Here is a 72089-nt window from a genome sequence, read left to right as displayed (position 1 = left end):
CTAGATCACGCGTCATCTTTTCCATATCAAATCTCGCAAGTAGGGTTCTGCCGCAACAGAAACAATCAGTTCCACCATTTAGATCTATCAGATCCATCCAGATCTAGTAGTTTGGGCTTTGTAGCCATCGCAACAATTAGATCTGCCATTCAAATCTGACTAATTGTTTGGGCTCCTATACCTGGGTGTGATTTTCATAGGACTTTGGGCGGCATTGACTTTTCTAGGATTCGACTACTGCAATATTCCTAAGCAAGGAGTAAAACTCCATTCGGAGTAAAATAAATAAATAAAAAATAAAAGTCTGAGACCCCCCGAGACGCTTATTGGAGACTTATCCCATAAGCATCAGGTCGAAGAGCTGAGCAAGGTGGTACCATTCAATTGTTAGTGCCAAAAAATTTGGGTGGTCCCAAATTTCAAGTGCATCAAATCGGTGCATGGTACAAACTAGAGCTCAACCGATGGCCAATGAGAGGATCCACACCCTTGAATCAACATTTAACGAAGTACTATAGTCGCTAAAGAACTTAAATGAAACACTCTCAAAGGGAAAAAGGGAGGAACACGCAGAGGCATATATTGGTAATGAAAGCATTGAGGGCGAGTCCAGCCAGTCTCTTAGCTCAGTGTGGGTAGCATGTATTTGGACAATGAAATATGGCAATGGTGGCAGTGGCATCAACGTTGCTATGGAAGGCCCTTGACTTGGTAGACATTCAAAAAAGCTCTTACAGATCGCTTTGACCATGAATCTAACTTTTTGGGTCATATCACTAAGCTTCGACAGACAGGAATAGTGAGCGAATATATTACAGCCTTTGAAGCCTTAGCTTTCTGCACAGGAGGTCTACACGATGAGTTCTACTTGGAATGTTTTGTCAGTGGTCTCAAAGACTCCATACAAGCCCACGTCTGACTGCAACACCCTATGTCATGGCTGCATGCTTGCAGGATATCTCATGAAGTAGAACGTGCGTTAGCAACCCAGTCATATCGCCCAAATTTCATAGCCAAGGGTCACCCCACCCAGGCTCAAAGCACTACCCAAACACCCAAGGCTCAAAAGGTGTCACCAGCAGAAATGGCGGAAAGAAAAAAGCAAGGATTGTGTTACTACTGTTTGGTCAATTTAGTGTATTCTAAATTGCTAATTAAAATGCAATCCGGGATTCGTAAACTGACGAAGTGAAGTGTACTATATGTACAAGATAACCATTTTCTTAGTCTTTTGTCGTTTTTTAGTTTTTTTAGTTTGTTTTTGGATTTATCTTTTATGGATTCCCTAGTGTGTGATGGCGAAATTGAAAGTTAAGTATGGATGGTAATGGTGATTTCTACAATGATTTTCCAAACTTAAAAATGTTCAAAAAGAAAGCTCTAAACTAACTATAATGAATATCAATTCTCAAGAGGAAGTAAATGTATCAAACAGTGAACTAATGACAATGGCCCAGTATCCTTACCGCTGTATAAAAAAGAAAGTAAAAACTGAACTTAAAGCAACTCAAAAACTGAAAGCAAAGCAACTAAATCACACTACTTCAACCCCTGTTCTGATCCTTTACCCTTCAACTCAATCTGCCTTATGCGAAGCAATCATAAACAAGCTGAGTAATATGATATCTAAATTGCAGGAAATTAAATTGCATAAAAGGAAACTAATCACACTACTTCAACCCCTGTTCTGGTCCTTTACCCTTCAACTCAATCTGCCTTATGGGAAGCAATCATGAACAAGCTGAGCAATATGATATTTAAATTACAAGAAATCAAACTAAATCATACTACAATAAGTAATATTCTGATTCCTAACTAATAGAGTCACTTGACTATAGAAAGGAAATCATAAACAAATAAGTAATATGATGTCTAAGTAGCAGAAAAATAAATAAGCAAAACACAATTTGAAAAATGACAGTGCTGGAATTAAACTTCAGGAAATGAAAATCAGCAGGAAGGACAAGATGATCTCATGTCAGTAGTTATCAAAAAAAATATGTAAATCTGCCCGGGCTACCTACAACAAAACCTGTAAAAGAAGCATTGATCAGCTAACAGTTAGAAAAGAAACATAAAGGAAATATAGACAGCAAATGATCATCAGAACAGCACACTATATATACAAGCAATAATTAAAAAAACAGTAAATGAAAGCAAGTAAGAAACTATACAAAGCTCTGGTGTACAGGGGCCCTCTGCAACCTCGGCCAGTCAATCACTTAGTCACAAATCCGATTCAGAAAAACTGTCTTCTCATGTATTTAAAGCAAAGTGAAATGCAGTACAGTGGGTGACAACAGTCGAAATTACAATACAAAAGCTAATCCCTTCAGCGTATATCAACGCGTTATTTATAAGAAAAAGATGCTACAACTAATTCCTAGATTTATGCTGCTAAGAGACACGTAAATCTCCTTGAGCCGAGATCTAGCGTGATGGTCATGAATTCATGGAGTGGTGGCTGCTTGGTTCAGTTCACGGGCTGCTCTCCAGGTGTGCCAGTACCTCCAAAAACTAAGGATCGTGCCACGCAAACCTTCACGTGGGCAAAACAGAGCCGTGCCACCGCAAAATTCTTCATTTGGCCCTTCCTTTGACCATCGTTGACCGCGACTGTTTATGAGTGATTTGGTTGATCTGAGGGGACACACCCCATGTACACGTCACGTGCAGCTTACCCATGTGGCTGGTTTCTCCATTGGACACCTGTAGCATAGCCTTTAAAAAAATGGCTGCGGAAACTTGAGCTGGCTGCGGAAAGTGACAAGTTTACGCAGCTGCTTGAACAAAAATCTAAATCAAACAACAGTCATAAACATAGTTAGGAAACCATTTCATAAGCTCTTTCTAGACTATTATGCAACGATTTGACAGCTTGGTGGATGAAGTAAATGGAAAAAGAAGGCTGAAAGGGTATATAGGGAAGTGCAGGTTTGGGACTCAACATACCCCCACTGTGAAGGTGTTGCATGTCCTCATGCAACCAAAATTTAGTCACCCCTTTCTAATCCATATGTTCTGATGCTTCTGCTAGGACATCTATCCCTCTTTTCTTCTTCTTTTGCGCTACCACCATTCTTGGTTTCCTTATTAGACACCTGAACTTGAGATTAATCAATGCTCTGCTCAACTTTTTGCACTTTTTCTTCAGCTTCTTGTTTTTCTTTTGCCATAGTCCTAAATGGAGCATAGTGTTATCATGAATAATTTTATCTACCTTGCTCTGCTCTTTGAGTGCTTCATTTTCCTACTTGATATGCCTGTTTAGGACTTCTAATTCAAATACCTCCTGTTTTAAGGACTGAACTTGTGCATCTAGTGGCAGAGTGGTACTTGGACCTGCAGCTGATTTTTCTAATGATTCCAAGTAGTCATATACTTCCTGTTGATTGGCGTCTACTTCAGGTGTCTTTCTTGGACTGAGTTCAAAATCTGGTGGAGGAGGAGGACTGCTCTCCAACTCTGGCCAAGAAGGGCTTTCATCATGTGGAGGACTGATTTCAATGCTTGGTTGAGGATGAGGTGGACTATGGCCAGCTGGAGTTTTCTCAGGTGTCTCTCCACCCAAGTCAATGAAGTGGGACCATTTTATTTGCGTTTTACTCCCTTTCTCTTAACCTTGTGCTTCTCCTTAAGTATGGTGGACTAGTAGTTTTTTCTTGTATACTCTGTTTTCCTTTTGCCTTTTTCTTTACTATAGCAGCAGCCTGAAGATGTACTAATCTTTCTGACAGTGGTTGATAATCCTCCTCTATGGATTGCTCAGGGGATGGGTAGACTTCTTGGATGGTCCTTTTACCTTTTTATTTCTTTTATTTCTTGTCTTTAGCTCTATCTTCTTCTTCTTTTTGGCCTGTTTCTTGAGTTTCTATAGTAGGGGAGTCTTGGACTGTAGTGCTCTTTTCTCTCCTCCTACTTTTTCTTGGTGCCCTCGGTGTGCTACTTTCAGAGGCCTCAGATGGCTCTTGGAAGTAGTTTCTTATCAAGAATTGCTCCCATGTATCTTTGTTTTTCCTTAAGTGGTCTTCAATAAGAATTTTTATAAGTCCATGATGGTATAGATGAGGGTCTATATTGCCTATGTGTTTTTGGACTGTAATGCTCATCTTTTTCAAACTCAAGAGCAAGAAATAAGGCAAATTAAGAATCTGATTTTCTAAGAAATTCATCAACAGTCTAGCATGGTACATATACATCGAACCGAAGTGTCCTTCACAGGTGACAAATTTTTGGATAACTAATAGTAGGCTAGCCCATTCTTCCTTTAATGCATGAACAGGAATTCCTTTAGTAAACATGGTGGTGTCCATACCTGGGTTTCTTAGCATGATTCTCCATGCCTGTTCATCCACGCTTTTATTTTTGAACCATCTCTCACCCTCCTGAGGTAAGCCTGTAGCAGCTGCTACCGTTGTTTCGGTCACTGTGAGCTTCAAATCTCCAATCTCCACTTTCTGACCATCAAATGACCATGCAAAAGCCTTGGTTACTTCTTTGTTATAGCCTTTAAACCTTTGAATGAACTGTAACCATTTAGCTTTCTTCAGTAAATCCTTGGCTTGAGGGTAACCTTCTAGATATTTTGGTCCTTCTGGCTCTGCCCTAAGCAGTTTTCCCATTTCTTTCCATGTTTCAAATTTCAACTGAGGATACAATTGCGTATGAGGATTTTAGCAGAGGATAGTAGCTCGGTTGCAGGTTTTATGGTAAAAGGTAATGGCTGCAATCGATATCAGGTAACGGGAATGCTTCGGATTACAGGCGGAATAGAGGATAGACAGTAGTGAATGGGTTTACAAACTGAAGTGTGTGTATATGAAAGGAAGGTCTTAAATGAAATGGTAAGTGACCAGTAGTGGAGGCGAGATTTTTTTTTGAATTAACGGCTGCGTACGGGAGATCACACATTTTGATAGATAGCTGCGGAAAATACGGTGAAGAAGAGTCGTAAGGAGATTGGTCACATCTCATGAGCGCAGGTGGAAACTGAAAGTGCAATTAACTTGAGTTTAAACCCGAAAAACCCATCATGAGACCATTAAGAAATGAATGCTTGGTGTATGGAGTAATGTCGTGGGATAGGAGTGGGTAATGGAGCTATCATATCAAATCATTGCACATAGTAGAACTTTTCATGGTTTGATAACTATGCATAATCATGACTTTAATTGCTATTTGATAAATAAAATTGCTCATACCTTTGGAAGCTTTGTCATTTCTTGCCCATAGCTTTTAACCAACTGTTCTTTCTTGATGCCTTGGAGATGCTCCTTGTCTTCATGGTATTTTCTCACTTACACCTCCATTTTCATGATTTTTGTACTAACATTTTGACTGTGAATTTGAAAAACAAAGTGGTGGTGGCTGCGGAAATCGTTTCTGGCTGCGGAAACTGTTTCTAGCTGCGGAAACCGCTTCCAGCTGTGGAAACTGGGACAGCACCCACTTAGCTGAACAAATGTGGTTAGAAAAGAACTAACTGAGTGAAAATAGTTCTGAAAGGAACTTTTATTGACAAGATGAGAATGAAATGAGTGGAATGGAATGAAAATGAAGCGGAGTGAAGTGAAGAGAAAATGTGAATGAGATGGAGATGAAGTGGAATGGAAAATGAGGTGGAGTGAAGATGGAAAGAGAAGGAGAGGAGTTTTTTTTTTTGGAAAATATAGAGTGTCAAGTGTCCTTGATTTTCACTCCATATTTTCTGTATAAGACTGCCAATCTATGATTGGTTTTCAGGCTTATACAATTTTATTTTATTTTACTGAAAGAATCAAAGGCTAGGCTGGTGGGGAAGAAGGATTCTTCTCCACCAGCCTTATTGCAGAATTCTCTTGGAACATATTGACAAATTCTTCTTTTGAGAGTGGCTTATGATAAATTTTCAATCGGTGGCCATTCACAAGAAAAGAAATCTGAAATTCATCAATGGTCTTGACTCTTACTGCTCCATTATTAAAGACTTTGTCAATTTCGTATGGCCCAAGCCAATGGTTCTGAAATTTACCTTTAAAGTCTTTGAACTTGGAATCAAACAGTAATGCCCAATCTCCCTCTTGAAACTTTCTCTCTTTAATGTATCTGTCATGCCATTTAGCTCTTTGATGTTGAACTAGATCAGTCTTTAAAATTGATTCTTGTCTGATTTCATCTAGCTCATTCAGCTGCTCTATTCTATGCTTTTGGGCTTCTGATAGATTCATCCCCAACTAGACTGCCATCTTGAAAGTCTTGACTTGAAACTCAATGGGGAGCAGGACTTCTTTCCCATAAACAAGTTCATAGGGAGAATGTCCTGTTGTATTCCTCCATGTAGTTCTGTAGGCCCATAAGGCTTCAGGAAGCCTTTCTGCCCAATCTTTTCTGTGTAGATGAACAGTTTTGGTGATGATGCTCTCAAGAACTTTGTTTGTAGACTCCACCTGGCCATTTGCTTGTGGATGGTAAGGAGTAGATTTTCTGTGCTTGATTTTATACTCTTCCATCAGCTTCTCCATCAAGTTAGATGTAAATTGACTTCCCTGATCTGTCACAATTTCTCTTAGGACACCAAAACGAGTAAAAATATCCTCAAAACGAAATTGAACAACTGAATTTTCAGTGGCAAAAGGCAATGCTTTAGCTTCTACCCATTTAGTGACATAATCAGTGCATACCAATATATACTTTTTCTGTTTAGATGGTGGATTAATAGGTCCAATGAAATCTAAAGCCCATTTTTCAAAGGGTTTGATGAGTACCTGTGGTTGTAATGGCATTTCATTTGAAAGAGTCGGTCTCCCAACTCTTTGGCAGCTGTCACACCTTCTAACATATTGTTTTGCATCTTTGAAAAGGGAAGGCCAATAATATCCTAAAGAAAGGATTTTATAGGCCGTCCTTTTGTCAGCAAAGTGTCCACCGCATGGTTCATCATGACATGCCTTGAGGATGTCAGGCATTTCATCTTCCCGAACACATCTCCTGATCACACTATCTAGCCATGTTTTAAACAATTCATTAGAAATCCATGAATAACTTGAACTCTCCTGAATAATTTTTCTTTTTTCACCAGGAAATAGATGTGGAGGTAGCTTTCTTGTAGCCAAATAGTTAGCAATATCTGCATACCAAGGAGTTTTAGTAGTTATTGCAAATAAATACTCATCTGGAAACTTATCCTCTACAGGAGAATCTTCATTAGTATTTTGGATTCTAGACAAGAAATCAGCTACTGTATTTTGTTTCCCTGGTCTATCCAACACAGTAATATTGAATTCTTGTAAAAGTAAGAGCCATCTTTTAACTCTGCCATTAGTAACAGGTTTATTCATGAGATATCTAATTGCAGAATGATCAGTATGGACAAAAGTTTCATAGCCAGTTATATAGTGTCTAAACTTATTGATTGCATGAACAATAGCTAAGAACTCTTTCTCAGTCACAGTATAGTTTAACTCAGTGGGAGTCAAATTTTTACTGGTGTAGTAAATGGCATAAGGAACTAAATCCTTTTGTCCCAACACAGCTCCTAGAGCTGTATCTGAAGCATTTGTGGAAATATGGAAAGGAAGTTTCCAATTTGGCCCTCTCAAAATGGGTGCTTCAGATATTCTTGTTTTCAAAGTTTCAAATGCAAATTGACAATCAGGATCCCATTTGAATTCACAGTCTTTTGTAAGTAATTTGAAGAGTGGAGATGCTATTTTGGTGAAGTTTTCAATAAATCTTCTATAGTATCCAGTAAATCCAAGAAAACTTCTAACATCTTTTTGACAATTTGGAATAGGCAACTTGGAGATGACTTCAACTTTTGATCTATCAACTTTAATCCCATCCCCTGAAATATGATGTCCTAAAACAATCCCTTCAGTAAACATCATAAAGCATTTTTCATGACTTAATGATAGGTTTGTTTCTTTACATCTTATAAGGACTTTTTCCAAATTCTCTAATGCCTCTTCAAACGAATTACCATAAACTGTAAAGTCATCCATATAAACCTCTACACAATCATGGATTAGATCGGAAAAGATTCCTAGTACTGCCCTTTGAAATGTTGCGGGTGCATTACATAATCCAAAAGGAAGTACTCAGTAAGCAAAAGTTCCCCATGGACAAGTAAATGTGGTCTTGTCCTGATCTTCAGGTGCTACCTGAATCTGATTGTAGCCACTAAAACCATCCAAAAATGAAAAATATTTTTTGCCTACTAAAGTATCTAATACCTAATCGATAAATGGTAAAGGAAAGTGATCCTTCAAAGTTGTTTTGTTCAATTCTCTGTAATCAATGCATACCCTCCATTTACCATTCTTTTTAGGTACTATAACCAAAGGAGAAACCCATCGGCTATCTGAAATTGGATAAATGAAGTTTACATTAAGTAGTTTTTGGAGCTCTTCTTTCACTATCTCCCTAAGGTTTTGATTCATCCTTCTCTAAGGTTTTCTGATCGGTCTACTGTTTTCCTCAATGTAGATGTGATGAATGCAAGTCTTAGGGTCAATACCTTTCATATCAGTATATTCCCATGCAAATGCAGTAGAATGTTTTTGCAAGATTTTGGTTAGTTCTTCCTGTTGTGATCTTTCCAAATTTTTATTGATATTCAATGTTTTACCTGGAAAGATCTCAATGGCGGAACTACCAAACTCTTCCATAGAGAAAAGAGACATTTGTCTAGATGATAGATACTCAATGTCAGAATCTAACTGAAATTGTGTGTGGTCATATTCTGAAGATGTTTCAAAGTTTTCTAATGTGTTCAGAATTTGACTATCTTCACTAACTTTAGAAATGGTAAAGACAGGTTTTATAGCATCTTCATCATCAATCCACTCATTATCTCCTATTTTTGTAATTGCTTTTGTTGGAGGATACAGATTGAATTTCTTTGTCGAATTACCATCAAAAATATACATATCCCCAGACCTACAACTGATGAAAGCATCAGTTGTGGCTAGCCAAGGTCTTCCTAAGATGAGAGAGTGTCCTCCTAAATTACTCTTGGGGGTTAAAATCATGAAATCTACTGGATATTCCCAAGATTCTAAGGAGACTAAAATGTCTTCTAATACACCATCTGGTTTAATAATTGATCGATCTGCAAGTTGCAGTAAAGTAGGTGTAAAAAGAAGATTAGGAAGTTTCAGTTGTTCCATAGTCTGTCTACTCATAATGTTGATAGCAGCCCCTAAATCAATCAAAGTATTTGGAATTTCTACCCCATTGATGTGTGTTTTGACAATTGGACTACCGGGATTTACATACTTCTGCATAGTAATTTTTCCCATCATGATGTCTGCAATTTTCCCTACCAGGTGGATTCTTCTTGTATCTCTAGGTTTCCTTCCTGGTCTTTTAAGACTCAACTCCTTTATTGTTTTTGCTAGAATAGGAATCTCTCTAATGGCTTGTAAAAAGGGAATTTTGATACAGACATTCTTCAATTCATCTAGAAAATCATAGTCAGGAAACAAGATTTGTTTTTCCACCCCTTTGTCAATTTGTAATCTTTCAGGAAAAGGAGGTGTGGATGAAGATGCAGGTTGCTCAACTATAGGATTTGTGGGGGTTAGCTCTTTTTCATTTTCTTTCTGAGTGCTTGGGTTTTGAAGAGATGCTTCAGAACCCTTATTGGCTTCAAGAGAATCTTCCTCAAAAATGCTTTGATTTTGGGCATCTATAGAAGGTTTATCTAAAACTCTACCAGATCTGAGTTGTACATCATTGAGAGGAACAATCATATAGGTAGGAAATTGTTGACCTTCTACCATATAAGCATTTTGAGGGTTTTTATTATTGGGGTTTGGCAATGGCTGGGAAGGAAGTTGATTTGACTTCTGTTGGAATGGAAGCAAGAGTTGAGAATTTGGGTTCTATTGAGACGGTTGTTGTTGTTGAAATGGCAATGATAGTTGTGGATTTTGATTTGGAAGTTGTGGAGCTTGTTGGTTTTGAAAAGATGGAGAATATTGATAAAATTTAGCAAATCTCCCATAAGTATTTTGCATGCCTTGTACCCATGATTGAAAAGGATTTTGAGGTTGGGACCAAGGTTGTTGCCAAGGATTCCAATTTGGTGGGGTTTGAAATTTCATAGAGTTATTAAACCCTTGGTTTTGTTGCCCTTGCCAAGGTCTCCTTACAACAAAACAGAGAGACTCAATTGTATTTGGATATTCTTGGAAGACAGCTTTGAGCCCAGGAATTGAAGGACAATCCTTGGTCTCATGATTCTCTGAACAAATCGCACATGTTTCTACAGCTTTTGCATCCAAGGGACATTCCCTGAGAGCATGTTTTTTTCTACATTTTGGGCAAAATATGGCTAAAGCTTTAGCTTCTGCTTTCTGCTTATTATGGATCTTAAGAGTGTCTAGTTGCTCACTAAGACTCCCTAAGATATCAGTTTTGAATTCATCAATCATATTGCCAATCTCAGCCCTACTTACTGATCCAGTTGCAGATTTGTTTGCTCTGATGAGAGAAGGATCTCTAGGCCCTTTTCCAGTTTTAGATTTTCCTCTTGAGAGATGGACACACAGCTCTGCTATATCATGAAGTGGAAGTTGAGATATGTCTCCTTTTCCCATCATGTTCAAAATATCTATCCATTCATCTCTAATGGCTTTTAATAGAAGGGCTTTCAAGGTTTCCTCATCTAAGTTACTCCATTCATCTCTAATGGCTTTTAATAGAAGGGCTTTCAAGGTTTCCTCATCTAAGTTACTCATTTTTGCTCTTTTCAGATTGTATTGGAATCTTTCAAGTAAATCCTCCAAGTTTTCATCTTCTCTTTGTACCATTTTAAATACTTCATCCTTGTGGTTGGTAGGCATACAATAGTCCATGTATCTATCCAGAAATGTTTGTTTCATATCATTCCAAGTCCTAATGGATTGAGTGAGTAATCCCATGAACCATTTCAAAGCAGCTCCTTTCAATGTTGAAGGAAATAGTTTGAGTTTTTGAGAGTCTTCCAGATAATCATAGGTTCGACACACGACCTCAAACTCAAATAGAAATGTTTCAGGATCTTCATTTTTTAACCCATGAAAGTTTGGGAGGACAGATGATGAAATATTTTTCATTGTTGTTCAAGAATCCTCATCGACTATAGGAAATCCAAATGAGTTATCTCCATCCCTATTTCTCCCATTTTTACCTCTACCTCCTCCATTATTTCCTCCTCCCCCTCCTCTACCTCTACCTCTACCAAATCCGTTAACTCCCTCTTCTGTCATGGTAGTTTCCTCAGAGATTTCAGAGTCCTCTGGTTCCTCTACTAATGGTGAATGAGGAGGAATTTCTCCCTCTTCTTCCTCAGGTGATTCTACTTCTTAAATTACAATGTGTCTCCCTGTAGAAGGAAAGAAAGGATCTTTTCCTAATTCAGATTCGATGGATGGTGTGGAAGAGTCTCCTAACTCAACTACTGCCTCTTGAATTCTAGGAATCCTAGGGCTAGGAGTGTAGGTTGGAGATGATGCAGGTGTCTCTTGTCTATTCCTTGAAGTAGATGGAGTTGTGAAAATCGAACTCTTGGCTCTAGCTAAAAACCTTCCCCTAAAATCTCTTGCTCTATGCATATCATTTTTATTTTTCTTCAAGTCAGGCTAATAATTCTCTTTCTGATCTTCCAGGTCACTCTAGGTGCAAGAAGAGAGCATACTCAAGAAACTGTTAAACCAATAACTTTCTCTTTTCTGATCCTCCAGATCACACTAAGTGCAAGAGGAGAGCATACTTTGAGAGGTTATCAATTTTCCTTCCTTGAAAAAAAAAAATTTAAGAAATTGGCTACCTAGTTTCACTTCCCCGGCAACGGCGCCAAAATGTTTTGTCAATTTAGTGTGTTCTAAATTGCTAATTAAAATGTCAATCCGGGATTCGTAAACTGACAAAGTGAAGTGTACTATATGTACAAGATAACCATTTTCTTAGTCTTTTGTCGTTTTTGAGTTTTTTTAGTTTGTTTTTGGATTTATCTTTTATGGATTCCCTAGTGTGTGATGGCAAAATTGAAAGTTAAGTATGGATGGTAATGGTGATTTATACAGTGATTTTCCAAACTTAAAAATGTTCAAAAAGAAAGCTCTAAACTAACTGTAATGAATATCAATTCTCAAGAGGAAGTAAATGTATCAAACAGTGAACTAATGACAATGGCCCAGTATCCTTATTGTTGTATGAAAAAGAAAGTAAAAATTGAACTTAAAGCAACTCAAAAACTGAAAGCAAAGCAACTAAATCACACTACTTCAACCCCTATTCTAATCCTTTACCCTTCAACTCAATCTGCCTTATGGGAAGCAATCATAAACAAGCTGAGTAATATGATATCTAAATTGCAGGAAATTAAATTGCATAAAAGGAAACTAATCACACTACTTCAACCCCTGTTCTGGTCCTTTACCCTTCAACTCAATCTGCCTTATGGGAAGCAATCATGAACAAGCTGAGAAATATGATATTTAAATTGCAAGAAAGCAAACTAAATCATACTACAATAAGTAATATTCTGATTCCTTACTAATAGAGTCACTTGACTATAGAAAGGAAATCATAAACAAATACGTAATATGATGTCTAAGTAGCAGAAAAATAAATAAGCAAAACACAATTTGAAAAATGACAGTGTTGGAATTAAACTTCAGGAAATGAAATTCAGCAGGAAGGACAAGATGATCTCATGTCAGTAGTTATCAAAAAAAATATGTAAATCTGCCCGGGATACCTACAACAAAACCTATAAAAGAGGCACTGATCAGCTAACAGTTAGAAAAGAAACATAATGGAAATATAGACAACAAATGATCATCAGAACAGCACACTATATATACAAGCAATAATTAAAAAAACAGTAAATGAAAGCAAGTAAGAAACTATACAAAGCTCTGGTGTACATGGGCCCTCTGCAACCTCGGCCAGTCAATCACTTAGTCACAAATCCAATTCAGAAAAACTGTCTTCTCATGTATTTAAAGCAAAGTGAAATGCAGTACAGTGGGTGACAACAGTCGAAAATTACAATACAAAAGCTAATCCCTTCAACGTATATCAACGCGTTATTTATAGGAAAAAGATGCTGCAACTAATTCCTAGATTTATGCTGCTAAGAGACACGTAAATCTCCTTGAGCCGAGATCTAGCGTGATGGTCATGAATTCATGGAGTGGTGGATACTTTGTTCAGTTCACGGGCTACTCTCCAGGTGTGCCAGTACCTCCAAAAACTAAGGATCGTGCCACGCAAACCTTCACGTGGGCAAAACAGAGCCGTTCCACCGCAAAATTCTTCATTTGGCCCTTCCTTTGACCATCGTTGACCGCGACTATTTATGAGTGATTTGGCTGATCTGAGGGGACACACCCCATGTACACGTCACGTGTAGCTTACCCATGTGGTTGGTTTCTCCATTGGACACCTGTAGCATGGCCTTTAACAAAATGGTTGTGGAAACTTGGGCTGTCTGCGGAAAGTGACAAGTTTCCGCAGCTGCTTGAACAAAAATCTAAATCAAACAACAGTCATAAACATGGTTAGGAAACCATTCCATAAGCTCTTTTTAGACTATTATGCAACGATTTGACAGCTTGGTGGATGAAGTAAATGGAAAAAGAAGGCTGAAAGGATATATAGGGAAGTGCAGGTTTGGGTCTCAACAACTACTATGATGAGAAATATTCCCCCAGGCATAAATGTAAGGAGCCCAAATTATTTCAAATTGATGCTACTGATCACAGTTCATCAGAGGAAGCCCCACCACTTAAGGAACCAGAGGAGGAAGAAGAGGACACCCAGTAGGACAATGTACCTGAAGAACCAATTATCTCGTTGCATGCTTTGGCAAGGATTTCTTCTCCCCAAACTCTCAAAATCATAGGTTTTATTAAGCATCAACCCATAGTCATCTTGATTGATAGTAGCAGTACACATAACTTTATCCATCAAAGAGTCGCGGAAACAGTGCATTGTTTTGTGCGAGTAGTTTCGAACTTCCACGTCCAAATTGCTGATGGGGGGACAATGAAATGTGAAGGCCGCTGTGAAAATGTCAAACTGCAAATGGGGGATTATCAGTTAAAGACCCACATGTTTTTCATACACATGGGAGAGTGAAATATTGTCCTAGGTGTTGAATGGCTTCGCACACTCAGCCCAATCACAATGGATTTCCAAGAGTTATATATGAGCTTTAAGCAGAACAACCACACACATACCCTCCGCGGACTCCAAGCAGGATATCCCTCTATCATCAGCTCACATAGGATGGAAAAATTGTTAAAAAAGGCCCACCATAAAGTTATAGCCCAATTTAATGCCACCCAGGCCTTCAAACCGAATTCTCTTCATATTCATCCTAAGATGCAACAAATCTTAAACAACCATCTGCTAGTCTTTGACAAGCCTCATGAGCTTCCACCCTCGAGAGGGGAACATGATCATAGCATTACTTTGGTCCCAGGGGCCCAACCACCAAATGTGTGCCCATATAGATATCTGTTCACCCAAAAAAATGAAATTGAAAAATTCATCAAAGAACTCTTGGAAGCAGGCATCATTCGTCCCAGCATTAGTCCTTATTCATCGTCGGGTGCTCAAGAAAGATGGGGAATGGCGTATGTGTCCAGACTTTAGGGCCCTCAATAAGTTGATGGTCGAAGATAAACTTCCCATCCCGGTTGTCGACGATTTGTTGGATGAACTAAATGGGGCTTAATTCTTTACTAAGCTCGACCTTCGCTCGGGCTATCACCAAATTCACATGAAAGAAGTAGACATTCCAAAGACTTCTTTCTAAACTCATGAAGGCCATTATGAGTTCCTGGTCATGCCATTTGGTCTTTGTAATGCCCCATCCACTTTTCAGAGCCTTATGAACCACCTGCTCAAACCATATCTCAGAAAATTTGTCCTTGTTTTCTTTGATGATATCCTCATCTACAGTCGCACCTCATCTGCTCTTGCAACTGCTCCGCAAGCATACATTATTTGTCAAGATGTCCAAGTGCTATTTTGGCAGGGAAGAAGTTGAGTATTTGGGCCACATTGTGGGGCGTGAAGGTGTCAGGGTGGACCCCAAAAAGATCCAGGCAATGCAGGATTGACCTCAACCAAAGACCTTGAAGAGCTTGAGAGGATTTTTGGGTCTCACAGGCTACTATCACAAATTTGTCCACAATTATGGTAGCATTGCTAGGCCCCTCACTCAACTCCTCAACAAAAATTAATTCCTATGGAATGATGAAGCACAACAAGCCTTTATAGCTCTCAAACATGCCATGTGTTCCACTCCAGTATTAGCACTACCCGACTTCACCAAATCTTTTGTGATTGAATGTGATGCTTCTGGTAAGGGTATTGGGGCGGTCTTAATGCGGGAAGGTCAACACTTGGCCTTCACGAGCCAACATCTAAGTGGGAAGAATCTAGGACAATCTACCTATGAGAAGGAGATGATGGCCATCTTACATGCAGTAGATACCTGGCGACCATACTTATTGGGGCGACGTTTCCAAATCCACACAGACCATCAAAGCCTTAAATATTTTTTGGAGCAACACCAATCCTCGCCACAACAAAATAAATGGCTCGCCAAAATACTGGGATACGATTATGAGATAATTTACAAGAAAGGGCACAAAAATATTGTAGCAGATGCATTATCACGCCAATTTGAGGAGGAAAGTACCCTGCTCGCAATTTCCCTTCCCATTCTAGAATGGATTGAAGAGGCTCGCAAGGAATGGTTTTCACATCCCTGGCTCTCCCAACTCATTAATCAATTGCACGCAGATCCAAAGTCCATAGTGGGATACTCGTGGCAGGATGAGATTCTTTGCTACAAGGACAGAGTCGTAATATCACCAACATCCACCCTTAAAAGCCGCATTTTGGTAGAGTTGCACTCATCTCCCACTACAAGACATTCAGGCTTTCAGAAGACATATGCTCGCACTCGAAGATCATTTTTTTGGACAGGTATGAAAAAGGACATTCTTACTTTTGTAGCTGAATGTGACGTCTATTAGCACCACAAAGGAGAAACAGTCAAATCCCCAGGCACATTACAGTCACTGCCCATCCCGGCCTCAATCTGGAAGGAGGTTTCTATGGATTTCATTACGAGTCTTCCAAAGTCAGGAAACAAGTCAATCATCATGCTGGTTGTGGACAGACTTTCTAAGTATGCTCATTTTTGTGCGCTAACCCACCCTTTTACACTGACTTTGGTCGCTCAATCTTTCATGGATCAGATATTCAAATTGCATGGCATGCCCACTTCCATTGTGTCTGATCATGACCCAATCTTCACCAATAAATTTTGGCAGGAACTCTTCTGGCTACAAGGTACCCAACTACAACTCAGTACTTCCTATCATCCACAAATTGATGGTCAAACTGAAGCAATCAACAAATGTCTGGAGACCTACCTTAGGTGTTTCACTTCAGAAAAGCAACATCTCTGGGTACAGTGGTTACCACTAGCCAAATGGTTGTATAACACCAACTATCATGCCACCACAAAAATGACTCCATACGAAGTAGTTTATGGTCAACTCCATCCTTCCCCTACTTCTTATATCAAGGGATGCTCGAAGGTACAAGCAGTGGATCAACTCCTACAGAACCGCACAACCATGCTGGCCCACCTTAGAGAGAATCTTCATCAAGCCCAAAACCGCATGAAGTAACAGGCAGATCAACATCACTCAGAATGCCAATTTCAAGAAGGGGATCAGGTATTTTTGAGGCTGAAACCATATAAGCAAACATCACTCAAAGACAATGGTTGTCAGATATTATCTCCAAAATTCTACGGACCATATCAAGTACTTCAGCGCATTGGAGAAGTCTCCTACAAACTAGCTTTTCCACCCACTGCAAAAGTCCATCCAGTCTTCCATGTCTCCTGCCTCAAGAAAGTGATTGAGAACAATTGTTGAATTCAAACCAATCTACCTGAAGTGGATGAAGAAGGTTCAATCTAGATCCAACCTGAACAAGTTCTTGACACACGAGAACAGCACCTGCGAGGCTGCATGATCAAGGAAGTCCTCGTCAAGTGGAAAGACACCTCTCCGGAAGATGCGACCTGAGAACTAACCACTATCCTTTAGCAATTTCCACAACTTCAACCTTGAGGACAAGGCTATTCTTATGGGGGAGGGCATGTTAGGGTCCAACCCTAACCCCCTTATTTATGTAATAGGATCAAGTCATAGTTATAGTTAAGTAAAGAGTCAATAAAGCCCATATTAATAATTGTAAGTGGTTGACCCGCATTTAATGAAGGGACCATAGTTAGTTGCAAATGGGCCATGGTATTACATTGATGGTATTAATAAGAACAATGGTATTGCCCCATGGTATTGCATGTATGAATCATATATAAAGGATAGAGACTTCCCTCGAGGAGAATCGTGTCTTCTTTTGTAATTGAGCTCAGCTTTATTCGAGGTTGCCCCCTCGAAGAGGCAAGTGAACATTGCTTGCTGAATAATAAAATACTTCCTGTTATTTCTCATTGTTCTATGTTCAGGGTATATTTCTTCGCATATTTGGTATTATGGTATCGTCTTGCAAGTTAATAGCATAACACGACAGTTGGTAGATGTCTCCCCCAGCCAATAGATGGAGGGTGTCTAAGAGGTCCTCCTGAATTCCCCTGAGCAGGACCCGCTTCAGAGACTCAGGGTCAAGTGTACACCTGGCCCTTTTGTAACTGAGCTGGAACCTCTCTTCATAATCTTCAAGGATTCATCACTGCCCATGGTCATTCGGAAGATTTCTTCTTTGGTATCTTTTGACCTGCAGTAGTCTCTATACTTTTCATTAAAGGCATGTTGCATCTAAGCCCAAGTTTTGATGCTATTGCCAGGTAACCCCATGAACCAGTGCAATGCTACATCCTTGAGAGTAGAAAGGAACAGTTTCAACTTTTTCTCATCTTCTGCATAGTCATAGGTTCGACAGATAACAAACACCTCAAACAAAAAGGTGTCAAGATCTTTTGTAGTCAAACCATGGAAATAAGGTAGGACAGAAGGGCTTATATTCTTCATTTTGGTGTCCCCATTGGTCTCCAAAATGAGAAAGGTACCCTCTATTCTTTCTCAATTCCCCCTAACATTTCCGTGTTCAGCCATTGGTTCCAAAGGAATGTTTTCTTCTTCTTCTTCCCCTATAGGTTCTTCAAATATGTCAGGTTGTTCGCCTAATGGTTCTTCTTGATCACAGCCATCGAAGAAGAGAGAAGGTTGGTTGTGTGAAGCAGTGGGGGTGTTGGGAAAAAATTTTCCTGAATTATCTCTATTTCTACGAGGCATGAAAGGAAATATTTTTGGTCAGCTTTTGTTTCTTTTTTCCCACACTGATAGTACCTACAAAACTGAAATTGATTGAACAAAACAAATTGCAACTAACTAAAATGAACTTGCTGAAATGAAATTTGTAGAATTGAAAAGGAAAGCAAGGAAATGCATAACTGAAAGAAAGGAAGTGACCAATCTATTTTTGCTGAAATGGAAATTGCAGAATTGAAAAGGAAAGAAAAAGAAATGCAGAACTGAAAGAAAGGAAATGACTACTCTACTTTTGCTGAAATAAACTATTAACAGAATGTTGCAATAGAAAATAGAAGAAAGCAGTAATCACATAATACTTTGACGCTTCCCTGGCAACGGTGCCAAAAAGTGGTGAGCACTAGTATTGTAGCAATAATGCTGCAACTCCTAGGTTGCCTACTTTACTCTTATCAACCCGGTAGTTCGTAACAAACTTGGAAGTGACGATGTTGTATGCACAAGTACTAGTTCTTACTGCAGGTTGTCACTTGGTCAGCTGGTGCAAGATCACTAGGAGCTCAAGCCAACTTCTATGGATTCCAGAAGAAGCTCTATATGTGATGAAAGAAAAGATTACTCTACAGATGTTATTCTACTTGCAGAAAGGAAGACTGAAATGTGAAGCAAACCAAGGAAATCCTAGTTAACCAACTAATCCTACTTTTGCAGAAAGCACTATGAAAACCATGGAAAGAATGCCATCTATCTATTCAAAGAAGTAAAAAACATCTAACTAAGCCATTTCTGGAAGTAAATGAGAAAAAAACATATTTTGGGATTTTTATGTATTTTTATGTGAATGTGTCATGCATGTAATTTATTTGTTTGTGAATGTGGCAGCGAATAGGTGGCGATGGAGGGCGGTTTTGGGACTTGAGAGGATGTAGGATGGTGTGGATGGGTCCTAGGAGGTCTCAGGTGGCCTTCTGGAGGCTTTTCCCACACTCGGCCTTCAAAAGAAAGCCTACAGGAAAATCTATAGGAGGACACAAGGGATCTACAGCAGGTCTACAGGAGGAGGCCAAGAGCAGTTTTGGTTGTTTTGAGGGTGTGAGAGTGGGTGGAAAAGGTGAATGAAGGTTGGAGTGAAGTTTTAGTGCACCTAGGGTATACCAAGAATCATTAGGAGAGAGAAATATGATTGGATTTTCTCAAGGAGACAGGAAGAAGTTCTATGGAAAAATGCAGAAAACTAAGGCAGAATTGAGGGGAGATTTATGCGACCTATAGGGCATGGATTAGATGGAGAATGGAATGGCTGATAGGCTGGCCTGCTACCAGAAGATATCTGCTGCATAAACAACTGACAGGCAACCAATGAGATTGAGCAAGCAAGGAAATAAGTGTATCTAAAAAACAGAATTTTGCATCAAGCTAGTCTAAACTATGATCTATGAAAGCAAATGTTGAGAAATGCTACAAGAAAGAAATCATGGAAGAAGACTTACTTCAAATAAAGAAGTGAGCCTGGTGTAAAACATCTAAAGCAAATAATTAACCTTCTAACAAACTACAAACACTAGAAGTCCTATGAATGAGGAAAATCTATTTTTTTGGGGCAGCAAGAGGGTCTTTGCCTCAAATCATGGTCCCAAATGGAGGAAGAGAGGCCAAGGCAATATTTCTAACCTTTTAGATCTTTTCTTTATCAGTACTTAATCCACTATAGAAAGCACAAATGGAAGCAAACTATTGAATCACCAAAAGCGACCTATTCTTAACCAGAAAAGAAATACATCTAGCAGCAACCTATTCTACAAACTGAAATGAAACATACAAATACAAGTAAAGAGGAGCTTGGCTGATTGGATTGGTCCCTAACCCAAGAGCTTCAACCCTCTAAGGTAACTCAGTGCTAACTCAAAAAGGATTCCATCTTTATTTTCAAAATAATAACACGATTAGATGAAACTGTCAAAATAATAAGCTCGAAGTTGAGCAGAGTTTACATAAGCAAAATTACAACAAAACTTCAAAAAAAATCCGACCCTAGTGAGGCCCTAAGCCTCTCTACTCATACAACTAAAGCTACCAACAACTTCTTTAAAATCAAGGAGGCTTGGCTCCCAAAACTCGAGATAATCATTAGTTATCCTTCACTTGCTCTGCTACCCCCTAGTGCATTGATTTGGTTGTTTATACTCCAAGCTGAATGAAGGGGAATTGGAAGTGGGGAGTAATAAATGAGGGGATTCCCTCCTATAAGTCCTCTCCCTTATCCACTTCGAGCTATTGCTTCCATTTGTCCACCGAATCTTTGACTTTGTCTTCAAAATTCAACAATAAGCTGCATTAAACACACATTAGACCACATGGCATCATAACTAACTCAACTCACTCCATAAGCAAAAATATAATCAAAGAACATACAATAAGCTAAGAGAATGGTTGATTTGAATATTTTAGGAGGTAAAATGAGCCCATATAATTACCCATTTATGGGGCTCATCAAATGTGATGCCTCAGGAAATGGAATTGGTGTTGTTTTAATGCAAGAAGAAAGAACCATTGCTTTCAAAATTCGTCAAATCAAAGGAAAGTATTTACACAAAGCTATTTATGAGAAGGAAATGTTGGCAATACTACATGCATTTAAGAAATTGCGACCCTACCTAATGGGAAGACAAATCAAGGTAAAAATGGATCATGATAGCCTTAAATACTTTTTAGAACAAATATTTTCTTCAGAAGAGTAGTAAAAATGGGTCACAAATATGTTGGGTTATGACTTTGAAATCATCTACAAAAAGGGGAAGCAAATTGTTATGGCGGATGCACTCTCAAGAAAGGATGAAGATGTGGAAGAATTTCTTTGTGCCATTTCTATTATCCAACCAGATTGGATAAACGAAGCAAAGGATGAATGAAAGAATGACGAAGAAGTGTGGAAACTCATTCAAAAGTTACAACATGATCCCAGTAAATCTGATACATTTAGATGGAAAAATGATTCGTTATGGTACAATGATCGCTTATACCTATGTAATAATTCCCAAATAAAACAAAATATTCTTATGGAATTGCACACCTCTCCCTTAAGAGGGCACTCAGGATTTTTAAAAACTTACCACAGGGTTAAGAAGGAATTTTTTGGGATGGCCTTAAATCGGATATTCAAAATTTTGTGTCATAATGTTTTTTTTTCCAACAAAATAAAGTTGAAACAATTAAGAACCCACGTCTATTACAACTTTTATCCATTCCAAGCCAGCATTGGGAGGAGGTTTCAATGGATTTTATCACATGTTCACTCAAGTTCGAAGGAAAGAGTGCTATCATGATCGTAGTTGACAAACATACCAAGTATGCACACTTTTGTGCATTATCTCATCCATTTAAAGTGAGTACATTTTCTACTACATTTAATGAAACAATGACTAAACTTGTGACATGTAAATCACTTGACTATGCTCATGTCTTTCTTCCCTTGTGAAGATACTCCTTCAATTTGGTTTTTCTTGGCTTTACCCTTTCCCTTCTTTGATTTCTCTTCTTTTATTTCCCAACAAGAGCAAGGTTGTCCTCATATCTACCCTTATGTTTTAAAACAATTATAGATTCCTCCAAAATATCCTTTTGGGTGAAATCGTCCCAAAATCTGGTCCAATTAGTAAGTTTATCTCTCTCTAGGGTACATGTCACAAATGCAGCCCACTGCTTGGTACACCCTTTCAGTGGTACTTTGACAAGATCCACCTCTTCCCTAAAAGCTAAAAGTGCATCATGAATTTGTTGAATCGTTATGAAATATGAGGCCACAGTCTCAAAAATGTTCATCTTGATGTTATTCCATTTCTCCCATAGCACCATGTTTTTATCTTAGTTGCCACTCTGGTACAACTTAGTCAAGGAAAACCACATATGAGAGGTTGAATATTTCTTCTTTATGTGAGGGACTTATGTTTTCCATCACACCATCCAAAAAGATGTGCTTTGATCTTATATATTTAAACTTATGCTCAAATGTTTGGAAAGCATCCTAAGGAACCTGAATTGCTTAGCTTGCAATTTCCCACAAACCATTTTCCATTAATACAAGGGTGATTCACTCTTTCCATGGATTAAATTTTATAGTTCCCTCCAACCTTTCTTCATAGATTATACTTTGTGACATCATATTACCATATCGAATTTAGCCACAAAATCCTCACTATAAAATAAAAAATGTGTTGTCGTAAAACCTTTGTGATCTCTCATCTCTCCCATATATTTTCTTTAGCTCTAATACCATGTTAATTTTTATCATAGTAGATATAATTTATTTTACTTCAACAATTTGTTGAAACACCAAAAAATATTTATCTTAGTCATTTTTTAATTTGTCGAAAAATAAATACATTGGTATGCTAACTTAAAAATGAAATGGAAATAAAATGAAGAGATCAGTCACACCACAATGACAATTTACACCCAACAAAATTTTCCTTCATTAAAATTCTTAGGAAAATTTTGGGCTACACCCAGATAGAATACATAGAAAAAATACAATTGATGGGCACCTGGAAACTTGGCCCCACTAGGAAAAATGACCTCAAAAAATTTGGCTTCTGGAAATCAAACCACCTTAAGCAAAATAGCCCTCGAGAATTTAACCTGTCTCACTCCCTATCTCACATAGCCCTTGTGCACTATAAAATATACCTCCCTAGATAATTCAGCCTTCTCCACAATTTAGCTCTCTTAGCAACTTGGCCTCCCTCTTTCCTCAATTTGGCCTCCTTGAATTTCTCCCAAAATTCGTTGTTGCACTTCTCCTCATGTCTCTTCAATCTAGATGAACCTCTCACTCTAGATAAAATCGCTTCCTCCATAATTATGTGTCTTCACCTCTCCCTTAGACTTATTTTCATAATTTTACTAAGCCAAAAATCCATAACCCTAGTCTCCTAAATTATAAATGGCTAGGATTAAATCCTAAGCTTCACTTAAGATCAATGTTTGATATTATATCTAAGTCACTTAAATAATTTTATTATTTATCCTTGGAAATTTGGCCTAATAGGCCATAATAATTAATTAGATTAATTACTGTACTTTTCCTTAGTTAAACTTATGAAAGAAATCATAATATCACTTACTCCACCAAGCAAGCACCTAAAGAGGCAATCAAATATCTTCTACATGCTAAGATGCCAAGCCTATGTAGAAGACCTTTGGAAGCTACAAAAACTTCAACATGCTTTGACCATAGTACTAAGTGGGCACTATATTAACTCCCATTACTCACATGTGTGGTTCTTCAAGGGATTATAGAGGGTTCAAAACAGTGAATACACATAAAAACCATAAACCTAACCCAAATATCCAAAGATCATCTCATTGGAATTTTGCATGAGGAAGTTTTGCATCTCACAATTGACCTATGCTTTGACCACCATAGCACTCAGTGGATTCAATGCCCATTATTCATACAAGTGGGGCTAGTCACCTATGAAGGGTTTCAAATTATAACCCTAATCAAGCAAAAACATACAAAAACTTAATGGAGAGTGGATACATGTAAAAACCAAAACTTTGACCGTATATGGTTATCAAGACATGTTAAATACTAAGACATAAGAAATGGAGGTGGATCCATTCCTATTGTATTAATTCATTGTTCCATATATGAGAAAAGTAAAGAGGTGGATATTTGAGAAAGATAGAGGAATAAGAAGACCTTATGGTTACCATTTAGCCCAAAATGTCTTTGTAAGTCCATAGTGAATCCATGTATCTTTATATTTTGTATTTATATCTAACGAAAAAAAGGCATGTTCCTAACCTTATAAGTGGGTTTTCCCATATTTAGTTTCACAAGGTACATCCTTTATTCTTTGTGTGGACCATTTTAGTCATTTCACTATCATAACTTCTTTTTTATATTCTAATTTATTTCAGTATTTTGAGCATTATGCTAATAATATTACAATGTAAGCATAAGTAAACATTGCATAATAGAGAATAACCTTGCATTGTTTTCTAGTAATTTGTAAGCTTTGTTGTGGAAAACTCTCTAGTGGAATATCCATGACAATTTACAAATCATAAGCATATATATTCCACCAAAGTTGCATGATATTTGCACTCGACCTCATCCATTTTCAAATTATATCATTAAAGTATTGTGGAGAGTAATTGAAATGGAACATTAGTTAACAACTTGAAATTCAATAAACTTCTCTAGTGAACCAACACCACGTAGGCTAGATACATTCAATTTTATGCTCATCTAATAACACTCATATATAGCTAACAACCATATTCCATTCTCCTAGTCTTTTTCATTTACCATTGAATATAATTCCTTCTTTGAAATATTCTTAATATTATGGGTAAGTGACTTTATTGTCACCATTGCCAAAGGGTTTGTGACCATAGGAATGCATTATCATTTTTCACATCCAAAAGGCTATATTTCCATTCACTAGTATACTCTTATCACAACTCTAATTATTGAAGCTATAGAAGAATCCCTTGAACATATTATATATGGGCTACAACCATCTTACATTTTCCTCGCCTTTTTTCATTTCCCATTGAGTAAATTATTTCTTTGAAATATTCTTAAATTATTATAAGTGAATGTATTACTACCATTTCCAAATGGTCTATGACACCCATAGGAATGCATTATCATTTTTTGCATCCAAGAAGCTATATTTTTGGTCACTAGTACATCGTTATTACATCTCTAATTGTTGAAGCCATATAACAAGCCCTTAAACAACATGTATAGCTTGTAACCATCTTTGATATTTTTAGTTTTTTTTCATTTCCCATTTGTGTAAAAAAAACTCTTTCAAATATTCTTAATCTATTATGAATAAGTAACTTTATTGTTGTGATTATCAAAGGATCTATGACCATAGGAATGCACTTTCTATCATTTTTTGCATACGAAGCATTATAGTTCCATTAACTGATATAACCTTATCACATATCTAATTATTAAAGCCAAATAAGAAACCTTTGAACATCTCTTGTATATATTGTAACCATCTTCCATATTCATAATATTTTTTATTTCCCATGATTAAAATTCTTCAATAAAATCTTCTTAAATTATTATAAGAAAATGACTATATTGTAGCCATTTCCAAAAGGTCTATAACCATAGGAATACAATTTCTATTTATTTTCACATCCAAGAGGCTATATTCTGTTGGTATAATCTTGTAACATTTACCATTGTTTGAAGCCATGCCCTTGAACATCTAAATATACATTGCAAGATTTGGCTTACACTTTTATCTCCACTTTATAAAGATATGTAAACAATTGAAAACCGTTCTCATCACTATTTTAGATTTGATCTCAGTTTTTTCACCATTCTAGATATGAATGAGGATTGAACTACTCTGATAAGAAATTACATGATATTCACAGTGACGATAAGGAAAAAGCAATATTTGGCAGTCATAAAGGTAGGGAATTATAAGATAGTGAGCCCATATCCAACATTACGTAAATGAGTTAAGGAGGGAAGGAATTATGCTTTTTAATCATGCAAAAATTATTCATAGTTATTTGGAAAGTTAAAAAGATTTGATCTTTGGTAACCTAGGATGATTTATAATGGTTTCATGGGCTTGATAAAATCATACCAAGAAGTATATTTGAATATCAACTCTAATCTAATTCATGCCATTTATATATAGAAATCTATATACACTAACATATATGGATATGGATGTATGGACACTTATTTACAAATGTATGCCATGTATATATAGATACACCCTAACAATAATGTGTAGCTTGATCTAATTATTTGTTTATGTTCCTCTTCCCTATTATATTGTTGTTTTTAATTGTGCTAAGAATCACTCTCTAGCCTAGAATAGGGGAGTTATTTAGGTGTAATTTAAGCAAGTATGTATGTCAATAAATTTTTAAATGTTAGGAAAAATATGTATAGAAAACAAAAAACAAAAAAATCTAAACAAAACAAAAAAACAAAAACAAACAAACAAAATCAAATGTCGACTTCATATGTTTTAATTATTATTCAAATTAAAACATATATAAATGTAAAATGTAATGTAATGTAAAATGTAAAATGTAAAATGCTCCCCAATGGCTATGAGATCAGGGCAGCACGTGGAGGTCGCCTCCCATGTGTGAAAACAAGTGGATACGATGGAAGGGACAGCCTCTCGGTCCCTTCACATCTTCACATGCATCGAGAGAGGTACCGTCTTAATGTCACTAGTTCATGTGAGAAATTATTCAGCTTTTGTGTGTGGGAGTGGCGGAGTGTTAAGGCAACGTGTGATGAATGCACTAGGCATTTGTCTTTGCATTCAGATATGGTCTTGGGAGTTCTGGTGGCTTCCGGCAAGGAGGAGGAAGCGTCGGAGGTCACTGCTCATTATAAATGGAGTGTGGTTGCTCGCTGTGGAAATATACAAGGGTAGTGGGCTCGTTTGGTCCTCGCGACTAGGAATCCTAGTTATTGGTGGCAGAAGGAAAGACTGGGCGCAAAATAAAAACTCCTCCCGGTCTAGAGGTAACTTGTTATGCCTCATTCTTTCAGGGTGGTGGAGCTCATTGGTAAGGAAACCCCGCAACCGGAGGAGGAAGCCCAAGTGCCCCTACTCTAATAGTGATTTATGGTACAACGGAGCTTGGTGTGTTTGCCTAAGGTTTCTGGATTTCAAATTTGGTAGGTGGTGGCCAATTTTGTGCTCGTCTCGAGACGGAAATAGCTCCCCTATCCCTGGGTGGTGCTCCATCATTGGTGGTACCCTAGGGTAATCTAGAAGGTGGAGTTGTCAGGATTATCTCTTGGGGGTGGTCCTTCATGGGTAGAAGCAACCATCTTGGTGAATTCGTGTTATTTTTGGTGGTGTTGCTCGGGTCTTCTATCTGTGGGGAGTGTTCTTTCGAGTGGAAAGTCTCGTGTTTGGTGCTTGGTCAAGGTGTGCCTCTATCGTGGGAAGATATGAAACCATCGATGCAAAGGGGCTTCTCTTCCTCCCCTACTACCCTTGCTTCTGAAGGGGTCACAGACTAGGCTCTCGTCATGATGACGCCCTGTCGAGGTGGAAAAATGGTTGGGCGTGCGTGGAAAGGAAATGTAGGTGTGAAAGGAGTTCATGGAGGTGGCAAGCAAGGGGTGAGTAGAGGTGAAGGATTACACGGACATGGAAAAACTTGCATGGGCAATGGCACCCGTGGCGGTAGGGCGAAGCATGTGTCGGTAGCACCCGAGGCTCAGGAGGGGCAGGGTCTCCAGCATTACTTCCTAGAGAACTATCGCGCTCTCATTGTCAATTTGATGGACATAGTGGATGTTGCAGAATGAGTTCATCGCAAGGATCATGTGGTGTAGATGGCCTCTCTGGAGCAGCTACATTACTTTCAAAGTCAAATTTGGGAAAGACTAGTTGTGGTCTGGTGGGGGCAAAACTGACTCACAGAGAAGGTAGAAAAGTTGGAGACATGGATGGTGCACTACAAAGGACATGTTCAATGTGACTTATTCCCTCCTTTGCCTCCTGTAACAGCCTCGGACAACCCTACATCCATTATGTCAAACGACTAGTATGATTTCTGGTGTTTTTTATGTTTTAGTTGTGTTTTGGTGCCTCTGGCCCAACCATTTATGGACGATGTCCTTAGCTACTTTTTTGTATTTTTGTCATCTAGTGAACTTTTTGGTCAACAAACTTGGTCGATGTGAGACCGCCTATGTTGGGATGGACTCTATTTTTTCTGACATTAATAGAATATTGACTTACAACAAAAAAATATGTAAAATGCAAAATGTAATGTAAAATGTAAGGCACAGAGCTATCAATTTGATCAAACGAAATTGGTATGTCTATAATGTAAAGTTAACATACTATTATTTCATTAACGTGTTATATATATATATATATATATATATAGATATAGATATATTATTGGTATAGTAATCAACGATATGGATTATTATTATTCCAATATATTATAATAATAATCATCTCCATTATAAGTATTATTCTATTAGACCTTACATATATTATGGATTACATAGAGTCACAATTCTCAATCATATGGATGGAGGGGGAGAGAGAGGGAAAAAGAGAGAGAAAGAGGGGGGGAGAGGAGGAGAGAGAGATAGAAATAGAGAGATGGTGGAGGTTGAGAGAAAGAGGGAGGGAGGGAGATGGTGAAAAATTTGGAGAGAGAGAAAGAGAGATAGAGTGATTGGGGTGTTGGAAATAATATTGAGAGGGGGGGTGAATCAGTATTAGCAAATCAACAATCTTTTTCTTTTCTATACTTAGATTCATGTACGCTACTTCAGTTAAGGGAACTTGCATGTACACGCAACTTTGTCTAATGCAACTAGCGTATGTCCAGTAAACTTATGATTCAATTAATCCATTAAATGTTGATCTTTAATCAATGCATCAGAACTTCACTAACCATATGAACAGTAAATAGGTGCAGTAAAACAGAACAGATCATCACACATAAGAAGCACACATGAACACCATGATGTAAGGTGGAAACCCAATGTGGGTGAAAACCACCTGCTGCAATTCATCTCTATCTTATTTTAATCAGAAACTTCTTTTTACAATATTTCTGTACTAGTGCAGTCTTATACCAGTACGCAGGCTTCTACCTGCAGAAGGCTACAACCTTCTCTCGTTCTCCAGCTTCTCCTGGAAGGGATCTACAACCCCCTTAGCTCTTGTACTAGCTGATGTACTAGTACGTAGGTTATGGCCTACAGAAGGCTACAACCCTCTTTCTTCCTCCAAGTACCACGTTTCATAAATTTTCAGACTAGATACTCATGGAGCACAACATCATAATCTGAAGGCCATGTTTCATCCAATTTTCATACTAGACCCATCAATATCATTGAAGCACAAAATCAATCACCACTTGCATCATCAATCTCTGAATCACCCAATACTGAATCACTGAAACCCTGTCAACAAAATACAGTCACCGGAACACAGAGCAGAACACAGAACTCTGCAACAATATTTAGAGCCAACTGTATCATCAAAAATCATGCATCAGAGTGCATATGCTACTTGGAAGAGCTGAACCAACGTGTATACACAACTTCACCAAGGCGAACCAGCATATATGTCATCAAATACTTACTTATAACTTCGCTGCACTTCCAGACTTTAGACATACCCAAATCATTACATACAAAAGGATAATATGTGTGTTAGCAACTAGATCTAGTCCATTAGATCACATAAAGATAAGTCATTATGATCCTGATCCATTATTAGATCTAATCCATCAACACTGAAGCTAAAGACAATCAACCAATCTAAATATGCAGAACACTGACACCAGTAAACAATCACCAGAACTCAGAACTTTGCATCAACAACTAGAACCACCTGTAACTTCAAACATCATAGTTTATATGGTATATGCTATTTAGATGTATATAACCTTCATATATACGTGATTTTATTAAAGTCAACCAGCGTATACATCTGTAAATATTCATTCATGATTTGCATCTATTCCAAACTTGAGTTATACCCAGATCATAATATTTACAAAACATTACATGCATCAGTATATAGATTTATAATAAGCATGATCAAACCATATAGAGATGATTCATTCCAACCCATAAGATTCCAATCTATCATTAGACCTTGTCCTCCATCAACCGCTGAGATTCCTCCTTGGCTTAGATAAAGTAAAGCATTATAAACCCATAACCTGCATACTGGATCTCACACTTCATCAGATATTTGAGACTTTCTGAGTGCCTTTGCCTAATGATCTTCTCCTCCTTTTATAGTCTTAGACCTTACTCAATACCATGGTCCAAAACCACTTAGAACCAATACCTTGGACCACATACCTGGGGTCAATATGTCGGACAAGATACCTTGGACCAATACCATGGATTACAATACCATGGTCCAAATACCACAGACCAAAACCACTTGTACGCGCCTTTCCTTGCATGAAAGTGTGTGTATATGCATATGCGCCTTTTGGTCGTCAAACCCGCGTGTATACGTGGCTTGGTCAAGGGGAACCTCTGTATATCTCTTTTTCTTCATTCTGTGAGTCTGAACTGTGATATGTCATCTTAGTGAGTTGCCATCAAGGACAACACCTGTATCATAATGCCAACAATCTCCCCCTTTGGACTTGATGGCAATGTTAACTTGCTACACTGTGAACTTTCATCTTAATGAGTTGTCATTGTACATTACATATGAATTAATTCCTTTGAACTTCCCTACATCCCATCAACTACCATGTATTCTGTCACATCTGATATCTCTTTTGTAGATTCATCTAGTTATATATAAGTGATTTGTTCTGCTACAAGTGGGTTGTCATCAAGTACAACACATGCATCATAATGCCAACAATCTCCCCTTTTGGACTTGATGGCAACAACACCAACACCAAATCACTCTCCCCCTTTGAAATCAAGGGCAAAGGGTCATGCTCCCCCTAAGTGCATGTTGAAATCTCTGATTGTGCTCCCCCTTTGTTCATGTTGAGATGTACTGTATCATCCATACTCCCCCTGAGCACATGCAGAGTCTGTAAATATTTTCAAAATAACATGACTCTATAACTTAACTATGTGAGTTTGTCCTTCCTATCACCAATGACTCATACATACATTCATTCTCCCAACCAAGTGGGGATAAACTTGACTCATCCACCCAACCAAGTGGGGATATACCAGATACCAATTGTTTATACATGACTGAAATATTACATCATCCTTCCCATGCATAGTGGGGGTAGAAATTACATCATATGACCAAAATGGATTCATCAAACGACTACAATAGACAGAGACAAACTATTACATCATGGGTCTTGATATGACCTTTACATCGAATGATATACATGACATTTATAACAGAGACCAAATATCTAAACAAGACCATGATAGTCGTCAGCAACTATCATACATAATGTATGATCTGCTCCATAGGCATCTGTCAATAGCATTCATACTAGAAACATGTATATGTCCATTAGTGTAGATATCATCAACCTATAACAAGGTATGTTTGCATATAGATATCAACTCATCCTTTTGAACATTATCATAGCCTTCCATGAATGAATTCTGCATATGTCATACAAAATCATTCACATTATATCATATTTGAAAAACACCATAGTCATCTCATCATCATCAATATCTGCATGATGTTTTATACCATCTATGTATCATCACACGGGAACATCCCTCATCTGATAAGCATCAATCAACATATGTGAGTATCAACCTATCATCATATAGGTAAGAACTCATCATCATCATGGCTCGAACAATGCAACTTTGAGTAATCATCGATGTATCCAGCATACTGTATATAGCACTATGTATCTTGAGCTCAAGATCTTTTGTCAAGGCTTCTTAATATCATCAACAGCAACAATCCTCAACCATGTGAGAGCCAAGAACTATAGGAATCCTGCATCATAATTGTATTATATGATCTTTATTCATATGATGACAGCCACATATGAGTGACTCATCATCAAGAAATGAAGTTTTGTATTCAAGCTTTGTACTTCTCCTTATCCTTATGAATATCACCATGTAAGCAGCATATATGCATCATCAGATATTCATCCACAAATATGATCTGAACACCAACTATGTAACCCCAAGAGTAATATGAGATTTTTTCATGGGCAACTCATAACCATATCATAGCATGATGTATCGTTTAACCATATAAGCATCATCATCAAGGACTTCTAACCATAATGCCAACAAAGCATTATTCAAAGCATATGCTCCCCCTGAACCTATGCCATCTGTTAACTGTCAGATCTGATCATGCATATATCAGCAAGAAGTATCAAGACATCATCATCATTAAGTTAGGATCGAAAACATCTTATGAGTACCAAGACATTTCCACACAACATCAGCAGATTGTAACCATTATCAACCAGAGCAAATAATGGACTGAATCATATCAGACCCTTTTTCCTGAGTCTGTCCCACTGCTTTTCCTCAAAATAACATATATGCGACTGTGCAGTGTCTAACTCGCGTATGTACACGACTTCTCTTCATGAAACTTGCGTATGAGATTTAGAACACTGAATTTTTACACTTTCAGCTTCCTCTGAGTCTGTTATGTCTGTACATTGTGTTGTGCCACATCTTTCTGACTGTACTTCCTTCTTCTTCCATATCTTCAAGTGTGATGATGTTTTCTCCTTTTGGTATGTTGCATGTACTTTGTTCCTGCATTCCTTTGCTATATGTCCAAGCTTTTTATATGCATAATATCTTACATGTTTCATATTCCTTCTGTAGCAATCAATAGCTTTGTGACCAAACATATTGCAAGAAAAACAATATCCCTTAAAGTACCTGGAACATGATGATCTTTCTGTGTGATGCTCTTGAACCATTCTGCTTCTGCATCTGGCTGCAACATGTCCATAATTATGACATAAATAACATTCAACATTATTCATAGGAGGAAGTAACCGACTATCACTTCCATAGTTAGGAGTAAAAGATTTTCTTTGAAGAATTTCTTTCCTTGGTTGTTGATGGGATTGACCTCTCATCTCCTTGTTGAGCATTTCAGATTTTGCATTAGAGTTCCTTGTCTTACTTTGTGAACTAGATTCACCTTCAACAGATTCATGAAAACCAAGACTAGTTTTGATAGCAGGAGACCTTTGACTACTAATAATATCATCCAAGATCTTAGTACTATCTTGAAATCGTAAGAGCTTATGCTTTTCTTCTAATTTATATTTTAGACTATTTACCTCAACCTGATGTTGCTCTTCCTTTTCAAGATACTACTTCTTCATGATTCCTTTAGCTTTTCTTCCTTCTTCCAACTGATGTCTTAATTCAAGAACTTTGTTTTCTTGTTTTTCAAGAGCGTGGAGTAGTTCTTTATTCTTCTTATTTGTTTCTTCAAGATCTTCTTTTAGCAAGAGGATCTTAGCTTCAATACTTTCATAGTAATTGGATCTTTCTCTGGTTTTCTTGATTGTTGTGCTCCTTTCATTTACTTCATTTCTTAATGATGTCACTTCATCTTGTAGCTTTTGACATTAATCCTTCTTTTCCTTGAATAGCTTCCTTACCTTGTTTCCTTCCTCTAGTTGAGCTTTTAGTTTGGTATCTTCTTCTTTGGAGGTACATTCCCTTTTGTCCAATAGATCTTGTTGATCTTTAATTTTTTCTGTAAGCCTTTTAAATTCTGTCTCTATTTGATATCTTTCATCCTCACCCATAAGAGCAAGTTCAGTTGTTTTGCTATCACTTTTATCATCTTCAAATGGATGGAGAAATGTATCACTAGAGGGTAACAAACACATACCTGATAGTTCTTTTGTTTGTTCATCTTCATTCTGAGGTGATTCTGAATCTGAAGTGTTGCTTCCACATATTCCCCAATCAATTCTCCCACTATCATAGTTCCTTTGAGATGTCTTCTTCTTCTAAGGTGCTTTCTTCTTTAGCTTCTTTCCCATTGTTCTATGGATCTCCTTCAAGCGATCAAGCTTCTACCAAAGGACCTGCTCTAATACCAATTGTTGGAAATAATACTGAGAGGGGGGGGTGAATCAATATTAGAAAATAAATAATATTTTTCTTTTCTATACTTAGATTCAAGTATGCTACTTCAGTTAAGGGAACCTACATGTACATGCAACTTTGTCTAATGCAACTTTCATATGTCCAGTAAACTTATGATTCAATTAATCCATTAAATGTTGATATTTAATCAGTGCATCAAAACTTCATTAACCATATGAACAGTAAACAGGCATAGTAAAACATAACAGATCACCACACATAAGAAGCACACATGAACACCACGATGTAAGTTGGAAACCCAATGTGGGTGAAAACCACCTGCTGCAATTCATCTCTATCTTCTTTAAATAAGAAACTTCTTTTTACAATATTTCTGTACTAGTGCAGTCTTACACCAGCATGCAGGCTTCTACCTACAGAAGGCTACAACCTTCTCTCATTCTCCAGCTTCTCCTGGAAGGGAGCTACAACCCCCTTAGCTCTTGTACTAGTTGATGTACTAGTACGTAGGTGCTGGCCTAAAGAAGGCTACAACCTTATTTCTTCCTCCAAGTACCACATTTCATAAATTTTCAAACTAGATACTCATGGAGCGCAACATCATAATCTGAAGGCCACGTTTCATCCAATTTTCATATTGGACCCATCAATATCATTGAAGCACAACATCAATCACCACTTGCATCATCAATCTCTAAATCACCCAATACAGAGGGAGACAGAGATATAAATGGAGGGGGGGGGAAGGGAAGAAGATAGAGATAGAAAGAGTGGGGTAGGGGGACATAGATAGATATGGAGAGAGAGAGAGCGTGTCTTTGGGGGGTGCAATAGAGAGATAGATAACGAAGAGGAAGTAAGGCTTTTACAAAAGGTAAAAGAAGTTGGATTTATAAAGCCATGAATATTTTGGATTTTAATGAAATAAATGCATTAATTTTAGTGTGGATGTTGATTCCTAATCATATTTGATTGATTGCACTGGATGCATTGATTTCAATTTCATTGTTGATTTCTAATCTTATTTGATTGCTTGCACTAGATGCATTGATTTCGGTGTAGATGTTTATTTCTAATCCTATTTAATTGCTTTCATTAGTTGCATTGATTTCAGTGTAGATGTTAATTTCTAACCCTTTTTTATTACTTTCACTAGATGCATTGATTTTAGTGTAGATGTTGATTTCTAACCCTATTTTATTGTTTGCACTAGATGCATTGATTTCAACATAGATGTTGATTTCAATCCTATTTGATTATTTGCACTAGATGTGTTGATTTTGGTGTAGATATTGATTTGATTTGATGTAACTATATGTATGATGTACATTAAATTCAAAGTAATTATATTAATAGTGTGCATTGATTTCAATGTGAGCACAAAATCATTATTGACAATGTGTATTGATTTTTGTGTTACAACAATTCAAACATAAATAAAATACTTGAATTTTCATATTAAATAAAATGTTCATTGTACTTGTAATGTGTGCTTCTTGAAACTGTAAACTATTTGTAATTATTCCCAATTTCCATCATTCAACATTGTTAGTCTTCTTTCATTCAAACCAGGTAATAGAAAAAAACTATCATTGATATTTACTTGGGGTATAACACTCCATAAGTCACAATCAATGACTTTGGAGATAGTTACTATTAATATTTGAGAGCAAGAGGGACAAGGTATGAGTTTACTAAAATAACTCGAGTTAAATATTTGAATGGTCTATGATTTTAACCACCCTTTTCATATGATTAATATGAAAAGATGGAAAAATGAACAAATGTGACAACAAGAAAAGTAGAACAAAATAGTTTGAGATTGATCACAATGAAGACTATTTGTAATTGAATAAATACTTATTATTCACATATTCTATCATTCAACATTGTTACATCGTCACTTTGCATTCAAAAAATTTATTTCATCATTCAAGTTATTAACAGTCTCTATCATCTCAACAAACTAAGATAATATTGGCAAGCCAACCCCCTCCCTTTCATTTTTATTCAAAAATAAACATTCCTTGTTTACATTTTATTTTCTTGGTTGTTTTCACTTAATTGGATTTGTATTGATTAAATTCCTGCATTATTTCTTTAATTGTCACTTTGATTTTTTTGGTTTAAGGTGGGCTCTATTTTGCCATTCATTGAAATACAAGGATTTACTTTCCTAATTTCTATTATCGGTACTAGTAAATAGTTGCCCCCAATTACAAGAAAATTGTTAAATTAAGAATCGTTTCTTAATCATAGATTCCATAGCAGCCCAGAATAATGTTTATAATGATAATGGGGTAATCGTTATACATTAACATAGTGATTTCCTGTATTTATCATTTATTTCGATGATATCTACGCTTTCAATGTTTCATTTTCATATTCATGGTCTTAACCTAAAGTATATAACCTTGGTTGGTTGCATTGTATGTTTTAATTGATTGATGATATGAATTAATCATGCCATATATGCCTTTGATATGCTCTATTTAATGGACCATCAATTTTGAATTGAATATATGATTTTGGTTATTCATTTCATAGGTATGCACTTATGGTAAGTATTTGGTTCAACCGACCTGGAAGTTTAAATGCTTAAGTGTCAATATGTATCAATGTGAATTGCCATATGGTTTAATTATGGTTCATTTTCCACATTCCAAGGTCATCCTCTCTCTATCATAAAATTGTACATGACAACTATTGATTTGATCTTTGAGGTTTCCTCGAGAGGTTTTCATCAAACCATTCATTTTCATCATTCTCGTTTTGGTCTTGAGGGTTTTGTGACTTAGGGTTGCATGTCTGGTTTTGATTTTTCAAGACATGTTCTACCCTGATCTATAACTTTTTGTATGTAATATGCCTCCAGTAGTCTGAGAAGAGCTCATTGCAGTAGAAATTGTGGAGGCAAATGGAGAGTGCTTAGTTTTGTTTCATCAAGTCATTTGGTGGCAATTCTTGCAACTGTTTCAAGGGCACAACGATGAATTAGTCAAAGATTTTTCTATTTCTTTCAATGGAAGAAGAACCTAAATTGGTTACCCTTAAATTAAAATCAATTTGTAGTTTGTAGTAGCACCCACCCAATTACTCTAGGAAGGCGAGTGTTGGTCCAAAAACATTGCAGTCAAAAACATTCCTTGGAAGAAACTGCTAGTGAATAAGAATTGTGAATACTCTGTTAAAGGTATGCTTATATCGTTTCTCAAACCAAAGTGGGGTAACTTATTACATTCGATTCGTGTATACATAACCTATGAGGGTCATTACATTGTTTTTTTCATGTATCACATTCAACTTTTGATGGCTTTCTTAGGCCCGAAACTTAATTTTCCATACTTTCTCCTTAATAGTTTAGCAAGGATGTCAAAGGCTTACAAAGTCGAGCATAAAAATATTGAACAATCTCTCTACCATCATGGGTTAATTTGTATATTAGTTAGATATAATTTAGTGCAAATTGGTGATGATTGGGATATGTTTCTCACTCGAAATGGCTATGGTAAATTGTTGGAGTTTGATCGTGTTGAGTATTCTACCTATGACTCCCAATCCTTTTCCTGTTGATTCAACTTCATCTATTTCTAAGGAGTTATAGTAGGATGAATGTGAGTTATCTCCTCAAATTCCAAGTTCACCCTCTTCAAAGGATAGCCAAATTAAAGTTTCCAAAATCTTAACACCTCTTTGAGTTACTAGGAGTGTAGACAAAGCTTATAGGTTCAAATCTCCTTGCCCCAAAAATAGCATGTTTAGCCTACAAACAACAGGAAACTAGTTAGATGTAGAACATGGAAAAATTAAAACGATTGAAAAGAAAAATTGCTAGGGCTTAAAGAACTAGGATTAAGGGTCCTCCTGAACCGTTCCTTTGGTTGACTTGGAAAATAGTCCTGAACCATCTCTGAAAAGAAATAGGTTGCATTCTCAGGATCTTTCTCCAAGTCATGTCAATATTTTCAATTGTGGTGATGCTTCCTCTAGAAACCCTTAGTCAGGTGATTTAATTGCAATATATTGGAAACAATAGTATTTACTCGTTGTTCCTCATCTGGAGCATAGAGTTAGCCAACTAGTTTATGAAAATTACCAGTTAAGGGTTGCATTCCAGAGAAAGGATAAGTCAAATGAACAAAAATCATCTTCTGTTGAAGGTAAAACCAGGTCTAAAGATACTTACATTATGATAAATTATTCGAACCTCAAATTTACCATCTCCTCGAAATTAGAGGGACCTAGTGCCAGAAAATAGTTAATTTTTTTGAAAAGTTATGTAGGTAATATTTCTTTTATTTATTTTACTATTTTAATAAAAGGGCCACTACAGAATCGTACATTTTGTAGCATCCCCATTCTAGTTTTATTGTTATACTATCTAATCTTAGTGTATTTTCTCAACATATTTTCGATGTACGGCAAGGAAGCTCTCTTATACAGTACGATTCGGGATGCTTTCACCACCATGTCCACTTATAACCCTATATGGGAATCTTGTCGGTCATATGTCTTATGTTTATTTGTTCATAGGTTGAGAAGGCCTGAACATGAAACATTTCTTTTTCCTTTTTTGTAACCAAGGGCATATGAGTGGAAAGTCGCAAAGGCATGACATGGAATCATTTTTTCATGAAAAAAAAAAAAAAAAATAGCTTCTAAAAAAAATCTACTCCCTAGAATTTATGTGAAAACTCAAGGGTCATATTTTTTGAATTTAAATAATTACACCTAGATTTTAAATATACAAAACAAAACCTCACTATCTGCCACAATTTTTTTAGTAAACCGTACTATAAGTTTCCTTGGAAACCATAAATTCTTCAACCTATATATTAAGAACATTTCCTAACAATTCAAACTGCAAGAAAGTTAAAGAAAAAAATACCAAACTGGCCTATTTGAAGGAGATTTTAGGAGCATTATGGAAAGCTTAAATTCTTTAGAGAATATCTTTGAAATTGTAGTGAACCAAGATATAAAATTTTAATCACAGGTACATGAATATCTTCTGTATGTGTCCTCCAAGTTTCATGGTTTGAAACATCACAAAAGAAAAAATTATAACAAAAATTCCAAGCTGGCCTGTTTGAAGCAGATTATAGGAGCATTTAGGAAGCCTAACTTCCTAAGAGCATATCCCTGAAATTATAGTGAACCAAGGACTAATATTTTAACAATGGATACATCAACATATTATATATATATGTATATATATATATATATATGTATATATATATATATATATATATATGTATATATATATATATATATATATATATAGATATATCCTCCAAGTTTCATGGTATGAAACATCCCAAAAGAAAAGTAATAATGGAATTTTCAAGAATCATGGCTCGTTCACCCCCATAAATCACATTTTTGCTTCCACCTTCAAAATATGAGAATGACCCCGAAAATATTCCTCGACTCCTCTTGCACACCTTAGATATCTTCTTGCTTAGATACATATCAAATGAATTCATATATCCTTTATTTATATTACTTCTATGTTCACTTATGGGGCCAACTTGTAAATTGGTTAGGTCATCTTGTTTGTACTTTGGTTGGGCCATCCTAACAAAATCTTCCATATATACTCATTCTAATGGAGTTAGAAGGAGTGTCATACACAATTGGAAAGGTATTGTAATAATATTTCCAACCATATATACTATGGTCTCATTTGATCTATGTCAATGGAGTGAAAAATCATTCAAATATAAGGTATCCAAACTAGGCATCAAAAGTTCAAAAACAATATTTCCAACACAATATGCATTTCAAATATTTATCTTGGACATATGTAGTATTCCCCTATCTTCGAAATCAATCACAAAAATATTTACAGCACAATATGAATATAAATGGATCATGTGCAAGCCTCCAAAGTGACTCTATGCCAATATGTCATGCCAATGGTGCCCTACATCATTCTCAAAGGAGTAAGAGGGGTGACATGGCACTCTCTGACTCAAGCATTGGAGCTCGAAGGTGATGTGTAAGACCTCCCTTGTCACATTAAGGATGACCATTATTATCTCAGCTCTAAAATAATTGATTCCCATCAAATAATGTTAATGCCATCCTGGGGCATCCAAGGTCCATTAGGCACATCATCAATATCTACAGCACTAAGTTCCATGAGTTCAATGTTTTAGCATCGTGGGGTACCTTGGGGTGTCAAGTATCATATGGGGTCATTAAACAGACAAACACTTTGATCTAGATATGAAACCTTGTATATATGTAAGGAGGGAGTAGTTGTGGAGGCATGAGTTACCCCTTTCGTGAGCCTACTTTTTCCACCCCTCTGGTGTGCCTTTTACTCCTTTACGATAATGCTTTGATTTAGGTGCAAAGCTTAGGAGCCCAATCTTTCTTTTTTATATTTAACATTCATTACCCCTTGATGATGGCACAATTTATTGCTCACCATGGTTAGGAAAATATAAGGGTTCCCTTTTATGGATTGAGTATCATGTTCTATAGGAAGCGAATGCTGGCTAAAGAGGGGGTAGAGCTCATGCTAGGATTTTTCCCATGCACTAATCTTTATCCCATCCATCATTTTCATTTTACTTTTTCCTTTATTTATGTCTTTGTTTTTCTTTTAATTTTCTTTTAGTTACATCAACCTCCAAGGAAAATATTTTGGCCCGAACTCAAGGATAAGGATGAGAGGTTGTTAATCCCCATGAACAATGACCACTATCCCACCAAATGCAAGTCCATCTAGTATCAGCTCATTAAGGATGGAAAATCATTCACCATCAACACGCACAAAGGAAAGTAAAAAATTTCACTAGTAAGTGTCAACCAAGCCAAGAAACTATTCAGTTTTAACAAGAAGTATGTCTCATTATTTTTAAGAGAGAATCAGTCTACAAAATAATCAATAAGAGAAAATGCATCCCTATAGGGGTGTACCAATAAATAGAAATAGTAATTGAAATAGTTTATCTGGGCATACAAGAATGTGTTTCAGGATACTAAAGGGTTACCACCCAAGGGTGAAGCGGAACACAATATCCATCTATTTCCAAACTCCCCGTTGCCAATTATTTGGTTGTATAAATAGTATGTTATAGAAGCAAGTGAGGTGAAGAAAAAATTGTAGAGTTTACTGGAACAGGGTGTCACTCTACCAAGTGGATCATCATGTGGGTCACCCATCATTATAGTGCCAAAAAAAATGGGACTTGACGAATGTGTATAGATTACAGGGAATTAAACAAAATAATGATCAAGAATAGGTAGCCCCTGCCTAGGATAGATGATTTGTTGGATCAGTTGCAACAAGTAAAATACTTCACCAAGGTGGACTTAAAGTTTGGATATCACTAGGTTCAAGTCAAACAAGAAGATAGCTAGAAAATTTACTTCAAAAATAAGCAAGAGTTTCCAATGGGGAAAGGGTTAGAATAGGGCCATTGAGGATTTAATTAACAAGATTAGTCAACCACCAATTTTGGCATTACAAAACTTGCAGCAGCCTTTTGAATTGGGGATATTCTATGGGAGCAATATTGTTGTACGTAGGAAGGCCTCATGCTAACATTCTGAAGTATTTCATGGGGAAATGCTTAACTACCTGACCTACAACAAGGAGCTTTATGCCCTTGTGAAAGCTATGAAGAAGTGGAAATACTATTTAATGGGAAAGGCGATAGTAATCCACACAGATCACCAACCACTGCAGTACCTATAGGCCCAGAGTAAGCTACAACAAACTAGGAATTACAAGTGGATGTGGTTTCTACAACAGTTTCATTTAATGATAAAGTACAATAAGGGCTGCAAAAACATGTTGGTTGACATGATTTCAAGACCATCCACATCAAATATCACAGTTATGGGAACTCTGATGCACATGGATCCATTCATCCATGATGCATAAAAGAGGCATATTCAGAGGATGATGACTTCAAGGAGGTGTTTCAGCAATTTCAAAGCCAAATTTATGTGCATGAAGGTTACAACATTGTTGACTACCATCTCTAGGAGGGGTTACTCTGTAGGTTAGATAAGTTATGTGTTCTTAAAGGTGATTGATTTTGGCTAATAAGAGAGGCTCACACCTATGAGGTTGTAGGGAAATTTAGTGTAGGGAAGATAGTGGCCAACTTATAGAGGTATGTGTATTGGCACAAGATGAAATAATAGGTAGCTTGGTTCATAAGAGGATCCATGCTCTATTGTACCCACAAGCCTATTAACAGGAAACAGGGTCTATATCATCCCTTACCTATACACACTTGTGCTTAGAAAATAATTTACATGGACTTATGGGACATTTACTAGCAACTAGGAAGGGACATGATTGCATGTTCGTGGCAGTTGATAGGTTGAGCAAGATGCGTGTTCTGATGCCTTGTAAGAAGACCATCAGTGGGCAATAAGCAACAAAAATTTTCTTTGCAAAAGTATGAGTGAAATTTAGTGATCTCAAATTGATAAAAGGTATTACGGACTATATGTGGAGTTTTTTATATTACTTAGTGTAATGGATCGAAAATATTGTGAATAACACAGAAAATTAAACAATCAGAAAACACAATTAAAACACATCAACACAACTAAAAAATTGATAAAGGAGTTCACCAGACTTCCTGGATACGTCTCTTGGTCCTAGCTTCCAATGTTGACCTCTTTATTATGTCTTCAAAATGATTGTTACAAGTGTGAGCTCAAAAATAGAGTCTCAATGCAAAAAAGGAACTCACCACTATGTTCCGCTTGAGAGTTCGAGTCGAAATGAGCATATACATGACTGTACTAGTCACCCTGACCTCCAGACCCCCTGGAACGATTCACAATACACTCCTTTGTCAACTTTTTTGTGTTATGGTGTTTTTATAACACATTTTAGTTACAATTTGCTTTAAACGGGGAACAAATACATTTATAATAGAAACAGGCTATAAACGAAAGGACCAGCGGGCGCGGGGTGGACCCCGACCGCTTGGCACTGATCTCGAGAACAAACCATCTGACAGCTATTGCGTCTCACTCCTCAACTGATCCAGACAACCTGCACAGTTGATCTATCCTCTGCCATCTGACGGCTGTCGCGTAGTTTCGCACTCCAACTAGCACGTTCACTATTTCTCTGAAGGCACACGATAAAGTGGTTTTCAAGAGGCTACATGTCGAGTGCTAAGTGGAATAGCGTGCTCCCTGTCTAAAATTTCTTCCTTCCTTGAGGGCACACAATAAACCATTTACTGCCCTCTTATCGAAACTCAAAGAATTTAGCTCCTTTTTCATGGTTTTATCGCATCTGTTTTTCCAGGTAACATGCTTGCATGTTTCAACACGATATGCACTAATTTCCTTTGATCGGATGATCTGCGCTCTTGACCATTGTTCCTCATCACCTGAGGTCTGAACCATTCTCTAACTGCCACATCATCTTCTGTGCTAAAATCATCAGGTACATGCGACTCTTTCTTGGGTTGCCACATGTCCTACTGACGTAGGCATTGACTCTTTGACCTAAATCTTCGATTAGCTCTAAATTCCTTATGCGAACTCGAATTTGCATGTGGTTTGCACCATTGGCTTTGTTTTTACAAGGTCTTTAACCTTATTCCACTTTCACCTATATTTGAAGACTTTAGATCTTAAGGCTACGCTGTATACATTTTGGATCATTTAGGATACCAAGGAGCCTCATTTTAGAAAGGGACACAAGATTTCTCATTGCTTTATGGACTACATTGTGGGAGAAGATCAACACAAAGTTAAATAGTTATACAACATTCCATCCTCAGATAAATGGGAAGATAGAAGTAGTTAACAGGAGTGTGCAACTTTTGAGGGGTTAAAATCAAAATCATTTGAAGACCTGGGATGAAAATATGGTGTATATACAACACTCTTATAACAGAGTGGTACACACTTCTACTAGTAAATCCCCATTTGAAACTTGTTTTCAGTACTTGTGTTATGAAACCAGCTCAAGAAAAGATAGAAAAGATAGATCAACGCCTTAGAATTCGGCCTCTTCGAGGGGGCAACCTCCTTTACATTTCATAAATGAACAATTCTTGGATGATACAAATTACAAAACCTCCTTTCTATATATAGGAGTCTAAGGAGTCACAATATAATCCAGCCGGCCTAACAATAATAATATAAAGCCACAAAAATAACAATAGAGGGATTCTATGGGGCACAGAAATAATAATATGGGGGTAATAGGGGCACAACAATATAAATAAGGGGTATAACTACAATAGTAATGGGGTAATCACTAGTATTATAGGGACCCAACATGCCCCTCTCCTTCAAAAAAGTGTTGTCCTCAACTCTTGAGTAGTTCTGGATACTTCTGCATAAAATTCTCATCCTCCCATGTGGAATCTTCAACGGATAAGTTCTTCCACTTGATAAGATACTCTGAAATTGATCGATTTCGTAGCTGTCGAGTTCTTGTTTCTGTGACTGCTTCCGGTTCCAATATAATTTTTCCTTCCTTGTCAAGTTCTGGCAATATTGTTTGAACTGGGAGCTTGTTGCCTATAACCTTCTTTAAACATGAAACATGGAAAACTGGGTGCAATCGAGAAGCTGCAGGAAGCTCAAATTTGTATGCCATAGTACCAATCTTTTCCAACACCTTGTACGGACCATAATACTTTGGTGATAATTTATTATCCTTCTTATCTTGCTTTAGGGACATTTGCTTATATGGTTGTAGCCGTAGGAATACCCAATCACCTACATCAAAACTTCTTTCACTGTGATGTTGATCTGCCTGTTGTTTCATTCTATTTTGTGCCAACACGAGGTTATCCTTTAAGAGTTGGAGGACTTGTTGTTGATGTTCGATGTGATGTTCCACTGCTTGAACCTTAGAATTTTCTCTTAAATATGATGTGATTGATGGTGGTTGGTACCCATAAAGTGCCATAAATGGGGTCATTTTTGTTGTTGTATGGAAGGAAGTGTTATACCACCATTCAGCCAAAGGCAACCATTTGACCCATTGTGTCTATTTATCAGATACAAAGCAACGAAGATATCCTTCCAAACATTTGTTTACTATCTCAGTTTGCCCATCAGATTGAGGATGATAAGATGAGCTATGAGCTAACTGAGTACCCAGACAAGAAAATAATTCTGTCCAAAAATTTCCAGTGAAAATGGGATCTCTGTCACTTACAATAATCTTTGGGTTTCCATGTAGCTTTTGAACTATTTCCATAAATGCAGTAGAAATTGTACTGGCTTTAAATGGATGTGATAATGCACAAAAGTGTGCATACTTGGTAAGTCTGTCAACAACCACCATGATGACACTCTTTCCCTCAGACTTGGGTAAACCTGTGATAAAATCCATTGAAACCTCCTCCCAACGTTGGCTTGGAATGGATAAAGGTTGTAATAGACCCGGTGTCTTAATTGTTTCAACTTTATTTTGTTGGCAAACCAAACATTCTGCCACAAAATTTTGAATATCTGATTTAAGGCCATCCCAAAAAAACTCCTTCTTAACCCTGTGGTAAGTTTTTAAAAATCCTGAGTGCCCTCCTAAGGGAGAAGTGTGCAATTCCATAAGAATCTTTTGTTTTAGCTGGGAATTCTTATAGAGGTATAAGTGATCTTTGTACCATAACGAATCATTTTTCCAGCTAAATGTATCAGAAGTACTGGAATCTTGTTGTAGCTTTCGAATAAGTGCCCACACTTCTTCGTCATTCTTCCATTCCTCCTTTGCTTCGTTTATACAATCTGGTTGGATAATAGAAATGGCACACAACAATGCTTCCATATCCTCATCCTTTCTTGAGAGTGCATCTTCCACCACATTTTGCTTCCCTTTTTTGTATATGATTTCAAAGTCATAACCCAACATCTTTGTGACCCACTTTTGTTGCTCTTCAGAGGATAATCTTTGTCCTAAAAAGTATTTAAGGCTATCATGATCCGTTTTTACGTTGAAGTGTCTTCCCATTAGGTAGGTGTTATCACAAAATCATGTACTGATGGCTGCTAATCAGTTAGACTCTATGTAACTATTTCAGACCAGACTCTTGACTAAGGATTAGCCTCCCTAGCCTGAGAGGGCTCTCTCAAACAAACTATTGATTATGATTAACACTAAGAGGGCTAACTCTTGAAATGAAAACTTAATAAACATGCTGGTTGGACAGACAACATAAGATTTCTTCCATTGGGCTCATGGAGTCAAACACCATTTCAGTAAACCATAAAACTACTCATTCATGGAAGTCAGGGCATGTAATGTTTAAACACTCAAAACATTTCTCAAATGAACCTCAACTCATAAATACACACAGGAAGTCTGAGCAGCTAGGTGAATTCAGAGTGATTGTGTATCTATAAAGCTGTAAAACATAAAGGGTAAGACAAAGCCACATACATCTTGAGCATCTGAACAAAGTATGAATCCTGAGAAGAAAAAAATAGTCTTTTATATTACTGTAACAAGTCTTTACATAAGCCAATATAAACTCTGTTTTTTCAAAAACATCCAACCCATGTTACATAGATCATTCAGCTATATATAGAAACATGACTCTAACTACTTGGAGCTTCCTCCTCCAGCATGAGGGGAGCTCGATTCTGCCTATGATGACACCTACTAACCTTTAACTAACTAATAATTACAGCTGACTATTAATTGACAGCGCTGGAATCCTAAAACAATTAAAACTCTAATTCTACATCATGCTGGAAATAGCATTTATTACAATCAAGATGGTGTTTCTACGAGAGAAAGGAGAGAACAGCTCGTTCTATGACAAGTGGCTTCTTTTAGTTTGGATGTGATAGGTGTCTGTAGTTGCTTGCTGGCCTTTGATGTAACATGTTTTCCAACACCCTGAAATATAGGAAACTGCTCCTGTTTGTCGGTCCTTGGTTTGCCTCAACATATTCGAATCCAAAGGAGTATGCTTTTATCCTTTAATTAACCAAAATAGAGCGTCCTGTATGTGTTGTCCAGCCATTTCATTGTACCTTGTGATGACACAACATTTCAAAAAAGATTTGCCGCTTTTTTAATCATAATAGATCAACTGAACTGTAACATGCAGCTACAGCAGTTTCGTAGCGCGCTACGAAACTGCTGTGAAATTTCAAAAACACAGCTTCATCCCAAAATCTGACTGTCTTCAAGTAACAAGGAAGAAGAAATGTATGCCAATCATTGGCAATGAAAACAAAACCCACCCCATAAGGTCCACTAAAGTGTTCACTGCCTGAAAGATTAAGAATCCTTGGAGTTTCAATAGCTGCCTGACATAAGAGTCTAAAACAAAGTTCATTGTCATCCTTCAATTTCTGCCGTAATAACAAATAGCTCTGCATTTCTTGCTGTAACCTTTGCTTCTGTGCCAGTACTACTTCGAAAGCCTTGATTTCAAATTTTTCAAGTTCAGAATACATCATAATCCAATGCTTCACCCTTTCCACAACTGAAAGATCTGATGGGAAGAGTGATTCAGAGAATACCATTTCAATTGCTTGAGGTCTGAAATCTTTGTCATAACAACACATTATGATTTTGCGTGGGATCCATTCAAACTCATAATCAATAAATGAACCATCTGAACACTTCAAACAATAAACTCTATATATATCTGCCAGCCTTTCCAGAGTATACATACGAACAGAAACCATTTTGTCACGAAGGCGATCAGCTACAAACTTAATTGTCTCCATCGGTATAGATTTCAGGGCATAACTGGCAATATCACAAATTTCTGCCACAACTTGCTTACGCACATTTTCATCATAGTCCAACAATCGATCGCTCATTGCAGAAATGATGTCAGCTGCCTCATGCCTAAATGGATTCGATAAAAGACCTTCTTTTGCATGTTCGACAACTGACAGTCGAACTTCAACATTCTTGTCTGTAAGTCTCTTTAGGAATTCCAAGAAAAGCGGCCGAAACACTTCTGGCAGAGGGTGCCCAGGTATCGCAAAAAGGCGACCAAGTAACTTCACTGACTTCAACCTCACATCTAATTGATCTGTCAGGAGCTCATGTGTCATATTTGGAATAACACCCTGCAGCATCTGGGGTGCACACTGATATATATCATAAATAATCTCATGGTAGGCAGTTTGCAAGTTGTTTTTTTTTTTGAAGTTTCCTCAGCCTCCATGGTTGAAGTGATAAAGTGGATCACATAAGGCTCTAGCTTGATTGCACACTGCTCCAATACACTCATAGCAAGCCTACGGGCAGTTGGAGAAACATCCTCTTTTCCTCTTCCCAAGGAAGCTAACACAACAGCTAATAACTGCTCTGGAATATCTTCACTCTCATCCAACACAAGAGTCATAATAGTTTGCATAGATGTTAACAAATTTTCCGGATGAGCTTCACTGGCAACAGAGAAGAAAATGTGAAACATTTCAAGAATCAGGTCATGACATTCAAGATCCAGCATCATAACACAAGACCTAATTTTTGCAACAGTTCCTAAAATGGTTACCCTCCTTCCAAATGAGGGACTATTTATATTATCTAAACCGCGAAAAGATGTAACAGTCAAATGAAAGATATCCCTCAACACATCATCATTGTAAGGAGCCTCTGGTGCTGTGATTCTGATGATTTCACTAATGCAGGTGGCCATCAGAAGTGCCACATCTCTATCCCGGTGTCTCAAAAGCTCTGGTGTAATTAATGCATTCATTGATGGTCGCATTGTTTTCAATATAATCTGTGAAGGAGACTGATCCACCTCAGACAAAGTTATTGCCAATTGCTTGAGAATTTCAAGAATTGCGTCTTTGGAGTGAGGAAGTTGCTGTAACTTCTTCCCCGCTTCAAGCAATTGTCGCTCCAGCTGGTTTGCCATCTGCTCTAGTGTATCAAACGTGTATTCGCCGCAACATCTACGGCGTGAGATATGAACCCTGAAACTGAGGATGGAGAGTTAAAGTACCCCCGCTCCTTTCCCTCGATAAATGAAGTGACAGGCCCCTACTATTGCAATAGTCTTTCCAGCTGGGATTTGGAGAGAAATTTCGGAAAATCATTACATCTGGCCGACAAGGGTAACTGAATGTAACATCTTGGAAGTCCATGTTGCCCTGGATTACTGTTAGCTTATTTCCTTCTGAAACATCATGAATGATTGTAGGCTGTTGTTTAATAATCTCCATCAGCTTGTATGCAGCAACTTTCCTCTTGCCAAATGCACCAATATTGGAGAATGACCGCCCTAAACTCATGCCACCGACTATAGTAGAGAAAATGGCAGTGAACGCTTTACCTCCATCTGTCCTTCTTATGATATCGAACAAATCCCCAATTTCGTAGCGCAACCAGTGCAAAATATGAATTATGCGCTACGAAATCACTTGAAGCATATTGCGCTGCGAAACTGCTAAGGGATTTATGCGCTGCGAAAACACTTTGTCCTTAAGCTAGTCTGAGCAATTTTGGCAACAGAATTTTTAGTGATAACAGTAGGGTCGCCATTTCTTAAGTGCATGGAGTATTGCCAACATTTCCTTCTCATAAATAGCTTTTCTTAAAAACTTTCCCTTGATTGGACGACTTTCAAAAGCAATGGGTCTTTCATCTTGCATTAGAACAGCACCAATTCCATTTCCTAAAGCATCACATTCCACAATAAAGGTTTTTGTGAAGTCCGGTGTAGCTAAGACCGGTGCATGGCACATTACCTCTTTAAGATGTTTAAAGGCCTTTGTTGCTTCCGCAGTCCATGAAAATGAATCTTTCTTCAATAATGTTGTTAGAGGTGCTGCTATTCTCCCATAATTCTTAACGAACTTGCGATAAACCTGTCAACCCAAGAAATCCTCGCAGATGCTTTATGGATGTGGGGATTTTCCATTCCTTAATGGCTTTAATTTTGCTAGGGTCTACCTTAACTCCTTCATGAGATACAATATGACCCAAATATTCCACCTCCTGGACTCCAAAGAAACATTTGGATCTTTTTGCATATAATTGTTTCTCCTCCAATAGTTGTAGCACCTTGTCAACATGTTCAACATGATCCTTCCAAGACTTGCTGTAGATTAGTATATCATCAAAAAATACCAACACAAATTTTCTAAGGAATGGTTTGAAAATTAAATTCATCAAACCTTGAAATGTTGAAGGTGCATTGGTAAGGCCAAAAGGCATGACCAAAAATTCATAATGACCCTCATGAGTTCTAAATGCCGTTTTCGGAATGTCTTCAATCTTCATTCTGATTTGATGATATCCCGAACGAAGATCCAGCTTGGGGAAGTAAATTGATCCATGCAATTCATCCAGTAATTCATCAATGACAGGAATTGGGAACTTATCTTTAATAGTGAGCTAATTGAGCTCCCTATAATCTGGACACATGCGCCATGATCCATCCTTCTTGTGCACCAATACTACTGGAGCTGAGAAAGAACTTTGACTCAGTTGAATTATACCAGCCTCTAGCATTTCTGCAACCATACGTTCAATTTCACTTTTTTGGACATATGGATATATGTACGGCCTTATGTTTGGAGGAACACTTCCTGGAATCAGATGAATAGCATGATCATGATCACGCATAGGTGGGAGACCTTTGGGAGTCTCAAATACCTTGGAATGATTGTCCAGGACTTTTTTGAGATCTGGAGAAATAGATGATTCCAATGTGGAAACATCTAGCGAACATAATTGTGCAATTAAACCTCTTTGCTCCTTTTTTAGAAGCTTTGTCATGCCATTAGAGCTGATTATCTTTCCTGGTTTCCCTGCAATACCCCTTAATTCAACTTCCTTTCCTTCCATAGAAAATTTCATGAAAAGTTCTTGAAAATTAAAAGCTATTGTACCCAAGGATTGTAGCCATTGGACTCCTAGTACAACATCAACACCTCCAATTGGAATGGAAAGCATTGGGCTAGTCAATACATATTCTCCCATGGATAGCTTGATATTATGGCACTTTCCAGAACAATTTATTGTTCCTCCATTTGCAATCATCACTTGACACTCTGGTGTTGGATATAGGAAGAAATTCAATTCTTTTGCTACCCTACAATGAATAAAATTGTGGGTGCTTCCTGAATCAATCAACACTATTACCTTTTTCTTCTTGATTTGTCCTTCTATCTTGATGGTTTGAGGAGTGGTAATTCCCGCCAATGCATTACAAGATATGGTCGGATTTATTTGTTCTTCATCTAGGCTTTGTTCCTGGAATATATTCTCTTCTTTTGACCTTTCTTGCTCCTTTTCTTCTTCCTCTTCACAATCTATGTAGAATAATTTCTTCTCATCACACTTATGACCTTTTGTGTATTTGCTATCACAATTGTAACAAAGCCCTTTTGCTCTTTTTTCTTCCAATTGTTGTGGTGTCAACCTTGTAGGTTTTGGAAGACTATGGGCAACAACACTTCCGTCTTTATAGTTGTGAATGGTATGCTTCCTAGTTGCCATAATTTTGCTTTCCATTTTTCTTGCTAACCTGAATGCCTTCTCTAATGAATCAGGTTCCCAAAGGCGCACATCATGTTGGATATTATCCTTTAAAGACCCTATGAACACATCAATCCTATGCTCCTCTGGAATATCTTTTACCCTTATGTTCAATTTTTGGAACTCCTCAATGTGCTCCATTATTGAACCCTTTTGTTTGAGACTTATAAATTGGCTAAAAAAAGTGTTGCTTTTTGTATCCTCATAATGTGCTATCAATTCTTCCGTAAAAATTGCCCAAGTGATAAATTGTTTACGAGAACAAAGCCATTGATACCATACAAACTGATTTGGTTCCAAATATAAAGTTGTCATACGTACCTTTTGTGTGTTTTGCACATTATTGAGATCGAAGAATTGCTCCATCTGTAATATCCATGTGGCGGGATCCTTGCCATCAAACTTCCTCATATCGATTTTTGGAATGTGGTGATTTTTCGATCCAACATTAGTGTCTATGGAATCATGATTAACATTTCTTTTGTTCTCATCATGAGTTTCCTTTACTACCTTTTCACCATTAGTAAGTATTTCTTGTAGAAAATTAGTCAAATCTGTCTTCAAATCTGCCATGCCTGTCTTCAAATTTGTGTTCAAATCTATCTTCAAATTGTCCATCTTAGCTTCCATGTCATTCATCTTAGCTTCCACGCCATTTATCTTAGCTTCCACACCATTTATCTTAGCATCTGTTAACTTTTGTGAGCATGACATTTGTTGCACTTGTTCTTGTAATTTTGATATATCATGTAGCATTTCTTCCTCTTCTTCATGAGTCATGCTAGAGCTTTCAGGTTCCTTACTAGGTGTTTGCATTTTCTTTCCTCGGGGCATCAGTTACCGATAATAATTCTCTACTATGCACTTTGAATTCCTTCAAAATAAATTTTCAAACCAAGCTTAAGCAAAAATTTAAAAAATCTACACACCTTTTTTCACTTTGTAGGAGCTCGATATTGCCTCTGATGTATCTCTGTACTTTCCAGTCATCTAGTTCTGAAATTGTGACCTGTATTAGCTATTTGTGTCCTCTTTCCAATGCCACAAGTCTAACACAAATTGGATTCTCCAAGGAAGAGTTATGCGAAATCTCCCATAGTGACTTGATTATAGACTAGTTCAATAGAGCTAACTTGTACGGCATGCCACAAGTCACTATTTCGACCTTTGGATCTAAAAAACACCCACAAGAAACTACAGTCCGTCCTCTTTCTGTACCTTTTTACGAAATTTCAATCCGATCCTCAGAGAGAAAGTTATGACGATTTTCCCCAGGTCACCTGTTTTGAATGTAATTCAGGAGTCTGCAAAAAGACCAACTTCCTCAGATCATATCTCCGAAAATATCGCGCGAAAAGCTCTGAAATTAGGACCCAAAGTGTAGCACCAATTCTTCTCAAATGGGTTTTTTTTGCGACTTCCGAAACATCACAAAAAAAAAGTTATAGTGAAAATTCCACGATGACCTTTTTGGAGCAGCGAAACCCTAGAATCCAAAGCTCTGATACCAAATGTTATGAAACCAGCTCAAGAAAAGATAGAAAAGATAGATCAACGCCTTAGAATTCGGCCTCTTCAAGGGGGAAACCTCCTTTACATTACATAAATGAACAATTCTTGGATGATACAAATGACAAAACCTCCTTTCTATATATAGGAGTCTAAGGAGTCACAATATAATCGAGCCGACCTAACAATAATAATATAAAGCCACAAAAATAACAATAGAGGGATTCTATGGGGCACAGAAATAATAATATGGGGGTAATAGGGGCACAACAATATAAATAAGGGGTATAACTACAATAGTAATGGGGTAATCACTAGTATTATAGGGACCCAACAACTTGCCACCTTCACCTTTGCATATCGCATATGGGCAGCAAGGAAGAGTGAGGGAGGATCTTATAGGGGATGCCTTTAGGGTTGAAAATTATATGGAGAATATCATGCAAATCCATATACATGTATAGGATAAAATATAGAAGTCACGGGAAAAATACGAGGCCAAGCATGATCAACACAAAATAGAGAAATTGGTCATGGTGGGAGACAAAGTATGGTTACAATTGAACAAGGACATGTTGCATGTTTCTAGTAATAAAATCAATGCTTTGTGGTATGGTCCCTTGGAGATACTAGAAAAGGTGTGTGATAATTCCTATCGACTCATTCTACCAACATACATGTGCATTTAATCAATTGTGAATGTAGATAATCTAAAATGTTATGAGCCTTCCATGCTAGATCAAGAAGAGGAAAAATTGCTACATTTTGTAGAGGATTCATAAACATATTCTAAGGAAAATTTAACAAAGGATACATTTTTGTAGAAGATGTATAGAACTACAATACATGGGTATCATGACCTTAAGCAGATTGGGTTGAAAGGACAACTTCCAAGCAAGGCTAAATGGTACACCCGAGAGAAGGTGGAGGAAAAATTTCCTCACCTCATTCAGTAGAAGCTTTTGAGGAACCAACGCCTCCCAAAATGGGGAGGTTTGATCTATATTGGATCATTATGTTCTTTCTCATCCTTCTCAATTATTTCAGAGTGGAAAATATGAAGGAATCAGCTCATAAGACTAGTTTTACCAACATGCCCAATTCGGTAAATTGGGGTTTGAAACCTTCAAAGATCATTTTGAGGCATAAAACAACGTTTTTTAGGGGTAAAACTTTTCTAATTTAGTGAAACACTTTTTTTTCATATTCTACACGTAATGACCTTTCGAACTATGCAAAAATTGCCTCAATCGGAGTTCGCATGCAAAAGTTATGCCACTATAAGTTGGCCTTCCTATTTTCACCACCATAATTCGAGAAGATGTTGTTGAGAAGTGTAGCAAGAAAGACTCACTTTGACTTTGCCTTGGTCAAATTGAGAAAATTCGAATTTCCACATCAGTAGAGAATTTGGAGGCAGTTAACTGAGGTGACATAGCTCTTGTCACTCAATTAGCTTAGTAAATTTGAGTTACGGGATTTGGAGTTCAGTTAAGCATGTGTGATTGCTAATTTGTAGCAATTAAGGTCAGCTATTTCTAGTTTTTTTCAGTTAAACTAGTTCTAACAGTTGATGGAACTAGTGGAAGAATACGTGTGCAATGGGACAACAATCTAACTCAAAGATCATCCAGTTAACTAATCAATAAGCCCAAAATAGCTCATGCATGCAAGGAATTCAACATTATCAAGTTGTGGTGGAGATTCCAAGCCAATGTATAATTAATTATATATTAGATTTAGTGTACAGTTTAGAGTATTGGTCAGGTGATCAATCCTTGGGAATTCCTCAAGAAAATAGGGGGGAAATAGGGGCCTATTTCCTCAGGAATTGCGCAAGAGAATGGGAGTGAGTGCAAGCATAGTGAGAACAAATTTACTCTTGCAGTTTGTCCTTGGAGCGAGATATCACATTGTAATTGTTTCTCAATTCACTTGATTAATGAAAACAGACTTAAGGGGTTTTTAGCATTTTCTTTCCCCTAGAAACATTTGAATACTCATGTATTTGATTATGCATGTTTGCAAATGTTGTTCTAAATTGTGAATTAATTTTTGTAGAGTAGTAGAGTAGAATTGTGTCTATTGATTTAGATTAAATTTCTTGAGCAGTTGCAATTCTATCACCATATTTATACATGGTATCAAAGCAAAATCACATTAGAAAAAGTATTCATCCTATGTATTGTGTGTTGGATGCACGTTGGTGATTGTCTAGTTTCCCTAATTGTTGTGGAAAAGTGGCTAACTTGTCACAACAAGTGGATCGTATTTTGATACCCTAAGGATTGACTTTTGGAGCAGCCAAGAGCAGTCAAGTGGGATGGTTTTTCTACCCTAGTTCATTGGTTTGATTTTTAGAAAATCCGAGATAAGGCTACTCATTGTAGAAGTTGCAAATCAGTGGAGTAACTACATGTGGGCAGATCTGAAAGCCATAAAAAGAGTGACAGTAGTAGCTTATATGTCATAGAGATAGGGAATATCTAGAAGGTTGAGCATTATTCACAAACACAGTTGTGAACAGTGAATTTTGTATGCAATATGTAAAAAATTGAAGACCTCAAGTACAGTACGCATGAAAGGAGCCATGGATTGTTAGGAGGCAGATTGATAGATCCCTAGTTCAAGTTAGATCTATAAGACCCTATAAGCAGACTTCTTAATGGAGCTAGAAGGCTACTAGTGGCCAGATCAGTAAGGCAATGTTAGTGACACAAAAGGGAGTTGTGATCATTTATATTGATAGATTGAGGAGCGGTGATATTTCCCATAGGGAGATCAAGCCTCAGAGAGAGTCTAGTTTTAGAGGGAGTCCTATGGAAGCTAGTACTTCAGGATCTAGGGAGATCGGACTCATTATTGCAATAGTTGCATAAATAGTGTGGAAGCAACAAAAAAGCAGTAGCAGCAGTATGAGTAGATCATATTTTTCCATTCATGTAGTTATACCTCCAAGAGTGAGGTGGGGCGACGTAGATCCCTAGCCCTAGAATTGCAGGAGAAAAAAAAAATTCAATTAAACCTACGCCTTGGATGCAGTGCCTAGCACCCCCCAAAAGTGATGTGTATTTAAGCTAGGTAGGGTGCAGAATACCCTCACATGCATATGCATGCAAACCTACAGTTGGAAATTGTTATTGATACCCTATATCATGGAGGGTCTAAAATATGTCTTTGGTAGTTTGAATGGAGGCGAGGGTTGGTCTTTAACCTCCAGTTGCAAGTATTTTTCTCTAGTTCTGATAGTGGGATGATTTGGGTCCTGCTATGATCCTACAATTGAGGTTGTAGGACGTGGGTTTGTTGGTCTATGTGGGAATTGCAGAATGCAACAGAGTTACCTTAGCGAACAGGTTTGTGCATGGTCGTCAGGTTCCCCGTTTCTTGGTGGTATGGTGAGGACATCTTATGCTTATTGCAACATGAAATTTCAGGTCAATTTCCTTTATTGTCTGGCTATTTTACTTTTCAAATAGCTTTTTGTTTGGGTCTAAGTTGTTAGGGTTAGTGTGTCCACATTTTGAATTAAAGTTTAAGTCTATACATAAGGGACGAGGAACCTTGGTAATCTGCATTCGGAGTCGGCTTCAGGGCCTCCTATTTCTACTTTTGTTTGAGAAAGAGTCTATTGTCTTGATTAAAAATTTATAGTGTCATTGTGTGAATTTCACAAATTGGTCGGTTGGGCTCTTAGGTGTTAGTTTTCATGATTGTCGTCTTGCCTCAAGCTCCTAGGATTTTATGTTTTACTTGAGTCTATGTTATTGTTTCATGTTTTCGGAGAGTGTCTCTTGTGTTGAGGGCATTGCGACATCTGCTGTCTTCAAAGCTACCCTTGTTTAGTTTGGGGCACATATTTTAAGCTATATAAATGATTTAGTTGGTTTGAGTCTTGGTCCTACATTGGGTGTGTCTACTTTTTTCTCTTGCTTCCTTGCAGGTGGAGGAATTTGTGGTGGGTGTTTTAGGTGTGCCCCTTTAGTCTCAATTATGCCTCAGAGGTAGATAATGTGTTGCAGAAGGGGGGGAGGTGGCAAAAGTCTGCAAGAGAAAAGAGGGGAAATACTCTTCACCCATGGTTTGACTACCACATACTTCAAGGATATTTTGTCAGAAACGAGGAAAGAAATTCATAAATTGGTGACTCAAGCAGGGGTTGAGTAATAATCCCATTTCAATTCAACAATACTGGAGGACATGTCGACATGGGTTCTTGAAACTAGCCACACTTTGTTGGATTTGGTCCTAGAGGACAAGCAAGTGGAGAGATATAATGTCTTTTCCACCCTGGAAGACATCAAAAGGATGCTCACATATAAGAGATTCTATTTAGCCATGATTGATTCTCACTTGGTACATGTGGAGGGTCATATTGCTTGTGAATATGGCAGTGGAGATTTGATGAATCCTCTCGGATCAAGTGTGAGGGATCCATCTACAATCTCCTCTTTGGAAAATTATTAGAGTTTCAATTGGTCATCTGCAAATTATGTTGGTTCCTTTGTTTGTCATAGGCCTAGTAAAAGTGGTCTTTGTCTTTTTTATGTCTGTGTAAGCATTGAATCTGGCTCCAGTATTGTGGTTTCTTATGTATCGTCTATGGAGTTAATTATGTTACAAGTCTCATTGGTTTTGGTGCTCAGCGATGAGTTATGGACCATCCTGGCATCTAAATGTGTATGGGCTCTTGGTGTTTGCTGTTGTATCGGATATCAAGTCTTATTTATGTCTTGAGTAGGGTCTTAAGAAAGTCCAACTCCTTAGAGAGAAATATGGAAAATCCATGTATATCTGATTTTTTAGTATTACAAAGATTATATATATATCTTACAAACTAGTAGCATGTCTTAATAAAAAGGTGTAACCAACATATATAAATTATCATATTCTAATCCATTTTCTTGGATATTAAGACTACAATAACTGCTACAACATCATTTTTATTTACAAAACACATATAGATATAACAAAAAATTATATAAATAATATCAATATATTCTAAGTTAGGTTATTTACTTTTCTTTCGTGTTTTTACATTATCATGTAGATTCCTCCTATCATATTTGGGATTTCAAAAATTTGGGAATCTATTTGGGGAATTAAACAATTGTTTGTAGGTGAAAACTTCACATAAATTTGTGTTTCTCTTACAATGTTTTAGTCATAAGAATTTTTTAGCAATCCAAGGTTAACTTTAATATGATAAATTTATGTCTCTCCCAAGTGAATGTCATGTAAGTTGTCATATGGAACTAGTCACATGTCGACTTTCGAGAAGATTATAGAGGATCAAAAAATGATAACTCTAATCAAAAGAGGGGACATGCTCAAACCCCAACCCAAATCCTAGGTGCATTAGGGGGATTTGAGTTTTACAATAGGCCTCTTAAGGAATATAATAAAATAAGAGATGAATATTTAAAGGAAAACAAAGAAAATTGTTTTTTTATTGTATTATTGACTTGTCTACTTATAGATTTATTCAAATGCCAAGTGTAGACACATTTTTAGGCCCAACGTGAGAAAATTTCTAAATACATGGAAAAAATTAGGTTTTTCCATGTATTTTGATTTTTTCTTGGTGTCGTTGTACTCAAAAATTTGCATAATGAGTACTCATTGTATGTGAAATTTAATTATGCATCCAACAAGTGCTTACACTTGACATTTTAGTAAACCTATAAGAAAATAAGTTGAAAATGTGATTAGAAAAAGTAGTTGTCATTTTCCCTCTTCAAAAATATTTACCCTTGGGAATAAAATCATCATCTTGAACCCTATTGGTTCTTTTAAAGTTGATTTTTTTTGTACATATTTTGTTTTGAGGCCCTTTTTTTAACACAAAATCCCTCTAGTGGCTATCAAGAAATGTTAAATAAACAATCACAAGGAAAGGAAGGGGTTTCATTCCTATTGCATTGTTTCATTGTTCCATAGAATCTGTGTTTAATTTAGAATTTAATTCATTCATTGCTTAAACCATTTGCATAATTTGAGCCACAAATTTAACAACAAAAATTGAAAATGTAAATTAAAACTGAAGAATAGACAATATACACTTGCAACAAAACTTAGGCTTATTTTATTAATATAAATAGTACATGAAAATACTGGAAATGGATGTTGGCTTGTTGGGGCCTGACCCAGGTTTAGAGTTATTTAGCCAAACAAATCCCGATACTACTAGCCCTTTCGACTACAGTCCGCGGAGCACAGACTGAGGTCTCACCCGAAGTAGTATGGGAGGGTGCTAGAACCAGGCTTCCACACCCTAGAGATGTCTGTGAGTTCGACTAGTCCACAGTTTCTCCTTGCGCACAGGTTGCTTTGCACACCTTCCCATTCCTCGCAACCTGATACACTAACTTCATGCAGCCCTATCCAGGGGTTGTGTTGTGTTTTGCACTATTACCCAAGACCTTGCTTATATTCCACTGTTAATTATCTTTGCCTACTTAAGTGCTTTGAGTTATACTTAACCACATAAAACATTCATACAGGTGCGTGCAGTAAATAAACAGTATAATTGTAAGTTATATCAATCATGCATTAACCCAAGAATAGATACACAGAATTATAACCAAACTTCTCTTTATTGATTCTTTCCACGGTTACAAACTCGACTCGCCCTGCGCAATCAGCTGCAGGGGTCCACGCACTTAGTTGCGGACTACTAGGCCTCTGCGCACTCAGCTGCAGAACCTTCGCCTACTCTACAACCCACAGACACACTCTACACTTGACTCAATCACTCAAACTTCTCATGCTCATCTTTTGTTCTCTATTTCCCTCCTTTACACTTTGAGCCTCACTCTATTTTTACATTCCCATGGTCTGCGGACCATGGGTAGGTCTATCTAGCCGACATTACATTACAAAACTAGGGTGGACAACCCTGTGACTCTATTATACTTTCTCGCCCCGCACTTCCAATTCGCGGAGCTTTACAACAAGATTCAGTCAAAACTTGGGCTTTGACCCAAAACATGCCTTGGGGGGATTCCATGCCCAATAGGCCCCCAACACAAACATCGTGACTTTCCCTAGAGTCACTCTAACGGTGCGACAATCTTTGCATGTAGTCCCTCCAACTGTTCTCGAACTACGCGGAGGTCAGCAGCGCAATGAGCTGCTACTTGCTGGATCTGCTACATACGTTATTCCGAGACTTTTGTATTGGGAGTGCTTCTTTGCGTCAATGTGTGCATCCCCTGCATGTGTGTGAGCTTGCCTTTGATTTCTGCCATGATGGTGAAGGCCTCGTCAATCCAAGGCTGAACGCGTGCCTTCAGGACAACTTCCTTATGTCGTGTCGTGTCCACCTGCTCCTTCAGTGCTTTAGCCTGCTGCATCTATGCAAGCCTCTGAGTGAGGACCATCATCTGCGCAGTTCCTCGGACAATATCATAATTTTGTTGGAGTTCTCGTGGCTCTATCTCTAAGCGCTGGAAGTTGGGGTCCTCCTGCAGATTTGAGAGGACCTTAAGTGATTCTTCCAACATACTGGTGTAGCCTCGCACTGAACCTCCAATTTCCTCCAACCCCACTGTGATAGCGCTAGCGCGCTATTCTTTGAATTCTGGGGGAGTGGATGGTTGCACCTTTAACTGCAACTCAGCGATATGAAGATTCAGCTCCAGTTGAACCTTTGTCATTTCCTCCCTGGTCTCGTGGACCCATGCTGCTAACCTGTGGATCCGCACCTCTGCTGGTATGTCTACTGGGATGGACAGCTTCGGGATGCTTTGGAAAGTGTCGTCTATCACCTGTACCATCTGTTGATTTTGTGACACCAATTCGTCGCGCTGCAAGCTTAGTTGTTCCATATTTATTTTCTTCTCACTGAGGACTTGGAGCGCATGGCTCTCCCTTGCTCACAGCTCTGCAGTTATCCCATCTTGCAATGCATATAAGGTCTCGTGTTGGAGTGCAGCTAGATTAATATTGAGACCTTTCAGCGTGCTAACTGAAGGCCTGTCGGCCTCATTTGATGTCGCTAGTACCCCTTCTGGAAGCACTATGGTGTTCGTCATCCGCATGCACAACATCTACTCTGTTGTCGTGGATCTGATTGTGAGGTTGGTTGAAAAGCTACAAACCTGAGGGGGCCACGTATGTAATTCTTGAAACTGCGCTTTGAGGGCCCCCAACACAATCTGGTTCTCCTGTATGAAATCTTGGAGAGCCTCAGAGGTTACATCGTGCACAGTTTCGCCCATGTCATGCAGATCACCCTTGGTTAGAGTGATCAAGTCAATGGACAACTTTGATGCCTTGACCTTCTTATGCGACCTTGCCCGCTCTGTTGGGTGTTGGTGCTTTAGCTAGGTTGACGCGGTTTGTGGGTCTGTGCCTCCTTCTTCTGTCTCTGCTCCCTCTGATTCCTGCCCCTGTGTCATGTGGCCCTCGCCCGCCTTCGTGACTACCTCCTGTGCTATTGCTACTACTGCAGCCTTTTCTTTCTCAACAGCTTTCTGTGCTACGTCCCATGTCGCTCGTACTTCTACTGCCGCGGCTTCCTTCCTTCACTTTTCGGCCAACTGTGCGATGCGCAGCTTGGCCTCGTCTTTCTTATTTTGCGCTGCTGACTTCTCAATCTCTGCAATGTTTGGGGCATGCCACTCTGGCGGCCATGCCTCTAGTACATTGAAAATAACATTGTCAGTGGCTACAAAGGGTAGCTTTGTCCACTATTTAGTTGGGTCCTTGCGCACCCTAATATAGATGTTATGCATGTCCGCTTTAAATTCTACAAAACTCTGCAGACTGTTGTAAATAGTGGGTGACAACCACGGCTTACGGTTGATCCCCATTCTGAGGTTCATCTCCATGAACACCCAGAAGATTTTGTTGTCGTGTATCCTTTTAGCATCCTTTGTGGCCCAGAGTGAAGCGTACTTCGCGGCCTCCGATAAATCCCTGTCAATTATGGGGAATTGACTATCCTCCGCTAATTCCCTAGCCACGAGCACTATGGACAGAAATAACCATGCAAAGTGGAATGTTTTTCCTTATTGCTAGGCTTCGCGGAAATTTTCTAAAAACTCCTTGCAGAGGAAATCGGACCAGTTAAACTGGACCCCCTCCGCGCATTGCTCAACCAGTGCTACCATCGGCGTAGGTACTTCGTTTGCATGGAACTTGTGCATGACCTTTCCTGCCAAGATTTGGGTCGCCACACACACTACTTTCTCCTTGATGCTGGAGATCGCGTAGCCCCTTTTCTTCTTTTCCATCTTGTACTTTTTCTTCATGGCCTCCGTGATGGCCAAGTCACTGCCCTTCCCTTCCGATATGTCCACAGGGTCCTCTCCTTTGCATGGAAGCCGAGAGACGTGGTGAATCAGGTCTGCCGTGATGGGGATGGGCTCCTCGAGCCACAAACACCCATCATGCACCAGGCAGAGCAGCTGCCTGATGACGAAAATGGTTATTGGTGCATGGTGGAAGTGCAGCACCCAAAGCAAATTCAGTAGTCCATCCTTCTCCACTCCGCGCAACCACTTCCGCAGCTCTAGCTCTATAACCCCCATTGTGGTGTTCTGCTTAGGCTTCATGAGGTTCCTTATCTCCAAGTGAGGGAACTTCTTGTGGTCAGCGAGGTCCCAATCTTCAAATTTTAGGCTCGACATGCATCCCAGGTGTGTGCCCTCAAACATAATGTTATCTGGGAGGAGCGAGGTTTGGAGTGAGCTCTTGGTCTCATCCAGGTCCTTGGGCACTTTTGCCTTCCCTTTTCGGGGGGGACATAGGCAGGCAATTTTTTCACGTGGTGCGTAGGCTGAGTGTCCTCCTCCATGCCTTCATCCTCTTCCTCCACGATGATAAGATCCTCCAGATCTTCTTCTTCTTCATCCATCTCTATGGTGACGACTTTCCCCTTCTCCTCCATTGACAGTTTGGTGCGCAGTGGGTTCCACGGGGACACACATACGGGGACCATTGCTTGTTTGTCCTTCTTGGGTCTTGGTGTGTGTGCTGATTTTGGGATTTCTGCCACAATCCCGGCGCCTTCTGTAACATCCCCCATAGTCAGGGCCTGCACAGCCTCCCGGCAGTCATTTATGTTATGTCCATAACATCCTGAGTAGTTGCCATCGTACTCGTCTGGAAATCTAGCACTCGCGAACTCAGGGGCTCAATCAACGCTTGGCTCACAACACTGAGGGCTCTACTCAATTGCTCAATTTCCAAATGACCAAGTGTTGTTTACTGGGCAGCCCTTTGTATTTTATAGCACTTTTTGAATTTGAATTTGACCGTTCCCCCCAATTTCGGTTCATTAATCCTTTCTTGGTGGCAAATTTTCCCAAATATTGCCCATAAATCACGTCTTAAATGCTTGCGACCCGCTCCATTTGGCATCAAGTCAAGCATCCCATCGTGAATAGTGACTTCAACAGTCACTTTCTGACCAACCCGCGCATGAGCGCATCCCCCCGTGCGTGGTCGCGGACCTTGTGACCTTTTGTTTCTGCATGCAGCTCTAACCTCGCGCAGCTTCTAGGCAGATTATTTTATAGTTCCGTACTTCCTTTCAACTGCTTGGAGCGCTAAGACTGTATTTCCTTCGGCTAGTCAGGTGGCCGCACCACCCGTGTAAAGTTCCATCCTGTCCTCCATCATGGTTCTTGGAGAATCCCCACCTTTTATTGTTACGGTCGGCATCGTGCACTTCACCATTTGCAACACGCTACCCTGGTCACTATGCTTAGCAATATGCGGTCCAAGCCAAGGCATCAGACTGATCAATTCACGGCGATAGTGCTCAAACTTGTCAACATGATCATATGCACCCTGCCTTACCATCCTAGTTTTTTCGGTGAGAAAATCTTCCTTTATCTCATCCTCTAGCTTCTTGACTTCCGCGTTCACCAGAGCGCTTTTCTTCCTTAACCGTACCCTTTCTTCTTCAAGTTCTTGGAGTCTAAGGTTTCCCTGTTGGATTTCTGCTTCCAAGGTTCCACGAACCATCATCCCTACCAGTGCTGGATTAGGTTTTTCAAGTACTAGAGGGCTTACAGCATTTGTCTCATATTCCAGCCTTGGTAGTGCCTGCGCGGTCAGGGTCTTTCACATGGTCCTATATGCCTATAGAACTGTTGGTACGCTTAGGTCCTAGTCAGTCTGTTTCGCATTGTGGACCCTATTCAGCACTTCGTCCACTTTTCCAAAGGCTTCCACATGGATAACCTTCTGCGCACTTAGTCTTACCATACCTCCTGGTCCCAAACAGAGGGGTTGTTTGCGCCATTGTCTTGCCCACTCCTGCTTACCGATCGTGTTTCCTATCACACGGACAGTGTGCCTTTGTGTAGGTTGTGCACCATATGCTTGTATCCATCTGGGAAGGGGGGTGCGCAGTCTGTTTTGTCTATCATACTTAGCTTTTATCCGCATTTAAGGCTTCCCAAATCGTAGGCACATCATCCTTTTGCATTCATGCCAGTCCTCAAAATTATACTTGTGCGTGCCCCACCACCTTGCAGGCGTAGTGCGCAGTACCCATTTTAGAGCATCGAACTACTATTGTTCCGGCACTTCTTTTTCAAATTTGTTCAGGAACACCTCTACCTTGCTTAACCCATCATACATAGGTAGGTCTCTTGTTTTTGTTGCTACACAGTACAGTGACCTTATCATCATGTTACAGTTGAGCATGGTTACCTCGTGTAACCCATTCTGCCATCATTCTATCTCTTCGTCAGAATATGATGTGCAGGAGCTTTCGCGCTCCCATGATATTCGGCCATCCGCAGTGGGATTTACCCAGTCTTTCTCCTGCATGGTTATCTTGTAGATACAATCCAAATCGTCATCGCTATCATTGTCGCACACTGGTTCTATGTAGCACGGTCCTTTTGCAGGGTCTAAAGGTACCACTACGCACAGTGACATTTTCTCAAAAGTCATCTTGCGCTTCTTTAGATTTATCACTACATTCATGTCAGTGGCCCAATCTATTCCCAGTAATGTGGGATAGGGATTATTGTTATTAACAATCTCTATCACTTTGAAATCTGCTAGCGCGCTCGCTCCTTCGATGTCTACTGTAATTCCCTGCAATCTTCCCATAGGTAGGATCTTTTGCTGGTTCGCCATTCGCAGTTGGATACGAGACCATTGCAGCGTAGGCCTACCCATGCACTCCCATGTCTACTTTGGCAGGATGTTCGCGTCCGATCCTAGATCTAGAATCATTTGATCCATCTCATATTCCTTGATCTACGCGTTCAATCTCATATCCCTTATTTTTTACATCGTGTGCTTCCCGAGCTTCTGGACTACTTGCGGTTCTCCTTGCGCGGTCCTAGCACATCTAGTTATGAGTTCTGACAGCCCCTTCACAGCCTTGCTGTCACACAGCAGCTTCATGCATGTCCCTAAGAATGTAGTGAGCACCGATGGGTACATTTCTGGTTCTAGTTTGTCTTTACTTCCTGAAGTGGAGGCATCCGCGAAGCTTCTCTTAGCTTCCATGAATGTCTCTTTAGTGTGCTCCAAATCAAATTCAGGTTCCTTTGTCAGAGCCTTACAAACCCAAGTACTTTCTTCAGGCTTCTTTCCCTTGTCATCCCCTGTTGTAATACTGCTTCAGAGCACGATATTTATATTAGGTTCTTCCTTGCACGGCTCAGACCTCATCATTTGCAGGTTCTAATTCAAGGGAGGTTGGAGTGATCCTTTATCGCACAGCCTCGCTATCAGTGTTGGACAGTCCTTTGTCTCATGATCGAACAATGTACAATACAATCATGATGGTCGCGTTGGATTTGTACAGTCACGGGCATAATGTCCCGGCCCTCCGCAATTGTAACATATCAGTTGGTTGCGAACTCTTCCTAGTCCCATTCCTCCTTGGCCTTGTCCGCACCCCTGAAATCTGGTGTGCGCCATTCGTGTGTTTTGATCAAGGGCCCATGTTTTGACCTAAACTCTATAGATAGGAGTCTGATCCATCATCAGTTCATAACTTCTGCAGGTGTACTCATCATGTCCCACCGATCTACAGAAATTAAAAAACAACTGCTGGGAAGTCTGTGTATTTTTGTAATAGATGGCAGTTATTTGTAGCATGCTTCCCTCCAATCTGACAAATCGCGCACCACAATGCAGGCACCACGCTTGGTCCTACTTGTGCCTCCGGTCTCAATGGCATCGGACCTCCTCCCAAAAGGTAATTCGCTAACACCGGGCAGTGGTCCTTTTTGTGCCCCTGGCCCTTGCATTTTACGCATCATACCTCGTCGCGCACTTCTAGACGAGCCATCCTGTCTTGTTTCAAACTCTGCATCTCAAGGCACAAGTTTTTCAGCTGCGCGTGAATCTGCTGGACTTCCAAGTTTGGATCTTGCATCAAAGTCTCATGCAAGCTCATCCAACCTCCAAATATTCAGCTTGAGTTGTTAGCCTTTGTTACGAAAACGCGTTCCATAAATGTTGTGTTAATGATGCTACAAACCATTTGCGATGTTGCCCATCTGTTAGTGTCATGTTCGCTTCGTGAATTGTGCACTTCAATCTTTGATCCAGTTCCCACAGGGTTTCACCTGGTAGCATTTTGATTTCCTCGAATCCAATGATCGACTGTGCCTCCAATTTTGGTCTGCTAAATTCCTTGTTTAGCACAGCTTGGATATCTATTATCCCCGCATTTGGATTTTCATTAGAATGCTTAATGTACTAGGTCAGCGCATGATCCTGGAGAGTGTTGACCAATTTTTCCTTCTTTATATTGTCGTCTGTGACACCTTGTTCTTCCCATACTGCTTTTACCATGAACCAAAATTGGTCCGGATCTTCATTCCTTACTCCCTTGAACACTGGTAGCTTTATCGCGTTGACCATACTGCTTCATGGTGGTGGTGGAGGTGGTATGGGCAAATTCGGGGGTGAATATGGTGAAACTGCTAGTGGTGTGGGTGGGGGTGGTATGCATGGAATTCTCCGCTTTATCATATTGATCGCACTTCTTTGTGAAACCTTCACGAGTTCTTCTTCGCCTCTGCGCGGAGGTGAAATCAAGGGGCTAGTTTCTAGTTCTGTGCTACCTTCGTTTCTATAGATCCTCCCACTCCATGTAGCCCCAAACATCAATCTATTCGCATAACCTGCTTTTCACACAATAGCATTTTAATCTAGGTGTTCAAATATTTAATGTACTTACCTCGCGGTCCCTTGAGGAAGCATCGTTCTGCCTCGCTATAGCTGACTGAAGTATCTACTGTGAATTCAGTAATGAATCCTACGATGATTTGATCCAGCCAGTGATCAACAGCGCGCGCGATCATATCTTCCAATGCTTCCAGTCTGTGCACCAACTCTAGAGTCCACACAATAGGTTTGTCGATTTTACACCTTCCTTGGCTATCTGCTAGCCTTGCGATCCACTTGTACAACTCAGTGGGGAAGGATGCAAAGAAAATTTCATGGATCTCCGTATACAAGTAGCAATCTAACCACTCTTCCTTTGATAATCGCAAAGTCTTGTTTTCCTGCGCCGCGAACTCGTGAATATTTCTATCCAACCAGTCCTCAATTCGTTTCTTTGTCGAATTCCAGTGGTACGACATCAAACATATTTATGCAGATCCTAGTTTGGCAACGGAACCATTTGTTCGCTTATTGGGGCCTGACCCAGTTTCAAAGTTATATAGCCAAACAAATCCTGGTACTACTGGCACTTTCGGCAATAGTCCACGGAGCACAGACTAAGGTCTCACCCAAAGTAGTATGGGAGGGTGCTAGAACCAGGTTTCCACACCCTGGAGATTTCTGATGAGTTTGACTAGTCCACGGTTTCTCCTTACACACAAGTTGCTTCACGCACCTTCCTGTTCCTTGCGACCTAATACACTTCCTTCGTGCAGCCCTATCCAGGGGATGTACCGCGTTTTGTACTATTACCCAAGACCTTGCTTATATTCCAATTTTAGTTAATTATCTTTGCCTACTTGAGTGCTTTGAGTTATAATTAACCACATAAAACATTCATACAGGTGCGCGCAGTAAATAAACAGTATAATTGCAAGTTATACCAATCATGCATTAACCCAAGAATAAATACACAAAATTATAACCAAACTTCTCTTTATTAATTCTTTCCATGGTTACAGACTCCACTCGCCCTGCACACTCAGCTGCAGGGGTCCGCGCACTCAGCTGCGGACTACTAGGCCTTTGCGCACTCAGCTGTAGAGCCTTCTCCTACTCTACGACCCACAGACACACTCTACACTTGACTTAATCACTTAGACTTCTCATGCTCATCTTCTGTTCTATATCTCCCTCCTTTACACTTAGAACCTCACTCTATTTATACAATCCCATGGTCGCGGACCATGGGTAGGTCTATTTAGCTGACATTACATTACAAAACTAGGGCGGACAACCCTATGACTATATCATACTTTCTCGCCCCGCGCCTACAATTCGCAGAGCTTTACAACAAGATTCGGTCAAAATTTGGGCTTTGAGCCCCAAAACATGCCTTGGGGGGATTCCATGCCCAACAATGGCTAAGAGATTGGCCTCCCACAAATATCTGCTACAAGTTGAAATTGAGCCTCCAACAACAACTGATTGTTGAATACAACATGTGAATTTTGGATGAATTCATGAAGGAGAGAGATGGGTTCTCTCCCACTCTTGTTGAATCACCTGAGGGTTTTCGTCCTTGGGCTACTGAAGCAAAGAACTCGGTTCTCCAAAACTTAACAAAGAAAGAAGCTCAACTCTAAGATGTCCCAAATGATCTTCTCTTCCTCCTTTTAAAGATCCAATAGATAGATCTCCAAACCTCTAGAAGCATCTTATTTTGTTATTTTATTATTATTCTAGAAGCTCCCACTTGACACCATCTAAGTGACTTTTTAATTTTAATTTACTTAATTCCATTTTAGCCTTTTTCCCAAATGATTCATTTTCCACTTGTATTTTTAATTAATTAAGTGACTAATTAAAGTCACTTTTAATCCAGGAACATTTTAAATCACCCGCCATACTCTTCCTAGCCACTAAAAGTGACTCCTCAACATCCCATCCTATAGATTCTCTCATTCTCATTCCAATGAGTTATTACAATGTGGTTTTCCATCAAATGATCCTCCCATAATTCCACCTCAAGTGTAATTAATTAAGTCAGGCGTAGTAATAACCTTGTTTTTTGAAAGTTGTTAGAATGCAACGGAATGAAAGGCAAGTTGTGTGGATGATGGAATCTGCCAATCGAATGCCATTGAATCCTATAAAATCTTCTCAAATCTCCCCCGAGACCCATAATGACATAATCCTACTCCTATGACCTAGCCATCATGTGCCCTGGAAATCCACCTTGGTTGTACTATAGAGAAAAATAAAAATGGAGATATGAAAAATCCTATCGCCCCAATATTTCTTGCCCTCAAGAAATCCATATATTTCCATTGTAGAGTCATCTACAAACTAATACCAGGATCCCATATGAACCATTATGTTATGCCATGTCTCCATGCTAACCAAACATAAACAAATCCCTCAATACCTGGGTCCCAAACCCATCTCTAACTCAACCTGCCAAGAATAGGTCCACCTAGATCTTGATGCCACCATGGCCCATCATCATCCCCCATACCCCATGGCTCTGGTTGTGCTTTGTCTCTGGTCGTAGATGATCCTCCATTAATATAATACCAACTCATCACCTCTCTCCAATCCAACATGTGGCATAGGCTGAGGTCAACCCTACTCTACCAATGATGGTATGGAATGTTGATGAATTTTTGGCCTACATCCTACTGCCAGTTGGATCATGTAGTATCCCTCATCTCTAAGGGCCCTTGTTTTACTATGCTCCTGACTAATAATGATACTCTGTCAATAGGGTACCAACTCATGATCTCTCTCCAATCCATCATGTGGGAAGGATCGGATGCATAGGCACCTGTGTATGTGATAAATCCCCTTTGTTGCACCGTGCCCAACTCACACAACTCTGTCAGGTCAATCAACAATATCCATCGATAAAACCCTACCTCTCTCCCTATAATGGGTACAAGAAGCCACACTATGTTGCATGCTTTTTCTATGTACTCCTAGAGAGGGATATTGCCTAGAAATAATGGTTGCTACTACACCTTTCTACAGCCCATAAGTGGGTAGTCCCAAAGATAGATGCACCACCATCTCCAAAATATCCTCCCTCATCTGACTAGAAAATCCACCCCCCTCCATTCTACCATCCTTCGGAAAAACTATCATGTCAATATCCAACACTTCTTGAGGACAAGTGACTCATGTTTGCACATCTTCCTACTCCTCATCAATGATTGGCCCAAAGGACGTCTGCTTATCCTCCATTGTAGGATCAACATGAGTCACTATATGAATCTCCAAAGATGGTTCATCATGCACATTGTGCCCCACTATGTGTTTCTCATGTTGGATGGGAACAATACCCTACTCATCCCCATGATTATTAATTCTCCTCAAAGGCATCCTCGTAAGAACCCATGGACTCAACCATAAATAAGAATCCTCATCCCGGAAGTTAGAAGAAACCTCCTCCTAATCTACATCTACCATCTCCTTTGTGTCACTCAAACATGAGTGATCATGTCCCCAAGGTTGCTTCCAAATGAAGCAAAGGCCTTTCCTCCTCAAGTCATTCTTATTGCATGGTCCACCAAATCTTCTTAACTCCTCCCTGGTTAACTATCTTACAAACGGCCCAATGTTATGCTCAACAAACCTTTCGACTAGTTTATAAGCAGCAAGTGAGACCAATTTCTCTCTCCTCCAAATGGCCAAAAATCTAGACTACAACTCCCTACAAATGGCATCACGACCTCCCATACATGAATACAAAATGGATTACATATATGTTTTGACTATGTCAAGATGATGCTTCCTATGAAGAAGCATTGGAACATTTGGAGAATCAAATCATCACACTCTAATTCAAACATGAGGTCATAATATCTAACCAAGGCCACGTCTTCTAGAATCTTAAGCTTATTCCCAAAGGTATGACCCTCATTTTTATCCAAACCTTGGAAGGTATCTACTATCAGTTTGAAGACTCTCTTCATTATGTCATCATTGTAAGGAGGTATAGGTGTGGTCAGCATCATGATACTACTAATAAAAGAGGAAACTGGATGTTTGACCCCTACACAAGGGTGCTCCAAATACTTGTGTTGTATTAAGGCAAGCATGGCTAGTTTTAGAGCCCAAATCAAGCTCTTCCCATCTAACTGGTCTACCTTGGAGAGGAGTGAGTGAAGTTTTTCCAGCTTGAGAAGGGATTTTACTGTAACTCCCATGAATTTAAAATATGTCCCAAGTGAATATATTTTATACCCAAACTCATGCTCTTCATATGGTTTCTTTTGTTGTAGAAAGTATGTATCCCTTTGGAAAAGGATCTGTTGATTTTTGTTGCTAGTTTATGAACGGAATTTGTGAAGGCTTGATCCATGTTTTTGTTCGATGATGGAAAGTTCATCAATTTTTTTTTATACATGACTTGACTGACATACTTCCCCCAACTTACAACTCTCCAACTGATAAATAAGCTTGATTATATGCATAGAGACAATTTGTCCTCAAGACGCTATAGGAAATCTCCACTTCTAGAAATGTCTTCAGGAATTTATTTGTTGTAAGATCCCCATGTGAAATACCTTTGTTTACCAACAATTTCTGAGTGTATTTGATGTATTTCTATTGGTATTTTTTGTCAAACAGTTAGGTGGCTAACATGTTGTTGGTGTATTTCTTAGTTTTTGTTTCCAGAATAGTTTATATAATATTTCAATATACACCACATACTTTTAAAACAACTTTCACTACAAATATATCAACCCATAAATTTATATATATGACCAATATCCAACAATTTGCACCACACAACAACCTTTTATTTGCCTAAAATATAATTATAAAATGAGGATTCAAGAAAAATTGAACCTGGTAAATACATTGCCCAACGAAAGGGAGATAGCAAACCTTTGAAATTGGACAAGAGTGGATCCTAGCTTTAGGAATAGAGGAATATAGCACTGTGACTGACACCAATGGAGCATGCATCCACCAAAAAAATATGATATGTGTGTGTTTGAAACAAAGCTTCAGCTACCAGTGAGAAAATGTGACTTAGTACAACACCTAACTCAGCCTCTTGGAGAAGTATTCAGTCTTTTGATGCTACAATACTGGGTATGCCAAGAAATTTGATGACAATTTCCATCTGAACACG

General features: G+C 38.5%; 1 protein-coding gene across 1 annotated transcript; it reads right to left on the bottom strand.

Annotated features, from left to right (window-relative positions):
• Positions 1 to 29267: 29267 nt before the first annotated feature.
• LOC149158738 (sister chromatid cohesion protein PDS5 homolog A-like) lies at positions 29268 to 48713 on the bottom strand. The gene is made up of 3 exons (XM_089434084.1): positions 48036 to 48713; positions 47071 to 47934; positions 29268 to 29297 (listed from the first exon to the last, which is right to left on the bottom strand). Exons 1-3 carry the CDS (start codon positions 48711 to 48713, stop codon positions 29268 to 29270), a joined length of 1572 nt encoding a protein of 523 aa, XP_089290210.1.
• Positions 48714 to 72089: the final 23376 nt, after the last annotated feature.

The sequence above is a fragment of the Pinus tabuliformis genome, chromosome 5_2 (assembly GCF_031772625.1).
Source record: "Pinus tabuliformis cultivar Carrire ecotype Pingquan chromosome 5_2, CPIR1, whole genome shotgun sequence".
Lineage (NCBI taxonomy): Eukaryota > Viridiplantae > Streptophyta > Pinopsida > Pinales > Pinaceae > Pinus > Pinus tabuliformis.
The sequence above is the reverse complement of the archived record's forward strand: the minus strand, read 5'-3'. Positions and strand labels throughout refer to the sequence as shown.

Coding starts and splice junctions, on each gene's coding strand:
- LOC149158738 (XM_089434084.1), bottom strand. CDS start 48,713: ATGGCAAACCAGCTGGAGCGACAATTGCTTGAAGCGGGGAAGAAGTTA. Junction 47,935..48,035: donor CAATCAAGCTAGAGCCTTAT/GTGATCCACTTT, acceptor GATATATATCAG/TGTGCACCCCAGATGCTGCA. Junction 29,298..47,070: donor ACTTTAGTGGACCTTATGGG/GTGGGTTTTGTT, acceptor ATATTGTTGCAG/AGTTCTGTGTTCTGCTCTGT.